The sequence below is a fragment of the Haliotis rufescens genome, unplaced genomic scaffold, assembly GCF_023055435.1.
Source record: "Haliotis rufescens isolate VD_foot unplaced genomic scaffold, xgHalRufe1.0.p SCAF_5, whole genome shotgun sequence".
NCBI classification, from domain to species: domain Eukaryota; kingdom Metazoa; phylum Mollusca; class Gastropoda; order Lepetellida; family Haliotidae; genus Haliotis; species Haliotis rufescens.
In genome coordinates, this window is record NW_025964223.1 from 43831687 (window position 1) to 43898319 (window position 66633).

General features: G+C 39.8%; 1 protein-coding gene across 4 annotated transcripts; it reads right to left on the bottom strand.

The window, feature by feature from the left end:
* Positions 1-5382: 5382 nt before the first annotated feature.
* On the bottom strand, positions 5383-42093 carry LOC124140017 (sodium-coupled monocarboxylate transporter 2-like). Of its 4 annotated transcripts, none has more exons than XM_046507352.2 (16): positions 41976-42093; positions 30196-30572; positions 27363-27428; positions 25932-25983; positions 23908-23975; positions 23115-23269; positions 18575-18715; positions 15534-15666; positions 13797-13885; positions 11858-11973; positions 11515-11582; positions 11081-11167; positions 9492-9697; positions 9203-9300; positions 6521-6642; positions 5383-6320 (listed from the first exon to the last, which is right to left on the bottom strand). In XM_046507352.2, exons 2-16 carry the CDS (start codon positions 30559-30561, stop codon positions 6264-6266), a joined length of 1824 nt encoding a protein of 607 aa, XP_046363308.2. In that variant the 5' UTR covers positions 30562-30572; positions 41976-42093; the 3' UTR covers positions 5383-6263. The 4 variants fall into 4 exon arrangements, with proteins under 4 accessions (XP_046363308.2, XP_046363310.2, XP_046363309.2 ...); XM_046507354.2 differs by lacking the exon at positions 41976-42093 and adding an exon at positions 33941-34236 and having other exon boundaries at positions 9219-9300; XM_046507353.2 differs by lacking the exon at positions 41976-42093 and adding an exon at positions 33941-34235 and having other exon boundaries at positions 30196-30569.
* Positions 42094-66633: the final 24540 nt, after the last annotated feature.

Below are 66633 nucleotides of genomic sequence, written 5' to 3' on the forward strand. Positions count from 1 at the left end.
TGCATTTTTTTTGGTGTGAGATTGAAAACTGCCTCATAATTATGTATGACAGGCTTGTCGGGTGTATGTGAAAACAAAGTTAGTAAAATGAAGAGCAAAACTGACGAAAGTTACCAATAAACGCGTATAAGAGTTATATCGTCGCTGCAAAAATAATGAGTGTTCGTCTTTATTATTTACATTCAAATACGTTATATCTGTATTAGCGATATTGTCTACGTTCTACCGGTGAGTAAGCCTTAGCCTTATTATCTCGTAGTATAAATATTGAAAGAAATTTGTATTTCTGAAGACATCACGATACAGTTTGGATCGGTTTGGGTGGCAGCCTTGATAGCCATAGAATAGGTTCATCTCGGAATCTCCCATATAACTGGGGCTCCTCTTCCATTTAAATTGAGTTACTTGTTTCTTTCAAAACTATACAGTTTTAGAGACTAAGCATTAGTGAATAGGCATCACCAGTTTGGAATTGTACGATTCCGAACTTTGTTTATGAATCATTGTCAATTTGTGGTGACATGAAATCTCGGACACAATACGCGAAATCGCGCATGCACAGAACGGAAAATTCGGACAAGGCATTAAGTAATCCGCATACGCAGAACGATTGATTTCAATACTTCCGCTAAGCGCTTCGAGTGAAGCGTCAAACGCGGGCCTGTAATCTAACACGCGAGGACTGATTCATGACCAATGAAATCTGAGAAGTAGAAATACCGGTAGACGCTGTTGCTTGATTGACGATGTCAATCAAGAAAGGGAGGAGCTTGATGATATCGTTCTCTCCCAGTAAATTCCGATGTCAAATAACGACGTTATTTGGACGGGAAAACGATGGTTTGAAAACGTCCAATAACGTCGTTTTTCCGTCCAATGACCATATACGAAAAAACCCGACTTTTTCGTGTTTGCAGTGTGATCTAATTAAAGGTTTGGTATCGCTGTATGGGATCACAGATTTGTTGAGTGCTGCTTTTGCAGCAGCATCGGCCATTGTGTTCCCAGTGATTCCAACATGGCTGGGTAACCAACAAAAAACCGATGTCGTATTGGCCAGTAGCAAGTTCATTGAACAATTTAATAATTTCTATTCAAAGTGGATGTGCGGAAGACAGGTTTTTAATAGCTTGGAGGCAAGAAAGAGAGTCTGAAAAAATAACGAACTGTTTATGTATAGTTTGCTTTTGGATGTATGTTAGAGCTGTTAAAATAGCATTTGCTTCTGCTGTAAAAATAGAACAGTTATCTGGTACTCGGGATGAGATAGTCGTGGATCCAATGACAGTGCTCTGACGATGTTGATCAAATATGGCGTTTGGAGCCATGTAAGTGGGACAATACTTCGTAGGTTCTCTGTGTTGGTCCACATGTTTCTCATCAACTCGAGTTCACCAACGAATATGAGAAGGAAAGATGATCTGGACCTATAAGAGATTCAAGAGAGTAATCCAATTCGCTTGGGATGCGAGGTTTCCTATTACTCTTTCCAGAAGAGCTCGTTGATAAAGTTGATCGGTAAAACACCATCATGAAAAATGTCCCCACATGGGAACCAATAGCACAACACCCTCGTTGACGTCAAAGTTCTGGATTATATCTTTAAGAGCGGAAATTCGTGAATGGGAAAATGTATGTGCTTGGTGCAAAAAACCAAAAGGCCAAGCCTTAATTTCACGTTAAATTGATTGCTGGGTAAATTCATGTTTAGTTTACCCTGCGCACCACAATGTAGAAACTTTTCAGAGTAAGGGGTTAGTAGATTCATGACAAGATGGTGCTTGTGCATGCGTCATTAACCGATTATTATTTGTTTCAAACGTGTACCTTCATCTTAACTGTCGCCAGTATCCGACCTGTGATGATATGACAACCTGTCGCAATGCATCTTCCCGAGGCAAGAGAGTTAACTGACTTCAAAAGTGGAAACTGGACTTTTATAGTCAGTTAACTCCCTTGCTTCGGGAAGATGGTCGAAATGTGGTTAACTGTCAACTCAGAAAATATTAGTTAATTTTCGATACGCATTAAGTTATCTGCTAATAAAAACGAAAGTCTTGGAAACTGTGATGCTGAGGAAATGTTTCAAATACAGAAGTATTTCCCTCATTGGACTTTTCAGTTTTGGATGAAATCGAGCGTACAGGTGCTATTGGGAATTGAGTTGAAGAACTTGATCTAAAAATAACTTTTGGGGTTAAATGGGGTTTGAATGCAGTTACAACTCTTAAAATTTGATATATCTTCTTGGTATGTTGACACAATAACTTATTTATTGATACATTGACTGACAACTTAATTCCACTGTAATAATGTAAGTGGATTGGAATTTTGGGTCTTATTCCAATTTTTACAACTGGATATTTTCCATCCGAATGGACAAATGGACTAATAAAACCAGTTAAAGAAAACGTGGCAATGATGGGATAATGACACTTGTCTTGATTGATCTAATTGTTAGGTATGACAAACTTCAGAACTTTAAGTAGATCTGAATCTGAGAGTCACGGAGCTTTGCTCCACGGTGTCATTGAACAAGAATAAGTAATAATGAAAACGTGGTAATAGGTTCACAAGTTTATTACTTGCAGCTAATTATATCCATATACGACAATATAAAAGATCAAAAACCCAATTTACATTGACAATGATCACTGATTAATTGATTCAGAGCAAATTCAAAAGCTGATTAGCAAAGCAACTGTATGACAGTAATACAATGAGAGTAGCATAACAACACTTTGGCAAGATATTGACAAGATGCATGGACAGCAAATTAAGTCGGTTGAGACCTATTAACACCTGAGTTACTTTACTCAACACTCCAATGAGTGAATAACCTCGGCTGGGTTAAATAGAGGGAAATAAACACAGAGGGCCTGTCCCTTTAATAAGTCTCTAAGACGTAAAAAATGTTATATTTGGAATAAAACTTGGTAAAGTACAAATGCTAGTACCATCCGGGATTCGAACCCAAACTCACAGAGTGGGCCACCTAATCGGTATTGTGTGTTCAAGTCTTTCAGACAATTCAATAGGCGAAAGACACCTGAAAAGCAAACTAGTCTTATAGACGAAAAACCCAGTTACTTTTACTGGGCAAGGAAATTCTAAAATCCTCAGAACAATTTGAAGCATAATAGAGCATATGGAACACCTGCCATCGTTTGGTAATAGTCAAGTCCCACTGATTTACACAATCTGAATTACAAATAAATGAGATCAGTACACCCTCCTCGTCTGTTTCATATTTACATCTCTGCATAACTATTCAGAGGGACAAAACTCTTCACGAGACTGCATGACGACAAATGACTTCAAATTTCCAATTGTCAACTTTCTCTTTTTAAGAAAACGTACAATTTTGTGGTTACAGTTAACCTTCCCAACATGTCAAAGCAATATTCCAGCAGCTCCAAGTTCGAGGTTCAATCGAGCAAGCTCTTTCTACAAAGATTTCCTAAAGGGCGTCCTATGAGTTTTGCTCAAAAGTTGTTTGTACAAGGTTAAACATTTTGGGCCCTAGCAAAGCTTTCAAAAAGTTTTATGGTAGGCATATTTTTCACTTGTGCCATATGTACCCGTGATCCTTTTTAGGTGAACAATTGGCTTTTGTGAGGGGTGCCACCTTCTTGGCGGGATACGCTCATCTCTCCGCGACCACCTGTCATTGTCTCCTCACTATTGGACAGGAATTCATAAACACATGCTTACGATATAGTCATCATGGGAATGAGCTCTCAATGATTTCTCATGGTTATGGAAATAGGTTTTGTCGCTTTTTATTTAAAAGATCTTGTAAACTGGGCAATGCATTTTTTTTTATATCCAAATCCCCGTTGCGTTGCCATGGCTTCTTTTGTTCTGATCATAAATTATAAATTCACTTACACACGTTTGTGAGTAAAACACCAACACATTTCTCTCAATCTCATGTTAAGATACTTTATCTTACTGGTTTCTTACGTAACTGGTTTCCATAATTAAATTTGAAGTAAAGAAATTATTTATATGTTCTCTCTCCCGTGGGCGCCTTATCTGAATCGTCTGGTTATTGTCAATACAATGGTGTTATTAACAAGCATGTGGAAACATAACCTTAAATGGAAATACCACCCGTGAAGATCTGGGGTAGAATATTTCTTCAGCAACCAATGCTTGCCGTAAAAGGCGACTATGCTTGTAGTAAGAGGTGACCAATGACGTGGACTGTTGCTTGCAATAACAATCAATGATTTGTCTGGGTCAGACTCGATTGTTAATAAGCCGCCGTCATATAGCTGGAGTGCGATGTTAAATAAATAAACAAACAATTTGATGAGTATGTCCTATGGTTAAAGAATACAATGTTATACTATACTGAACCAAATTAAAAACTTCACAATCCTAAGATTTTAACATTTTGACCAGTTACCATTGTGGGCCCTTATTGCGTATTTAAACAGTAATGGCCAAGTATTGTCTTCAGATAACACCCGTTTTTGTGCAGGTGATTCGATCAAAATCATGTGCACAGCACTATAGTGGCAATAGTGTTTTCAGCCATACTTGTTAGCAGTCATTACATAAAAAAGAAAAACACAAGAAAACAAAAGTCTTTACGGCCATTTGTCATGCCACGCCTTTCAAATGTGCAACGTGAACGTGCCATCGGCATGTTGCAGACGGGAACGTCCGTAGCTGAAGTCGCAAGGACGATGGGTTGTAGTCGACGGACTGTTTATGATTTACAGACGCGTCTACAGCAAACGGGTACCACCGCTGATCGCCCTCGGCCAGGTCGACCACGTGTGCAGAGGATCGTCAGATTGTCTTACGTCACCTCCGTAACCGATTTTTGACGGCTACATCAACCAGAAATGAACTGTTTAGGGGTAGACTGAGTGCGCAAACTGTTCGTAACCGTCAGAGAACTGCTCATCTTCAAGCACGACTCAATTACACAGACGTCAACGTCAATTGTGGGCACAGCGACACTTACGATGGACTCAGAGGAATTGGAATCAAGTCGTCTTCAGTGATGAATCCCGATTTAATCTTCGATTTGCTGATTGTAGGGCGAGGGTGTGGAGGCGCCGTCATGAACGTTACGCCCAGTGTTGTGTACAGGAGGTTGACAGATTTCGAGGCGGAAGTGTCATGGTGTGGGGTGCTTGCTGTGGCAATGCACGTTCCAGGCTTCTTGTAATCCGTGGCAACCTCAACGCTGCTTTTATGGCAGCACATGGACCCGGTTTGATCTTCCAACACGACAATGCCAGACCCCTCACAGCAATTTTGACAAGGTTTTTCCTTCAGAATGCGGGAGTCAACGTCATGGACTGGCCGTCAAGGTCTCCCGACCTCAATCCCATCGAACACATCTGGGATGCTCTTGGCAGAAGTCTGCGCACTCTCCAGAACCAACCACAGAATTTGCAAGATCTTGGCACCTTTTTGCAGCAACAATGGCGTCGTCTTCCCAATCATGTGTTCACAAGCATCACAAGCATCACAAGGTTCATGTTCACAGTTGCTAACCGAGTTTCGTTATTGTTTACGCTATATAAATTTCTTTTGGAAGTTTAAATCTAAGAAGAGAAACTTCAGCAGCTTCTTTCCGATAAATGTCTGAATCATCGCCACCAATCCTGCACGTAAACCCCTGGCGGCATCAAAGCTTCCTTGCCTGCATCATCTTTTGAGGGCTCTTCATGATCAATGACAACGAAAACCACGAGTATTCACCAGCTCGCTACATCTGCTCAAACCAACCGGAAGACCCGGGTTCGATTCCCGACACGGGTACAATGTGTGAAGCTCATTTGCCGTGATATTGCTGGAATATTGCTAAAAGCGGCGTAAAACCATACTCACTCACTCACTCAAACCAACCGGACAAGAATGTTCACCTCTAACCCACTCAAATTGTATCGATTCATTATATAACATGTAATGCGACTTTTCTATTATCTTAAACATTAGACAACTCTTTTTGTGAAAACAAAATGACAAAGAACTACAAGCTCAAATTACACATCCTTTACAATGATACATAGACATACGCTGGTCGTACTCATCCAGCCAATCTATTGAATGCTCTCGCCATATCTAATCATTAGTACAAACATTTCTGTAACGACTGGATCCTGTGATCCTTAATCGATCGCTCATGTATGATGTATACCCATTCTGCACATTATACTATGCTTTTTTATCAAGATTGTCCTCGAACCAAGAAATGAGAACCAAAGATATTTTTGATACCATACACAGCAGCATGGCTAGATATCTTTGGCTATAACATCAAAGGGGATCTCTTCATTCGTCGACTGGTACTGCTGGAAAATATATCAAGCAAACTTTGCATTTGAGATGATTCAATGATTTCAAGTGTAAGCCAGCAAAGGTAACATGAGAAAAAATTAAACAGTTTAATGCATCGACTAATTTATCATTCACTTCCCGCCTGTTTTTCAATGTGTCTGCTGAGACCATATCTAAGTTAGAGTTGATGTGTCAATCTACTTCTATTATATACCTGTTCTGGTTGTGTATTGCAGCGAAACACCTTCAGAACCTTCTCAGGCAGACATGGGCATAGTTCGTCCAGAATTGATCGGCTGTACTGGGAAGATGCAGGAGTTTCGGGAGAAAACCGTCCTGGAAAACAATACATAGGCACTGTTATCAGATTTGTCAGGATGGAATTGCGTGCTTCATCTTCACGTTAAATAATTCTATCAGCTTTTTCCCTGATAAATCATCCGATAAATGCTTGTGCAAGGCAATGCACATGTTGTCAACTGAGGTTGCACTTTCATTTGTGTAAGGTGTATGGGGCCCATGAATTTGTAAGTATGAAGAATTTATATAAGGAAAACACTGTGTGAGTCGTTCATAGCAATTTTGTATCAAATGTCAATGTTCTAAAATGGAAAATTTCATATGTACAACAGCTACAAATGTAGCTGTGTTAAAATGCGGAAAATGTCTTGGTTTTTACTCATTCCTTGAGCTTTAGTCACAGAGTGTAACTTTTCTTATTTCGTTTTGTTATAGCTTGTCAGTGAAATTATTGACGAAAACTGCCATTTTAATCTCGCTATCAAGTTTCAAGCAAGCAGTGTTTATCTACCGCATTTCTAGTGTAGAATAAAACTAGTCACGACAAGAGTACAGGATTGTTTTAATGCCCAAAGATTATGATCTACATCCACACATTCCCTTAACAGTTAAATGTAAGATTCTGATTATTCGTATTTATAAATCACTTTCAAATAGTGATGAAAACAAGTGTTCATGAAAAGGTGAGCATATCCTGCCGCACTGTCACAAATCCTTGCAAAGACAAGTCAATTGTTCACCATACACCAATCACGCGGATGTATGGTACAACCCTAAGTAGGGAATTGCATTAGCCATGATGTTTGTCACTGATGGGTCATACTTGGGATGTCCTTATTTTTGTCATTATGAATCCTAAGGTATAGATCTAAAAATGAAACAGATGATGTTATTTCAATGACCATTCTAGTTCAGATGGGTAAATCAGCTTAAGGGAATTTGCTATTTGACCATTAATGAACGATGTCAGATCGTTATTATACCTAAAGGTTACGTTACACTTCTTGGCCAAATTTCCGTGCTCAGATGTACCAATCTGAGCAGACATTCTGATTCATATGCATAAAGAAACATTTCAAATCCTATCCCCAAATTTCACATATTGTTAACTCCGTAAAAGAATTTATTTGTCTATGGTCACCACTTTCAGTGACAGATTTCCCTATAAAGTGTGTCGACTGAACTAATGAAGTTGAAGACATAATTGCAAACACTCGGGTAAATCGTTTGATGTTTTCAGGATCAATATGGTATTAATTCTACTTTACACAAATGCTACACCACAAAGGTATTAAGGTTAGGATCACTGTGACATGTATTTATTGCTACCTAGCAATATACATGTATCTCTATTTGCAGGGATTTTTATTGAGTATTGGAATCCAGAACAAACGAGGAATGATATGGCTTTAGGTTTTAGAGTCGGTCTAAGGTAACGGATACGTGGCTTTGTCAGATTTCACTCTCAGTTAACATAGTGACACTGTATGTGGCAAGTTCTTTGATAAAAGAATTAATCTTGTGATATTTTTTATATGATGGTTATGTTAGGTGATGCCTTATCAGAGTGGACAACTACAAACTGTTCACGTAACTATAGCGGAGCCAGAGTTTTTATGAGAGCCGCCTGGGACAGAACATATTTATTCTAAATCTGTTTCGTCTTTTTCAGTTTGTGCATTCTCCCACACAATTACCACATCAAGGTCTGGCGTAACTCACTTTGACATTATTTAATATGTTCATCCCCTCTATCACTGGGGATATTTGGACATATGGCTGAAAAGCATCCATTGTGATTCCAACAGCAGGCTTTCAAAATATTTTAGCCCATATTTGAATAACTGACGAAGATAGTTATTGTCATGGACATACATGTAGGAGACACCTGTGATTATATATGATCAACCTGTTAGTTGCATTACGAGTCTTGACAGCCACAAGTAGAGGAATTTACATGGTGAGCTGCCAAATCCGCGTTCTGCAACACGTTCCCATTATTGGCAACTTGGACGAAACGGTGTTCTATAGAAGAATGAAACTCTTCGATTTCAACTGAAACTATTAGGACTTTACCTTTGTCTTTACATGTTATGAATACATACATGTATATACAATATTTGTGTGTAGTCATAAATAAAACACCCCACGTGGCCCATGGAACGAAACTAATTTCTTCTGTCCAAATTGCACATTGATCAACAGTTCCAATTGTTAAGAATTTCCGCCAGTATGTAGAAGAGGTCACTTTACTTTATGGCATCCCGATTGAAAAGTGATTGAAGACATAGTAGCGTTGCTTTTCTGTGATGCCTCATAGCTATATAGAGAGAAGGTGATTCCTAAACACATGATTATGATATAGTCGGAATCATACAATGAACACAAATTTGTTCTGATTGTAAAGGTTTTTTTGCTGATTTAATTTACACTCCTTTAGTCAAAGAGTTTACTGTATTTGGGATTAGTTATTTGTAAGAAATTGATGTTTTTAGTTAATGTAATCTCTATTGTTACATTTCAAGATTAAAACCTCGTGTAAATGCGTTTGTATATCTGTGATCAAGAATGCAATTAGGCAACCAAACATACATACGTGAAAGGAGACTCACAACGATCCCAACGAAGACCACGACAATCATACCCGTGGCAGAATAGTAGATGTATGACAAATCATAAATTGATAAGTAGCCCCTGAAAATAGACAAATTCAAATATTTGACTGTCAGATACTGAAAGAGGACCCCATGTTTATCGGGATTCAATGCTATCGATGGCATTTGTCAAGCATTATCTAAATGAAACAGAGCCTGTGGTATGTCCAATATTCAATATTGTGAAACACAGCTTAAGGCGTTTTACTACCAAAACCTAACATCGCATACTTTGGTGCTACTTCTTCATCAGCATGGCCATCATCGTTAGTGAAGTTGTGAGCAGTGTGCAGTCCTGTATAATTGACACCAATTATGTCCCAGTTGCAGCCGTTGACAAACGTACTGGATACTTGCGTTGATACACCGTTGAGGTACGCACCGATACCAATCCATAGCATAAGTATTAAAGAAGTGAAATATCCAGCGGTAGCACCCTGAAACAGAGAAAATGATGTCGTTTGTTCTCGTAGACATTAATGCAACATGCATCAAATGTCCGTATCGCAATTGTTATATCCTTTATACCTTTCAAGTTGATAACATGTTATTATTATGAAGACCCCAGCAAATGAATAATTTAGTAACACCATTTAAATGGTGTTGCATTAGGTTTTTTCTGAATATGACCGCCAACGGCACCCCTGCATTTTTAAATCCGTGTAACGCTTGGAAAACTCAGCAAAAATGTAGTACATGCAAAGGTTGCGATTTGAAAGACTGTGACATTCCCCATCAGACCAGGTTCACAGTGAATATGTTACTTGTGCAGATTCCCTGCATGTTATATGATTTAGATAATAATGCCTGACAACGCGACACACCTAGGAGTTGATAACCGATTATTAACAGTTTTGGTGCCGTCAAGTTCCCAAGTACCGAAGGTAGGAAACATTGCACCCTAACTTGTGTCATCCACAGTAGATAATGTTATGTTCTCGGATGAACGTTGTTTCTGCATTTCATATGCTAACGGCAAAGTTTGAATATGGTTTAAATATAAGCCATATGACGCTGACGTCATTCGCTCACGAATATGTGATGGAAAGAGATGGACTGGATGGTGCTAGTCTGATGACATGGGCTGTCAACTGTCAATGGTCGGAATCAAAGTCTTGGTCCAGACATGATATACAATATTGATCCAGGACGTGGACATGGAGCAATGTCGCAACCCAATATCCACATTTCCCATGTCTGTTTGCCATTGATATAATCCACTTGCATCATTTCTTGAAAATACATAATTCGACATTTTGTTTCTTGCGTTTCTTTTGTGGTTCCGAATAAACTATATACCTTAATATATTGAAATGTATACAGGGGAAGGCCTCACGCTTTTGTTACTTGTACCTAATCCATTTGCAATAAAATAAGTGGATACCTGTCACTCAGATTGAAGGTCAAACTACTCTCAAGGCCAAAAATGTATTATGTTCGAGATAAATGAAGAAGTGTTCATTATCGTAGGATGAAATTTGATACATTTAATCCCAAAGGTGGGGCATGCAATTGATGCTATTTTTAATGGCCTTCATTTAAGGTCATGGTCATGGGAATGGTTATCCTTATAGTAGTTCTGCTTCCATGTGTGCACCCCTTTTCGCAATTAGAAATAATCAAGCATTTGATACAAGCATACAACTTATTGAGGGTATCAATAATGTTTTGCGACGTCGATTTTCAACTGGTCATCATTGTGTCGCAATTTGCATATGGTATATAAGGAACATCACAATGTCTGTCGTTACAATTACAAAGTATCATTAGAATGTCTAAGACACGATAACGATGATACTATAAGAGACGATGATACTTACAACAGAATTTGCGCAAGGGCAAAACATCCCAAGGACAAAAAGGCCAAACAGTGGACCGTCCAAAATGCTAGTTACTGCGTAACCAATCTGGAGAAAGAATGTGTTTACACTTTAATTAGATTTAGAATTAAGAAAGATAATTCTGTCAAATTGTTCGTACAAATCCATTAAATAATCTTTACGTTGACAACATATCGATTAAGAAATAAAACATAATTTGTAAAATGAGTGAGTGAGTTAGCTTGATTTTACGTCACTTTCAGCAATATCTCGGTGGGTGACACCAGAAATGGGCTTCGAACAGGGTCTTCGGCCTGACGAGCGAACGCTGTAACTACTAGGCTACTCGACCGCCCCTAATTAGTAAAACACTTGAACATTATATAATATAATGTGTCTGTTGTTGTTTTGTGTCAATAACAATGTTTTCGTACCTGAAGAATATTTCCCAAAGATGAAACAACGTACGCCAAAGCCAGACTCAAGGCTCCAAAAAGGATCACTGTAATAAATTGTAAATCTTGTAAGACAGTTGTGCGTCCATAGGTTATGTGAGATGCATGTGTTGCACGCTGCTTTGAACAGTAGTTAAGTGAAAATAGACGTTTTCACCATGGTATGATATAATGCTCAAACACCAGGATTCATGAAAACCATGGATCAAGACCCGCAATCAATGAATACAGCAATTATGAACGTTACACAATGGCATCTTAGAACGCTGGGACACGACGTGAAAGTACGTCGCTACGTGTGTGTATTTAACATTATTCTCACCAAGACATTTTGAGAGGACAGTGGCCCGGAAATCGGTGATGGTGATGCAGCAGTAGGGCCGGATGTAGTCCTCCAACATGACTGCAGCAACGGCGTTTAGACCCGACGACAGCGTGCTATAAAACATTGGAAGCTCTCGGATGTCACGTTCGAATGAAAACTGCTTAGAAGGATATTAGCTACAGGGCATTAAAAATAAGGTAGCGCATGAATTGAAAACAATCCATTTAGTCGCCTCTGTTAAACAGGACCTACATATATATTCCTACCCACAATCCACAAGCCCCATGATCGCACGGCGCAAGGAGCCGTGCCTTAATTTGTTATGGGTTTGAGAAAATCACATTGGGACATGGGGATGAGTAATCGTTGGAAAAAGATTTAATCTGTGTCTCCCATATGTATACGATATAAATAGTTAGTTATGAAACTATTTTTCAAAACATTCCTAACTGAAACTTATTACAGTAAACAATATTACGTTATTCGGCAACAATCATGAGAGGGAGAGCCCTATCTTAGACAGGTTTACCTGCCCTAGTGCGCTTGCGCTCAACGCTTGCAGCCGCGAGGATGCCAAGGATAGGGTACTAGTCTAACTCCATACAACCTAATTTCCCATACAGCATTTCGCTGCGCTGAAACGTTGACCCACTTCCGTAAAGCAGGTCTGTCTGTCGAGAGGACTGAGACAGGTGTACAGCACCGTTGATACAGTTTCCGTGAAAAGCGAGATATTAGCACTTTGGACAGTATGAATATTTACTGTTGATGCTACAGGATTAAATATATAGTAATCATTAGGGAGGTAACTCTCATAGAAAAGTGTGGTTCATGGTTAAAAATAACAAACGCACTCACCACGTTGTGGGTTTCAATTTTAGCACTTTCTGCATACCACTATGATTGTGTCAACGTAATACCCCATGTTTCTTGAAAACAATAACAAATGTTACATTTATATATTTAATCGAACGTTCTCTTTATTTTGATTATTTGTTTATTTTCTCGAAATTGCGAGTTTTATCTTGTTATTTCGATTATATTTTCGTAATTTCAATTATTTTCTCGTTAGTTCTCGTTTATTCACAAAATTTTCTATTTTCTCATAATTTATTTAGTTTAAAGTTTATTTAAGAAACTCGAAATTTCAATTTTTTCCGCGTTACAACGATTATTTACCTGTTATTTCAAGTACATTACAAATAATAAAACGGTCGAAGTCAAGAGAAAGAACTCGAAATTTCGAGAGAATAATTCAAATAAAAATAAATTGTGCTACCAAAGTGGCACATTCGGCTTTCGTCCTTGACAAACATCTCTTAGATGAGCATGAAAACTTTCATTCCTGTAACTTCAGTAGTTTCTGTGAACACGTTTGACCCCATATCATGCATTATACACTAAGTTGAAAACCACTGAGCAAGGGCCATAACTCTGTAAAAGATGAAATTCAGACACCACTTTTTTTTAACTCAATTGAGATCGTGACCTGTAATATCTGTGAGTAAAATTTCATTTCTCTAAGGTAAATTGTTATTGAGAAAACTCAAACAGTATGCACTAAGTTGAAAAGCATAGCATTGGAGTAAGGGCCATAACTCTGTAAACAATGAATTTCAGACATCAATTTTTTATCAATTGAGATCATGACCAGTAACATCAGTGATTTAAATTTCATATGTCTAACTTAAATAGCGTTTCATCAAATTTGTCCCCATTGAGAATCGGGCAGTCACCTGGTGGCGGGGATAATAATCAGGGCTAATATCCAATGAATTTAATCAGAGCGAATTCAGATGCCTCAGAAAATGGGCCTCCCTTCTCCTCTCAGTAGTATGCAATCAGCACTAAGTCACTCAAACCAGTTGAAAGCTTCATCTTCTATGTTGCACAATTTTCGCACAAAAGGAGTCAGTGGAAATTTCTCATACACTACCTTAAACTCCCGCTGAAAATGCATGCTAGAAAAATGCCTGGTAGAGCAGGGGTGGTTGCAAATATGTCCATTGCAAACAGTGGAAGTAACTGAAATGAAAATGTTTACACACTTGCAAGAAATCTGAACAATAGGTGAGTTCAAATGCTAATTTAGTTAAGTATGGGCCGCGAAATATTGCGTTTCGGGTCCAAGATTATTTATACTACGTGTGTCAAAATATTCATAATATTTAAAAGATGCGACATTCTATCTCGCCGCCGCTTTTACCAAAGTGTTCGCGGTTTTTGTCTTCGGTAGATTTAGGACATTAACGTTCTGTGATTTCGAACGTAGATTCAAAGACACAATGACAAAATACATGTGAACTCTTTGGTAAAAACGGATGTGACTAGGGATGTGAGGTCGGTGGAGCCCAATGTTATCAGAAGGCTGTGACGGCGAATTCAGGTATCAGTGAAGATAGGTTTTCTTTCATATACCAAAACTATATCTTTCACCGTTATGCTTATTCCAGCAGACATCATGTGAGCATTTCGCAAACTGTCATCTCTACATAAAATGAGGGGACCCTTTGAATGATCAGGTCAAAAGAAAAAAAGAAGTTAGCAAACTTTACAAATTGTTTCTGTCAGTGTGCTGTGTTGCTATGAATATATATATTTGTAAATAGAATATGCAGTATTTGGCGTTGTTTATAGAGAAATCATTATTGATTGTAATCATGTACATGTTATACTATCATACATTATATGACTTTGCAATTTGTCGTCTTATTCTAAACCGTGAATACGATTATTGAGGAATGTCCATTTAGTAATAATTCAACATCGCCAAGACATTAGCCGGAACACAATTAAGAAAACCTTCCCAAATCATACCAAATCATCCATTGTACGATTCCGATTATATCAGGACGATTCATTTATAATTTTCTGGTAATCGACTTACCCACTGTTTTACTTGCGACCTACAGTGTAACATGTAACTATATGAGATAAAATAGTCTCCAAGACATATTTCCGGTTGTACACGAAGTGCCGCTCTTTGTGACCTATACATTGTGAATAAACTAACATTACAACCAAGCTCATCAGCATTATTCAATATTTAATATAACATTGTGAATTCTCATTTATGGTGAGATGTGTGGACTGGTCGGCAGATATTATTCTACCCATTTTTATAATTAGCTGACTGCGATGCCCCATTCGAATGCGACGGAGCTTTGATTGAAATTTAGTTATGAATACGTATATCTCGATATTATATTTATCCATTGCTGATTTAAAATAAGTCATTTATTTTGTTATGTCACTATTCCATATCCAAAGTCCATATTTTACGAAGGATGGAGACGGCTGGTCGATATCAATAGGTCCCAACTAAATCTTCAAAAACTTAATCCGTGATATGTACGTTCAGAGTTAATATGTATATACAGTTGTGTCGGCGTTTTCTGTTCTCTCCTCTACAGCTGTGGGACATTTTGTCTTTAACTGAGCCGTGTACATACGGAGTAACACTTATACACCAGAACAATCGCAGTCATGGCCACCATCTACAAGTAACATCAATAATTTTGTACCTGTTTTATTGAAACGTATTACAATAATTATAAACGACAACAAATATACATGTCTGGTATTAAAACTGAAATTTCTACATAAACAGAACCATCGAAGTATAAACCGACAATCATATATCAAAATAGTTTCAACCTGTTGCATATCTCACCTGATCAGAACTAGATATGAGGTCATTGAACTTTAATGGGTCACAGTCCTTGTAGAATGCGTGTATGAGCACCCCTATCAGTATGCACAAAGTCACAATGACTACAAGGCCTACAGAACTCAACCACAGCGCCCTGTAATAAACAGAAACATCGAAATTATTGTCCAAATGCCTGATTTCCTCCTGAAAACAGACACAGTTGTATAACATATTCAAGGTTACAAATAGAGAATCTCACCCTCGTGTCATTTGATAGCAAATATATCAACGAGTGTTGATATATTTGATATCAAAAGACACGATGTGAGATTATATTTATCATCCAACATCATTCTTCCAACTTTTTCAATTTGCTGACAGTAACACTCAGTGTCTTCGTGTAAAAAGTACTGCTAACAGCTTCAGTAATAGAGACATTAGTGATTTCCTTTGATTGTGACGTCATGGTAACAATGACGTCACAATGGCCTAGAAAGCCTTGTGATGCAATTACATTGCCGCGATATCTACAATGTAGATATCGCTTGATCTCACCCAAGCGATATATCCTGTTGGAGCCAGTTTTGTATAATAAGTTTGTTTCAAAGCTTTAACATATTAAAGAAAAACGATCTTTTCCAGACGATTGATATAATTCGGACGTCTGTGTACATGTATATACAATTCATTTTGTGAAATACCCGTGAATCGCTAATCCCACTTTTAATCTGGAAATGGTACCTTCCAAGAAAACGGAACATCTCGTCAAATGAAGAACACACAAGGACCGATAACACACTGTCTCTGACAAAATCTTAATATAGTATTACTTATTTATGTATTGATCTATGTAAAACCAAAATATAATTCTTCACTGTACTGAGGTCGCCTTACATTTTTTAAAATCGATTATCACGGATGAAATCTCGAATCCTTTCGTTATCCGATCGACATCAGTAGTTGATGGCCCCACTATGGAACCGCTCCTGGCTTCTGATTGGTCGATTCAGTGATGACGTCACTTCTGGTTCCGGATTGGTCACGAGACTGCGCATGCGCGAAGTGTGCATCTTGGGTCATGCGTGCGCATCCAAGATGGCGACACTTCCGGTTCCGGTGTCGCACGCATTAAAGGTGGCGACACTTCAGTTTCCGGTTGCGCCCGCACCTCCAAGAGGGTGGCACATCCGTTTCCGGGGAGGAACTGAACGAAAGAACGCTTTCATCCTTTGCTTTTCCAACACAAACAACAATCCAAAAGAACCCACACCCTCCCCGTCATCTTTGAAGTACACGCCTACGAGTGACACCACGCCTCTATGTATGTTTGTATGTATGTTCGTATGTATGTATGTATGTATGTATGTATGTGTACACGAGTGGCATCACGTTTGCATGGAGACACGAATCAAACACCACGTATGTCTATCGATCAGTAACGTCTGTTTGAAGGCACGCATGACACTACGTATGCATAGAGACACGCGTGGCACCACGAAGTATATCACGTTTGCATGGAGACACGAAGTACATCAGGTTTGCATGGAGACACCCGTGACAGTACGCATGTTAACATACACGTGTGCCAACTCCTCGGCAGGGATGAGCGAGTGACAACGTCGTAATCATATGGATAAACGTATGTTTGAATACACGCGTGGCACCACGTTTACATAGAGAGACGTAGTACATCACGTTTGCATGGAGACACGTAGTACACCATGTGTGTTTGAAGACACGAAGTACACCACGTCTGTTTGAAGACACGCGTGACAGTACGCATGTAGGCATACACGAGTGCCAACTCCTCGGCGTGGATGAACGAGTGACAACGACATAATCATATGGATAAACGTCTGTTTGTAGTCACGCGTGGCACCACCTTTGCATGGAGACACGAAATACATGACGTAGGCATACCTACATCACGTTCATGTCTGTGCATGTCGATTCACCTTTAGAATTCAGGCGTCCGTTCCGCAACATGATCGTAGCGCTAAGGTGATCGCCACTCACCTACTTTAACTTAGACGGACGACTGTCATTGCGCTACAATACGATCGCCTTGTGGAACGAGACCTTGCACCTCAAAGTTTACAGTCACATCATCATACCCGATGACATGATTTGTGAATTTTGTTGCAAGATCCTTCGCCGATGTGACGTCAACCTAGCAACAAAGTTGCTGGGTCATCGACTGTGTATAAGCTCGTCTCAGTGATCTATCATCTCCACACGCAATCGCCACACCAGTAAGTGTCCTTTCAGGAGACAGGTGTCAGGCCATCCGTGCCTTTGTAGCACAGCCCCTTTGTGGGCGAGGGAGTAATTAATCTACTTCTTCTCCAAAACGGCCCTTTTCAGGGACACCCATCTCTCCCGAAAGAACGCTTTTCATCCTTTGCTTTTTGACAACCCACAAACCAAAATAAAGAACCCACCTCCTCCTCCCTCCCTCCCTCCCTCCCTCCCTCCACGAACACCACCACCACCACCACCTCCATCACAACCACCACTACTTCTTCTTCTTTTAAAAAAAAAAGAAAAAAATGAACATCAAGGATTTTACGTATGCTTCTTTTTATTTTGATATTTTCATATTGTACGAGCGCTTCTTAGGGTCGACTCCTCCCCGGAAACGGATGTGCCGCCCTCTTCGAGGTGCGCGCGCAAACGGAAACGGAAGAGTCGCCATCTTGGATGCGCACGCATGACCCACAATGCGCAGTCACGTGAACAAACCGAAACCGGAAGTGACGTCATCACAGAAACGACCAATCAGAAGCCAGGAGCGGTTCCATAGTTGGGCCTTCAGTTACTAACATCGATCTGACCGAATATCGCGTTTTCATCACAAGGGTCATAACTCGTGTTCTACACGGAGTGACGGCGTCAGAGTCGAGCCAAGACAAGTAAATTTGGAATGGCATGAGTGAAAACAAGGCTTTGATATAGGCTAGTGGACGACCTTGCCTCTGGATGATGACTGATTCCTGGGTGGACGTTTTATATTTACAAATGCAACAGTCCTATGAAAGGATATCCTGGAGTGTGATACTTACGTTTTCGCCTTTCTGAGGGTAGGACAGGACATGAGTCTCTGTATCTGCACTTGGTTAACCCCTAGATAGGACATCCACATGATTCCTCCACCCACAACCAAAGACCACACCGAATGCCGCACCCCCGGGCTGGGGTTGAAACTAAATCGGAGGCATAATATAGATCAGTTACAACGTTACTGTGTCTGTTACAAAAGAAGAGCATTTACCATGTTCAAAATAAACTGACGGCCAAAGGAAACGTTACCAACGATATTTCTAGAATACAATATGACCAACACAATTTGAAGCAGCAATAACAATTGTATTGTAGAAATTCATCCGTCAGAACAGTAAAATGCGAATTTACTAATTAAACAACAAAGTCCTTGACCTCCAACAGGGACATTTCTTGACAAGGGGTCATTCGTCCAGTATTCGATCAACAACATTGGCTACAACGTTAAGGTGACGACGGCCCAGGCCAGACCGTTCAATACGGGATATCACCTCCATGAGCGGCAATGCATCTTCGAATGTGGCGTCGAACTGAGTAGACAAGCGTCCTCACATCGACTGCAGGTATCCGATTACATTCCTCACGTAGGGCAACGATCAACGCTTGTCTCGTGATGGGAGGATATTGACGTTTCCGAAGACGACGCCCCAGCTGGTCCCAGAGTGACAGATCTGTTGATCGAGCTGGCCACGGCGGGACAGTCACGTTGTTGGCGTTGAGGAAGTCTCTAGTAATACGGGCTTTATGGGGTGTGGCCTTATCTTGTTGGAACACCGTTCGTTGTTGACGCTGGATGAAAGGAAGAACCACTGGCCGTAAGATATTGTAGCGTTGTGGTGTCAGATTGCCTTCGATGATGACAAGTTCCGTCTTCTCGTCCCCGCAAATGCCGCCCCAGACCATCACACCTCGGCCCCCGTAAGGTTCCACCTCCTGGACACAACAAGGAGCCGTACGTTCCCCACGTCGTCGATAAACTCGCGTCCGCCCATCGGGTTTGAAGAGTTGGAACCTGCTCTCGTCACTAAACAGCATTCGCCGCCATTCCCTTTGCCATGCCATCGCTGAGTTTGTCTGCACCACGTCAATCTGGCACGTCGATGTTGACGGGTCAAGGTCATGCCCTTGAAAGGGCGATAAGCCCGGAGACAATAATGTCGTAGTCGTCTGGTCACTGTTTGTCTGCTGACCGGATGTCCTAAGCTGTTGGCAGCTGATGACGTCACAGTAAGAAATCTGTTCCTCAGATGAAGTATCCGTAAAAAGCGGTCATCCTGCGGGCTCTCTCCCTCTGGACAGCGGTCAGTCTTGGCATCTTCGTTGGTGTTAATCATCGCAACCAATGATAGGGAACAGATCCGTGCGTAATTTATATCCGGAAATTGCACGGTAATTTGGGAAAGAATGTTTTAAAAAATTGCTGAAAAACACTAATATCTCCCAAAACAGCAAAACACGTGCACAGAACGACAGAGAACATGAAGGCTGTATTCGTGAGATGTGTTCTTTACTGTTTTTGAACAGGTTGGCATCTTTGTTTCAAAGTGGCATATCAGTTAATGTTGGTAACGTTTCTTTTGGCCCTCAGTTTATTTAAGAATCAATTTTCTCTGTGTTTACACAATCTGAGACATCAAGCCCAGAACATATAATTAACAAGAGTATCTGGAGTTGAAACTTTGTTTTTTTTACACACAATATCCACGAGAAGGTGATGTTGAAATATATGGCTTTATGTCTTTTTTTCATGTGAGACGTAGATGACTCTTCAATTAAGTTAATATTCTTTGTGCAATTCAAATATGAAAAATATGCTGAACTACTGATCAAAAGAAAGTATACATCGAGTTGGACTGCTCATAATTATTCAATCATTTATTTTTACAACAAGCCAGAAGACCAGTTAATTTCACTGAATTCACAAAAAGCTTTCTAACTCATCTGGTGTCAGAACTGTCACTGTTAACAAAAACAAACATATGATAAAAGTCGGATAACAAAACATGACGCCTCATCGATGGCATATGATTTGAATTTATCATATAATAGTACAATTAGCACCAATGTGAATTGGAAATCGTTCGACACATTTTGACACTGGGGAACTTTACATCGCTCATCCCAAAAGTGTGTATTTTGATGAGACAGTTCATAACCATTCAGCCCAGTTTAGATCACCATTTGAAGCAGTAGAAAATATACTAGCATATGGTCATCAACATCTTTATTTCCCATTTCTCTTCTAAACGTATATAAGTCGGAGTCTTTTTTACTCATCAACCTATCCATACGTTCCCAACAAACTACTTTAACAGGTTAATGCTGCTTTTAATACAGCCCCAATGTTAAGCAACATATTATTATCGAGTTGTGTGAGTCAAAGGTGTGATCGATCATGAACGCCCAGTAACCACAAAAGTAACTTTCTGTATTAGTTGTTTCCTCTTTCCTAGGAAGTGAACTTACATATAAAACCATTTCCATAATAATCTATTCCGAAATTACAAAAGTGTAAGGAAAACCTTTGAATATTTGAAAATCAACATGATACTAATTCAACTTTTCCCAAATACATTGTGTGAACGTAAGGAGAGCCCTTCTGTGGTTGTAAAAACGATTCTGGTAACCTTTGAGGCAGGGATTTGGTGGTACATTAGCTGGATGGTAGGGTTATATGGACCTATCCTCTTGTAACAATTGATACAGGCATGTACTTATCTTCTTTATTCACCTGCAATTATTTCTGATTCAAGACATTTTTTATTGTTCAGGGGGGTATGTCTATATACGAACCATTTGTAAATTTTCCCCATGCACTCGGAATTACTTCCTGCACACTACAGTAAATTCGGTGAGATACATGTATTTCATGTGAAATTACAAATGTAACCTTCTCACTTTTACGCGTGTTTTCTCCTAAATTTAGGTTACTACTTCCGTTGTACTTTAAATTTCTTTAATGAATCGTCATACATAATATCATCTTTCAAAACAAATATATTGGATAGAGACCTCAGAACAAACAGAGCAACATAATAACAACTGTCACGATCGTAGTGTGTTAGTACATGTACGTTATGTTGGCCATATATTGGTGATTGAATGCTAATTTTGACAAATTATGATAGTATGTTAAGTTTTGACATCTCTGTGGTAACATGTTGACATATGGGCACATCTGTGTGAGCATGCTGATATATGGACACATCTGTGTGAGCATGCCGATATATGGACACGTCTGTGTGAGCATGCTGATATATGGACACATCTGTGACAGCATGCTGATATATGGACACATCTGTGACAGCATGCCGATATATGGACACATCTGTGTGAGCATGCTGATATATGGACACATCTGTGACAGCATGCCGATATATGGACGCATCTGTGTGAGCATGCTGATATATGGACACATCTGTGACAGCATGCTGATATATGGACACATCTGTGACAGCATGCCGATATATGGACACATCTGTGTGAGCATGCCGATATATGGACACATCTGTGTGAGCATGCTGATATATGGACACATCTGTGTGAGCATGCTGATATATGGACACATCTGTGACAGCATGCTGATATATGGACACATCTGTGACAGCATGCCGATATATGGACACATCTGTGTGAGCATGCCGATATATGGACGCATCTCTGTGAGCATGCTGATATATGGACACATCTGTGTGAGCATGCCGATATATGGACACATCTGTGTGAGCATGCCGATATATGGACACATCTGTGTGAGCATGCTGATATATGGACACATCTGTGTGAGCATGCCGATATATGGACACATCTGTGTGAGCATGCTGATATATGGACACATCTGTGACAGCATGCTGATATATGGACACATCTGTGTGAGCATGCTGATATATGGACACATCTGTGTGAGCATCCTGATATATGGACGCATCTGTGACAGCATGCTGATATATGGACACATCTGTGACAGCATGCTGATATATGGACACATCTGTGGTAGTATGTTGATGTATGGACAAAACTGTGGCAGGAGGTTGATGTATGGACAAAGCTTTGGAAGTATGTCGATGCATGGACAAAGCTGTGGAAGTAAGTTGATGTATGGACAAAACTGTGGTAGTATGTTGATGTATGGACAAAACTGTGGTAGTAAGTTGATGTATGGACAAAACTGTCGTAGAATATTGATGTATGGACAAAACTGTGGTAGTATGTTGATGTATGGACAAAACTGTGGTAGTATGTTGATGTTTGGACAAAACTGGTAGTATTTTAATGTATGGACACATCTGTGGTAGTAAGTTGATGTATGGACAAAACTGTGGTAGTAAGTTGATGTATGGACAAACTTGTGGTAGTATGTTAATGTATGGACACATCGGTAGTAAGTTGATGTATGGACAAAACTGTGGTAGTAAGTTGATGTATGGTCAAAGGGGTGGTAATATGTTAACGTTGACAAGGATTTGGCCGGATGTTCATATACGGATACAACGGTGGAATTCTCTTGTGCAAGTTACTCCCTCTATCTAGAATTCTACACACTCAAAGAATCGGAGGCGGGTCCTCTCCCTTGCAATTTCCCAGGCCTTAGAGAATCCTCCCACCGCCAAGGATCCCTGAACCAGCAGAGAGATGAGCCCAACTACTATGATGATTGTCTGTAGACTGTCCGTCCATAACACTGTCTTCATCCCTCCCTATAAACACATGCAAATGTATATATACTTATGGGAATAGCACCGATGTGTTGACCCGACGTCGCAGTATATAATGTTTTCACTGTTTCCGAATATTTACTGTGGGAACTCGGGGGGAGTTTCAAACACATGCTTCACTTTTTAATCGTTCCTTGTCTTTCCACCAGACAATTCGAGTTAAATGAGCTTATTTATTAGGAAACATTAGGTGAGAATGCGATATATCAAAACATCAATGATGGATATTTGTTTCAAGATGAATTCATATGTAACATTTTAGAATGTACACCATCAAAAAAACAAAAACCGGATGTGTGACATTGTAACTGTATAATATACACTTATATTATATCCCTAGAAATCCTAATGTACAAATAATATGTTATTCAAAACTGGAAGTAACGGCTGGTGTCTGATATCCACATTCTTCATTATATTGTTCTTGCTTGGCGTAAAACATCAGTAAATGGGTTACAAGGTACCAGGTTTGTCACTTTCAGGAAATAGTTGTGAAGGGGCTTCTTAAACTATTGATGCATGTAATGCTATTACTTTTCTAGTTAATCCAACGTTTAATATGTTTATCGGGTCGTCCTACGCACCTATTCTGACCTCGATTAATTTATTAATAACCCTACCAGAGCTGTGTAGAAGGTCACTATTATTCCAACAGAAGAGATTGACAGCCGTAAGTCCAGACCAGTTACTGAAACAAAACTTCATTTATGTTGCCTGATAAATAGAGGTTATCATGCGAGTGTGTTTGGGAATGGTAAATATCCTGCATTAGGAATAAACATTGTATTTAACGAGCCTTGGCGAGCTAAATACATAGTGTTTATTCCTAATACAGGATATTTACTATCCCCAAACACACAAGCGTGATAACCTCTTTATCATATAATGTCATTCTTTAATTCTGTGCTTCAAAATCGCTTTCCCTCTCTAACAAACATTACCGAAACCTTGCGAGTTTTCCTGGAATGCGCGCATTGACATTTATTACGTCACAGGGTAAGTGATGTGTCAGTCGGACAGTGACAGTAGCCAATATAGTTCCAACTGAAATCTGTTTCTAATACAGTGGCGAAGCTACATATACGCAAAACAACAATTGTTTTTAATTGCCTTTTGCGGCAATCCATCGGTCTGTCCGCTAGAGTAACTGCCCTTTGTCAAAGGGGAGCTACTCTAACCCTAGTCTTAGAGACGTCACGGCCACGCTCAGACGTTGTTGACAGTCGGCCTGTCCTGTCATAACGTGAAGAAGTGTAGTCAGATGTACACACAGCGACAAAACGAAACAAGGTAACAATTCAAACATATTTCGGCCGAATCCAACTATTTTAATTTGTGGAGAAGGTTTCAAGCCGCAGAGGTCTACAAGCACATATATGGCTACTTGGCAAGGCCTCGTGCCTTCGTAAATATTGTTTCGAAATTTATATCTCCAAAGTTGCCAAAACTTATAAAATGTCTTTGCTACGTCACAGTTAGACACTGATTTTCAGTATATTAGACTGTTCTTTTGGTAATGATAGCAATTATCCCTGTAGTGTATCCAGATTCCCGATGGTTAATTCTTACTCGAACGCCGAATGACGAGGGCGACGCCATGTTTGTTTATAAACAGTAAAAAAAGTAGTCCCTACTTGACCTTTGATATTTGCATCTCTATCCGCATATGACCCTAACGGATATCGTTTTTATCCGATGGCATTATCCTGCCGAGAAACCTACCCACTATATGATAATGGTATATCTGACGTGTCGTTAAGTACTGTCACAATGCCAGGTACATGGTAAAATGTAAGAAAAGAACACGTACGTGTACGACATGGGCCCCTCATAAAGTATAAATTTTGAAGAATTATCTCTTAAATAAAGCAGATCATATGGTTACAGTAGAGGTGTACATTGGTTCGCCTGTTAATACCTTTGAACGTATATTATGATTGTATTGTTTTGTTCATATGTTCCAGAACAACTATTAAAGTGGAATCCATTACCGTTTAGGTGTCAGTACATATCATAGACAGACAAGTCCTAGAATGGCATTTAGACGTGATACACATAAGGGAGAGAATGTATGGATGTCAACTTCTTTATTATGAGGAAACACAACATTTCGGAGTATGTGCTTACTCCTTCATAAGGTTAATGAATGCTATGAGGCAGAGGGCATATATATGTTAATTCCAAATCATAATTGAAACTATACTCAGGAAATAAAGGTGACATTGCCAGAGAAAATTTAGAGCTAATTGAGGAAGATTTCATCAAATTAAAACAAATTGAAACATGACATCACTATGATCGCGAGTCACAATTTGAACGTCACATAACGGTGAAACGTTACTATGCTGTGACACCACAGTGGAACGTTTCTGCCTTGCATCAATCACATTATGTCGTGGCGCTGATGAATAAAAATATGTTTTACAAGTTAATAACACAAAGTGTCAATGCATGAGAATAATCAGTTTAAATTCCCCGTCGAAACAGATTTCCATTGGCCTAAAGGGCAAAGTAGTTGTGAAAATGTATTCAAATAATTTTCTTGCATTGACAATTCATTTTACACTTAAGCCTTAAACTAAAATTATGCCAATCGACAAAAGGGTAGATAAGGAAATCAATATCAATATGAGTAGTAGATTACCTGAATAAAGCGCCAGTGATGGGGCAAAAAGAACAAAGGCCATGTACATCAGCTGAAACAAAACAACTTCAGTACATAGCAACCCATGAACTGAATGATAAGCTGTTCAACGATCAGCCAACTATTCTTTAAACAGGTATATATGTTTAAGGTTTTTTCTCCATCGGAGTATGATATCTGTACGGTGGCACAATGTATGATACAAGTCTCAGCCCCCTTGAAACCGCCGATTATGTTTCTAGGTTTGGGCTTTCCTACCACATTAAGCTGCCACGCCGTAACTGGAATACTGTTAAAAGCAGCGTTAAACCCAACTCACGCACTCAATCATTGAAAAGCCGGGTTAGAATTGTTCTTCAGCAACCTATGCGTGTAAGAGGCCACTAACCAGATCGGGTGGTCAGGCTCGCTGACTTGGGTTGTTGATGCATTTCGTCGCATCCCAAATGCGTAAATAAATGTTTATGATGTCAATCACTGGCTTGCTGGACCAAACTCGATTATTTTCAGACAGCCGTCATACAGCTGAATTATTGCTGGGTGCAGCGATAAACAGTAAACACACAAAGGTAGTATGATTAAACCTATTCACAAGACTTCAATAGTCAACGGGTGACATCGATGGGGGAGGACGCACTCACTTTTTCGCGAACACCTGCCGTCCTCACTATTTGATAGTAATTCATAAACACATGTTTATAATATAGTCAAACTATTGACGCTTCTATTTGTAGGTATTTCTTACGATTATGGAAAAGGTTTATTCACTTCCATTAGTATGATTAAACCTATTCACAAGACTGCATCAAAGTCGAGACTGCATCGAGTGATGACTTCAATAGTCAACATTATCTCTATGTCAAGAAATATTCCAGCCTTTGGTTTCCACATTTCACTACTTTTCAGGTACAATGGAGTATGCTCTTTCTACGAAGATTTCTACGAGTGTCACACGGATCTTACTGAAAAGTTGTTTGATCAGGTTAACAACATGTAAGATCTCCGTAAAGGTTTCAATACCTCTTTATGGTAGACGTGTTCCCGTATTTTTTCAAGTGAGCAGTTGACATCCTTTTTCATGTGTTCGTGACGGGTGACATCGATGGGGCAGGACGCGCTTACTTTTTTGCGAACACCTGCCGTCATCACTATTTGATAGTAATTCATAAACACATGCTTATAATATCGTCAAAATATTGACGCTTGTATTTGTAGATATTTCTTACGATTATGGAAATGGTTTATTCACTTTCATTAGGGACTATGCATTTTTGGTGATTGTGCACATCTGATATTAATCTTAGTCTTAGTACAACCGAGACGGACGAAAATCACGGACGAGAGTCCATGACAGCTCTGAAATTGTCTTTGGCTTATTTGAGTTAGCATGATGCTACTTTATACATGTGCATATACAATTAAATGTTTTACCACTTGAACAATCCAGTTAAGAGATGCCAGTATCCGAACTCGCTTCCCAAATCTCAGTTCGAGGTACTGTAATTGAAAATAGACACAACATAACGAAAGACATCACTGATTGAACACGTACAAAAAACATAAATTTTATTGATGTATACGTTTGTTTAAGTGAGTTAAAACTTTACGTCGCATCGGCATTATTGCAGCCATATAGCGACCATTTATATTAAAGTTTACTAATATACACATTTTTACTTACACACAACTACCAATCCACCACCACATCTCCCTATTTTAAAACTTGGATTCATAATTGTAGCAACTACATATGATCAGGCATTGTGACTTGGTGGGTTGCTCCTGGGTTATTGTATCCCGATAGCATAGGATGTTGCTGACAATCAAAAACAAATGACTGCTGTGATATAGCTTGAATTTTGCAAACTGAAGCTCACAAAACCATCAAACATCAAACAAGGTGTTGACAAACTCCAATCGGGTTGAGTTATATTCTCGTACTCAGGAACGCAGTTCCGAAAAGTCAATAATAAGACGACAGGGACACCCGTGCCCGCAACAATACAGTCACACATCAGTAAGTATAGGTATAATAACGTGCATATTTGTACTGCGCCAAATCCAAACCTTGAAGCATGTTCAAAGAGTAACACATTATTTTATACCCCAGTCAAAGGATAAGCATGCACTCAAATTTTGTTCTCATGATCAGCTCCCTGAAGTACAACCCAAGCTGCCTTATGGGGCTCGAGAATGTGAACAGTCACATTACCAGCTTTTCCTCATCGGTGACCACTCAATGTTGGGTCCACAGTGGCTTATTTCGAACAAAGTTCACTTGTCAATGTTTTTCAGTGACCGAATCCCTAGAAATTCTTCAAGCTTGCCGAACACAGCCACCTACTATCCTCGACCAACGTTGCGTTACCTTACTTTATGTAATGTGTACAATATACAGGACCACGTACCACCAAATGGGTATCAGAGGAAATACATGGAAGTTATTACACCATAGCTATACAAATAGCCATGCTTTTGTTGCTTATCAGGGTGAACAGTCAGATATATACCAAGGTGTCGGACAAGGAAGAGTTCTCTCTGCTTGGTTCTTCTTAGTCATCATTAATGACAGCCCTTAGACAAGCAAATAGTGGTATTTGTGTATTTGGTCTAGATATTCCAACTGTTTTGGTTGCAGACGACACAACTCTTGTGAGCACCTCGCCACGAGGGCTTCAAAAAGCACTTTATACAGTACATTCATATGCCTCAAAGTGGCGACTAACGTATAACCCTTCAAAAAGTAATGTTGTTCTCTTCTCTAAGACAAAACAAAAGGGGTTAGATATTAACTGCAAACTTGGTGATATAAATATAACAACCTCTGACTCTGTCATGTATGGTGGCATACTACTAACGCATAACCTGTCATGTAAATCAAGTATTGAAAAATGTTGCCAAAAAGCAAGACAAAGTATCAATTCGTTAAAATCTGTGGGACTCAACAGTTCTGAGCTACATCCAGCTACCAGTGTAAAAGTCTGGTTAAGAATGATATTAAAAACAAGTTTTTACGGCTGCGAACTGCTCTTTGATATTAAGGGTCAAAACATTAATAACATTGAACATACTCAACGCTATTTCGCGCGAACTGTAAAAGGTCTCCATCAGAATCCACTATTGCTTATCTTGGGCTTTGGACAACGATCGGCTATATCGATAAGTGTAAATTAAACTTCAGCTGCTTGGCCGCTTATGTAACTTAACCTGTAACAATTTTTTTGTGCATACATTGCAAATCCAACTAATCCTAAATCTGTATGTGGAGATTTATTATCAGTTCTTAACAAGTATAACCTAGGAAACAACCTTTGTACATATGTAAGCTGTGGTGTATTTCCTACAAAGAGAAACTGGAAGAAACTGGTTAATAAAACCAATCATAAATATGAAGAAAATATGTGGTGCAGACAAGTTTCTGTCAATACAGGTCTTTCACGCTTCATGCTAATACACACAAAGCTTACTCACCATATAGTATGGCAACTAGCATATCTGTACACAGAACAGAGGCCAAGTTTAAAATTTTGTGTTATAGTTTCATCACGAAACAAAACTGCTAGGGACGGTTTATTGTGTAACAAGCATGCCTTTGATTATGATAATCACATCATATTACATTGTGAAGCTCTACTGCAGGAAAGAAATTAACTGTTTTCAACTTTTATGAATCTGCTTGATGTTAAAACCTATGTCCAGTTGGAATTACAAGGTGAAGAAGATATGTTGTCATTTTTCTTTGGTGCTGATACTCACTTCTCACAATGTATTGATATAGTTACATGGGAATCTGTTATACTGATATTTTCTGCTTATGTACTTACACTAAAGCCTTACCTTGATTATGTCATCTGATCTAATCTTTTGTACTGTGTGAATGGCATAACACTGGTGCTACTGTCTTGTATTGTATATATGTACAGGTAATATGAGTTTGTGTGAATACGTTTGATTAATTGTATAATCTTCGGATTAACTTCTGGAGGAAATAAAGAATCTCTCTCTCTCTACCACTTGTTTGATCACACGTCATTGCATCACCCAGTGCCATACGAGCTATACACATTGGGATATACATTACATGATCACATCTCATCCATAGCCTTCCAATGATGTGAAGTTTGCCCGATCCTATTCTATTGTAAAGTTCAAACCGATGGCCATTCCGAATTTGTCCCGCTCTGCGTTGGCAAACCCTGAATAACAACAATATGTAATCGATGCGGGTGGGATTCTGTGAAAGTTAATATAAGTAGCTTCCTACCTCATAGACGCTGGTTACCCCAAGCCTGTACAGGAAGGGCAGAAAGAGATGCGCTGCTCCGGCCACGGCCATTACCATGCCGAGGGCAACCCACCAAAACATCGTGTCGTAGTTGTAGACTTCGGCAGGCATCCCAAGCAACGTCAACGCTGACATAAAGGACACCGTCACCGACAAAGCTACAGGGATAGTGCCCATCTGACGGTTTCCAACCAGAAACTCTGACGGGCTGTTTTTCTTCCTGTCCTTGATCGCATGGTAGAGGCCAATCCCGGCAGGGATGAGAAGTGTACCTCCAAACACAACATAGTCCTCCCATTTGAGGGTGTTCTTTGTTCTGCTGTTGAAACTGTAGCGCTCCGTCATTGTCGTCCCTGCTAAGAAATTTAAATATAACTTTCATCGTGATTTTCTGATTACAATACAAGCATTATGCCGTGTATGCTAGTATGCTATGTCGTTCAGGTACAATGCACATGACATACAAACCGTCACGAATGTGTCCTGACAATAAATAAAAGCAACAAACGCCATGCCCAATTAGAAATCCCCACTAACCTGTCCAGTATACGATTCCAGAATATCTTACATGTAAGCATGTGTTGATAAAACATATAGTGGTGATACCAGGTGTTCACGAACAGGGCAGCCGAAATTGCCCAACCAGTAGCACCCGTCCAAAACTCATGCAAAGGCAAGTCAATTGTTCACTTAAACTCACGATGTTTTAAGCTAAATATGAAGAATACGGATGTTTTTTAATTTCAAATGTGATGTTGTTGATCCGTTAGACTGTGATATCTGTGGGACATGCAAGACATTTTTTACCAAGACAAAGATGATAAACAAGTTAAACAGAGACGAATGGTACGGTCAGGAGAAAACACATAAACCGTCGGTCAAAAAGAAGCTCTGAAGGAATTGGATTTCTGATGAAGAATGATATACAGCACAGAGAAACTAAATGATAATAATACTGAAGGTTGTTTACGGATTAACATGATAAAGTAAATCCCTAAATAATCTTGTGCGTCTCCAATCTGCCACCGATAGGTACAAGTTTGCTTGTTTGTTGTTTAACCCCGAATCTGCACGGGGGTAAATGGTCCACGTAGAATGGTTAATGAACAGTTCTAGAAAGACCTACAACATCTGTTATATACCTACCACAACAATGGAATGATATCCCAATGTGAGGCACTCTGGATAGTGTTCTGAATTTCAGTGGATATTCCATGAATGATTTCATGACTTGAAGTGGTATGTGAATGTTAAATAGGAGCGTTGGAAGTTAAGATAATACATATACACAGAGAAAGAAGTTAAGCACACCCTAATATATTTCATTATTGTTTGGTCCCAATATTTGTAACAGTCATGAAAGCGCATGTGCCATGCATGGTATGCCCGTGCAGCATGCTACCCTCGAGGAGCTCTAAAAGCAGTATATCCAAACGTTAGAATTCCTTTCTTAAGCTCGGTTTCAAACAGTTATTCCATTACATAGTGTGCCAATGGAACCAAGGCGATTATCAAACGCCACAAGATGGCAAATAATCGGCATGCATAACGCATGTCTTGTAATGCCATTGGTAGAATTTGGGGTATCATCACACTGTCGTAAGCCGTTTTGTCGAGAAACATACTCAGAACGGTGATGTACAGGACCGTCCCAGATCCGGAAGACCTTATGTGACGACACGTCGCGAAGACAGGGACCTTCTTCGTCTCATACGCCGAGAACCCTTTTTAACAAGTACTCGTCTGAAACAGCTGTGGTTGCCCAATTGTCGTTTCAGCACTAGAACCATCAGGAACAGGCTGAAAGCAGCAGAACTGAGGGCTGGACGAGTCATAAAGCGTCCCTTGTTGAAAGATCGCCACAAAGCTGCTCGTTTAGCATTGTGTATTGCGCGACAGAACTGGAATCTTAGAACTGGGAGAAAAAAGTAAAGCACACCCTTATTTCTGTACCATGACAAATGGCAAAAATCATGGCATGGGATGACAGACCACAGGAGCTGGGCGATACCAATGTCATCGGATAGAACAAACTTTTGACAACAAATAAAGAAGATATTGGTGAGTTGTGATTGAAATTCACTGGCAAAAACATCATGGTTACACAGGTACTGTATTTGACCTAAGACAATTCTTCAAAAAAGTATGGAGCTGCAGGATTAAGGAAACGAGTTACGTCTGAAAAAGTTCCTTAAAGTCTCTTTATCACATCTACAGATCAGTAGCGGGTATAACCGCCACGTGCCCGGATGACGCATTCTACCCTACGTCTCATGCCTCCAGTCAGACGTTGGATCTGTTGATGGGTCAACAACAACCACTCCTGATGCAATGCTGCTTCCAATGGACGTAAATCTGGTACAGGAGGATCTCGTGCCTGTATGTCCGCCCCAGAATATCCCAAACATGTTCAAGGGGGTTCAAATGTGCGCTCATTGCTGGCAAGGTTAGAGTCAGTCGTTATTGCATTGGCCCTCATGTAATCCACGACTGCATGCGAACGATGAGGCCTGGCGTTGTCATCTATGTACTGAGGTCGAGTAGCAAGAGTGTGGTTGTCATAATGAACGACGACTGGCCTCAAAACGTCCCGGATGTACTGAGACCCTATTAAGTTGCCCCTTATGGTGACCAGACATCTCGCCATCGCAGTTGAGGCCATAAGCTGTGTTGACGACACCAATGCAGTTGCTGACGATGTTGTCGACTCAATATGACGCGTCGAACAGGACGTCTTGCTCGTAGACCTGCTGCTCTTAAACGATTTCGCACGGTCTGATCGGAGAGTCTGTGCTGTCCGGGTATTTGGGATGTGGTTGGGGTGGCTGTGGTCGTCCTTTCACTTAGGTGGAGCAGTCGGATGAAGCGATCTTGGGCGGGAGTGGTTACTCTACTCTTGGTCGCCCCGACCTTTGCCGATGACGTGTTGACCCAAGCTGTTTAAACCGATCCCACAACCTTTAGATGGGGCTGGCCGCTACATTGAAAACCCTGGGAAAAGCCGATCGGGCTTATCCTGCCTGCAAGTCCGGCCTATGACGTTGTTTCGTTGAACTTCTATTAATCTTGGCATGTTGTTGAACTGTCACTTTTCGATAGAGGCAGATGCCAGGCAATCATAATCCCTGCACTTTAATACCGTTCATAGTGCTGATTCACGTTGAGTGCGTGCATCCCCATGGCCCTTTTGTTAATGCACTGGGTGCGTTTTGTCTGAATTGTACGTGTTTCCCGACTAATTTTTTGCATGTTCTTGTTGTGATCATTTTGATCCGCGAAATTTGTCACTCACACTATAACACATTAAACCTCTTCATTGTGCAAATCTTGGTCCGCTAATATAATGTTGCTTTTATAGCCAAAAATATCCGTATTGCGTTTCCCATTTTGAAGAGTATATCTAAATATAACCCTCAAATAAAATGTAAAATGTCACAATTAACGCACATCATTTTGACATATTATTACCCTAAACCGCCTTACGTGACCGTGATGTGAATGTATACAGAATTTACCAACTAAAATGGCAGAGTTATCAGTAAAGTACTTTGGAAACAAAATTGAAAGTACTTGCTGAAAGTGACAATCAGTGAACAGCTTAGAAGCGAGATTCACTTCATCACATTCAGAATCAAATACTAGTACACTTCCAGTGTAATGTTTAACCAAACCATGAACACAGGTATTACGTCTTGAGATAAACTTTGATATGCGGGTGTCTCACCTTGACAGAGTAAAATCCTTGTATTCACCGCTCGGAAGCCTGCTGGTCAACTGAATGGGAAGCACGTTTAACTGGCGCCGAATCACGTGACTATAGTGTCCCAGTGTTACACACTGCGGGCGCTGATAGTCGACATGGTTTTGATAGATGATGGCTGCAGTAGTTGTGTCGGAGGTATTTGGGACCTAATGATCATATGCTCCACTCATTTTTATGAACCTTACATATGCATAGTCGATGGTGTAAACTTGAACTTAATGTAGGGAGATGAGTCAGTGAGTGAGTTGCCTTTAACGACATTTTAAATAGTCTGCCAGCTTAAGAAAGGAGGAAGTAATACAGATATTAGACGTTTGCTTGGCATGTTTTTAGTACGAGTTACTGTTGTGTTTGGTTGCGTTTGTTCGGCGTCTGTGTGCCATTTCAATCTACAATGAAGAGTTCTCTCGCTTCATGTTGGTTCACAAGTTGTACAGTTCTATCTGTTAAGATCACAATGACATTTTAATGCGGTTTGACTGTATGTATGGGTTGTGTGCTGAGAGTGAGTGAGTGAGTGGTTGAATTGTAAGTGATTATGAGAGTAGAGTTATGTAAGATGGTTGAAGTGAGTGGATTGGCTTGCATGTTTTGCTTGATTTGTACATGTGAGTGAGTTATATTATACTTTTACATCGCATCGGCAATATTGCAGCCATGTCGCGATGAGAACAAGTTTATTATTTTAAAATTCCTGTCTACAAATGACAGTAAAAAAGTAAGGTAAATATCATAGTTTAGAAATAAAACAAACCTGAACAATATTAAAAAAAAGAATTTTTCAGTCAATAGAAAATAAAACCAGGCTATAGATCACTGGCAACTACAGCTAGACCACCTACCTGGGGATCGTGGGGACTTACAGTGCTTTTGCTTCCTGCATGATTCCCAGCAGGATCTATGCAATCGCTTTGGTCGCGACTGCTTATACGCAATGTTTATCAATCAATCAAAAATCAAAGCAGCATCAAGGAATTAAAGCACTAGTTGATATTTATTATTTCAATATAGATGGACTCACGTGCCACGGGACAAAGATTTAACACAACTTTAACCCCCTGAGTGGCACCGTCTTCATAAATCTCAGTTGACAATAATATCCCATTATTCTAAAACAATTAAAAATTAATCAAGTAATACTTTTTCTTTTAAAAATAATGAGAATGAAATGAACACTGATATTATAAAACAGTTCCTTTAAAGCTGTTGAATTATAACAGTTATCACTTGTGAGAGAAAAATCAACACAGTCAAGCAAAACATGGTTGCCTGTGATTCTCTCATCACAAGGGACACAAAACGGAGGATCCTCATCTTTCAAGAAATACTCATTGGTGTAGCAACTATGTCCAATACGACACCATATCAGATCCAATGATAGTGGTACTTGAAACTTTGCCATCATCCTTGAAACCATCGGTAAAAATAGAGTGATGAGAACCATATTTTGACCTTAATTGGGCATATTCTTGTTGATAGACCAATTGATTTGTGTTAGCTTTTTTTAGGGTAGTTAGTGTTATGTCTACCTCCGGTTTGACTAGTTGCCAAGGAGGTGTAGACAGTAACCGGGAAGGTGAGATAGCAGAAAGATCAACATTAGCTGCGATAATATGTGGCGTAATTCTAAACCCTAGAGGTCGAACAAGTTTTGGTTTTGATTGAAATAATTGTTCATACATGGGATTAAACACACATGTACTGTCGAGGATGCTTTTTCTACCAAGATTTCCAAGAGCGTCATAAAACGTTTGCTCATATTCAAAGCCTCAGTAAAGCTTTCAAAAAGTGTTATGGTAGACACGATGAGGACATTTACAAATTTTACGCATCGGTGAGAAATATTATGTCCGATGCAATTCCCCATTTTGATTTGTACCATACGTTCCCGTTTTTTTTCAGGTGAACAGTTGACCTTCCTTTGCTTATGTTTGTGGCAAGTGCTACCTGTGGGGCAGGATACGCTCACCTTTTCGCGAACACCTGGTATCATCAGTTTGACAATGATTCATAAACACATGCACATGAATAGTCGGGACCGTGCAATCCACTCTGCTGTTAGCAGAGATTTCTATTGAATATGTGAAAGGTTTTGTCGCTTATATTTTCATGGTCACAGTCTCTTGTCAATCTGACTGCATTCCATTTTGGCTCCAAATGAAAGCAATGAATTGCAAAATAACTCAAATATTAAATGTCAATACGGTACACGACAATGAATACCCTGTACCCAATAGTATCTGCTGTTTGTTTTAATGTTGTTCAAGAAACTATCATGTTGTTATGTATACAAGTTGAAATCTTAAACGGAGGGGGGCAAAAGGGTAGGAGAAACAACGCAAACACGTACTTCACAGAAAAGCACTTTTCTAGCATTTCCAACAGTGTTTTAGTTGTGTATTCGGGTATTGAAGTACAGTAACGTTTCTGTTAGTATGAAACCTTGTCTTGGGGCGGTCGGGTAGCCTAGTGGTTAAAGCGTTCGCTCGTCACGCCGAAGACCCGGATTCGATTCCCGGCATGTGTGAAGCCCATTTTTGGTGTCCCCAGCCGTGATATTGCTGAATATTGCTAAACGAGGCATAAAACCATACTCACTCACTCAAACCTTGTGTTGCGTTAATCCTTGTATGGGTGCTGGACCCGTGAAGATTCCGGGGTAGAATAGATCTTCAGCAACCCATACGTTTCGTAAAAGGCGACTATGCTTGTCGTAAAAGGCGACTAACGGCATTGGCTGGTCAGGCTCGCTGACTTGGTTGATACATGTCATCGATCTCAATTGCGTTGATCGATGCTCATGATGGCAATCATTGGATTGTCTGGTCCAGACTCGATTATTTACAGACCTCCGTCATATAGCTGAAATATTGCTGAGTGCGGCGCTAAACAACAAACGGGGTGACGTTGATATTAATGTCGATATGAATGTAGGTTAATGACAAGCTACGGTCCTGTGACCCATCGCTTATCTGTGACATGAGTTGCAGAGCAGCATCACACTCAATGGCGACACGGAACGGCAATACGAAGTTAGCTGCTGAAGTCATTTACAACAATATCCACTGTGTCATGTACCAATGATTTTCTCCTCTTTGTCCTTACAGTTTTAGTATTTAAGTTTGTTTGCATATTTCAAACCATTTAAACAGGTTTTATCGTGCTTGAATTATCTTTCTGAGTAGGTGAACTGTACAATGAACGTGGGTGCATCGTAGGTGGACCTAGTTATGAGCCACTCAACAGTCGCATGTTTAGTTTGTGGTGCTGAAAATGCTCTTTGATATGAATAAGGACATAAAATCTCCTGTGTTTTATACTAATTGAAAGTCACAGTTGGCCCAGTCGTCGCAGTTCGCTTGGAGAAGATGCGCCCCTTAGGCGTTCTTATAACCATTGGTCATGAGATCGAATCTCAGATTCGCTCTGCTCGTGATTTAATGACACCCGAGCCTCGTTCTCGAATTTCAACGAAAATGTAACATCCTCTAAGAAGGAATTTAAAAACCAAAATGTATACATGCACGAGTGCAGTAATCTGTTTCTTATACAGCCTAAAATCTCACCATGTTCACATGGAATCGATAGATACGTGTTCAGTGGTGCATTAATACATAACATAACGAACATGAGTGACCTCATCCGGCTTACTGCTTAATACTCATACCTATTCCTTACAGTTTTAGTATTTAAGTTTGTTTGCATATTTCAAACCATTAAAATAGGTTTTATCGTGCTTGAAATATCTTTCTGAGTAGGTGAACTGTACAATGAACGTGGGTGCATCGTAGTTATGAGCCACTAAATAAGTCGCATCTTTAGTTTATGCTGCTGAAAATATGCTGTTTTATACTAATTGAAAGTCACAGGTGGCCCAGTCGTCGCAGTTCGCTTGGAGCAGATGCGCCCCTTAGGCGTTCTAGAAACCATTGGTCTTGAGATCGAATCCCAGATTCGCTCTGCTCGTGATTTAATGACACCCGAGCCTCGTTCTCGAATTTCAACGAAAAGGTAACATCCTCAAAGAAGGAATTTAAAAATAAATGGTATACATGCACGGGTGCAGTAATTTGTTTCTTATACAGCCTAAAATCGCACCATGTTCACATGGAATCGATAGATACGTTTTCAGTGGTGCATTATTAATAGCATAACGAACATGAGTGACCTCATCCGGCTTACTGCTTAATAGTCCTTACAGTTTTAGTATTTAAGTTTGTTTGCATACTTTAAACCATTCAAATAGGTTTCATCGTGTTTGAAGTATCTTTCTGAGTAGGTGAACTGTACAATGAACGTAGGTGCATCGAAGGATAATAACCTAGTAATGGGACACAAAACAGTCATGTCTTTTATGTACATGATATATGTACACACATGGTCCTGATAATTCTCTACACACGTTTGAATAAGGATATAAAATCTACTGTGTTTCTTGATTTTGATTACACCCTAGCCATGTTCTCGGGTTTCAAGGAAAGGGTAACTATCTACAACCTGCATCTTTATATGGTTTCTTCCAACCTCCAGTTGACACACTGTTAAACTGAAATACTCTTCAAAGTGGTATAAAACCTCCATCTCTCTCAACTTAGCATCAAGGGAGGAAATCGTGTTAGATTCACGTCATGTCACTCGACTCATCGTATTCATCTTTACCGTCATGATAGCAATCCTAAACCATCTGATGTCAAGTACACGTACGTGTCATCCTTGATATGTTTTTTATTTTATTGATCTCAAAAACTCAAAACATTTTCAATAAGCATATTAAAAGCAAAGGAAGGAATTTCCGCGAGAGAAGACGTGCACCATGTCGATTTAACATGGTGCATTGTTTAGTGTTTATCAGAATGATTAAAAAGAAACATTTCAAACAATTTCATTAAATTTGAAAATAAGAAGTGTATAAATTACTTGCAATGTTGATTCATCTGTTACCAAATAATGTGTTTTCAACACATTCATTGACCAATGTATGAGTCATCATGTAAATTAATTTTATAGTGTAATAGATGTTAGGTAAGCATTACGTGTCTAATATAGATATATTCCTTGACATACGAAGAACAATTGCTGAGAAGATAAGTTTATCATTATCAGCTGAAGCACGATACGCGTATCAAGGAATTACAATCAGGAAATCAGTGACCTTGCGTGAGTGAGTGAGCGAGCGAGCGAGTGAGTATGGTTTAACGCCGCTTTTAGCAATATTCCAGCAATTTCACGGCGGGTGACACCAGAAATGGGCTTCACACATTGTACCCCTGTCGGGAATCGAACCCAGGTCTTCGGCGTGACGAGCGAACGCTTTAACCACTAGGCTAACCGACAGCCCCCCAGTGAATAAGTCGAATAAAAAAAAGAATATCCAGATCAGGAATAAGATTGCGACCTCTTCTCTTCAAACTGAAACCGGTGGGATGGGGTGGAGTGGAGGTGAGATTGGTGGCGGGGAAGGGTGGGGAATTTAAGATGAAAGTGAAGATTACTGTGCTTTTCGATCTTTTTTTCTCGAGCCGACCTCATCCTAAAGAAGACTCTGCAGGATTGTTGACCTTCTCAACACACTGCACATAAACTCGATGCAGTGGTCGTCCAGATGGCCCCTCCTTGAAAAACTGAGTCTTGGCCGATTTGATATGGCACTTCACTTGGTTGACACTCATTTCTGTACCGTCCAGCAGTAAAGAACCATCAACAAAATCAACACTGACATTGAGATTATGTCCCACAACCTTGGCTCGTTTACGAAAACTGTAGAATGACTTGTTTTCATTATGAGTCTTGACATGCTTCACACATGGATCCTCAGACAAATGAATGTGTGCAAGAGTGCAATGAATAATTCTATCAGGATGAGCTCCAACGTTAATCAAACCACGCCCTCCCATAATGATTGGTAAATATAAGCTATTGAGCGAAGAGCGAGGAAGGTTGGATCTATTGTCTGACATGTTTTTTCGTGTGAATATTTTGCTTCCTTCGATCAACAACACCAAAAGAATGTGAAAGGACGGGTACAGCATAAGTATTTGTGGCTTAAACTTTATTGCAAGCGTTCAGCTCTGAACTCCAAATTTTCTTAAGTCTACATTTGTACTCTGCCCGAAGTTTTGCCTTGATATGGGCATTCTGAAGTTAGTTCCTAATCTGCATACCTAAGTACGTATAGGCATGACGTTCCACGAGATGGTCAATAACTCCTCCCTCAAGTAAACTGACTGATCCTCCCTCTTCTACCTTGCCACGTTTCAGATGAAGAATATTGAATTTGTCGAGTCCAAAGGACATGCCGATATCATAAGAAAAGGACTCGGCAAGGAGAATCTGTTTTTTTTCAGTGTGGATCCTCCATTGGCAAGAAGTTCAAGGTCATCCATGTAAAGCAGGTGAGTAAAGTGTGTTTGGGATCTGTGCTGGGGAGGTCCAGGATGATGACCTTCCTCTTTGCTAAGCAAAAAGCTTAAAGGATATAGTGACAAACAGAAAAGCAAAGGACTGAACGAATCGCCCTGAAATATTCCTCTTGTAATAGAATTTGGTTCCGAAGTTACCACCTGCCCCTGCGAATACGTCTCAAGTTGTGTTGACCAGCAATTCATTACAGACTTGAGTAAAACACTTAGTCGCTCGGGGACGTCAATACATTTCAGTGACTTCAGAATCATAAGATTTTCTGTAGTCTATCCTACACATTGAGAGGTTACGGTGGTAAGTTTCAGCCTCTTCAAGGATCATTTTCTGAACCAGCAATTCATCCTTACAACCCCACCATCCCTTTCTGGCTCCCTTCTGCTCCATGTTGGTAATGTCATTCGAAGCGCAGTACGAAGACATGAGATCTGTAAGACACCCTGTATATATTTTGTACTGTGTGTTCAAACAATTAATGGGGCGGAAATCTTTAGGGTGAGCCAGATCACCTTCCTTTGGGAGAAGTATTGTTCGCCCTTTGCACAAATAATTATTATTATCATTAATGCGTTATTTCCAAATTGAAACACAAACGTTAACCCAGAAATATGTTCGTACAAAAATAAATTGTGACGTTATTAAATAACCACGTAAGATAAGAATAAGAATAATCCGTACATTATATTGAAGCACACAGCTTTAGGTTTGCAATTTTAGGTGGTGATGTATTAATTAATGTCATTCATCATAATGTGTTTTCAGCAATGTTGATGAGTTGTGACAATAACGTTCTTCTTTCGAAATATGAGTATGATAACTGAAATGTTGAAATAGTTCAGGATTGGTTACGGAATTATGAAGTCAAACATACCCTCATCCAGTGATAATGGAGAAACTCTGGTCTGAAAAATGGAGGCTTCGTTGAACGAATATGAGTAAAAACTGAACCGAGGTTGATAGTATAGAACGTTTAGTCCATTAATTTGGAGGGTAACTGAGTTAAATATGCATATATCCAAGTCACGCATCTATGAATATACTTTCACTTTCTGTAAGTTCACTGGAACATGAACTTCATGTTTTGACCCTTCATGTTTGGATCTTCACATATGAAAGTTCACACTCCAATGAATGTCAATTCTTATACTTTTTATATCCCTATTTTGGACACAATCATAGGTTTCTGGCGTACTCAAGGGGCTCAACTCTGCACAGCGAATCGCGGTGCCTAAGACGACTGGGCCGCCGGTGCCCCCTTTTGACTTTAGAGAAATGTACTCGAGCAATTCATGCCTGCATGTCACAAGTGTATGAGGATAAGTACCCTAGCTAATCCACTGTTAAACTGGTTGCATTAATATACAACGGCATCAACAGACCAAGTTTACTTTGTCATGGCCCATAGTTGAAAATTAGTCAGGCCTAGAACGTTTGACCAGCCCTCGTATTCCCCAGGGGAATATAGGAGGTACGCGGTTGAGAAACCCAATTCGAACAAAGAATTAAGCAGCGGTTCTTACAGATGGCCGCTAAATTAGGAAAGTAGGCAATTTGTCACTGAACTATTAAGCGAACATACCTTCTCCTAGGCTTGCTTTGAGTCTACAAATGATGCAAGAAATGCAGGCTTCATTGAGCTGAACTAGGAAGACACTTGTTCGATGTAATCATTTTGCCCTTGGTTTGAGTTCTGGAGCGGAACGATATTGCACGGATCGTGCAGTGGAATCTTCCATAGTTGCGAAACCTCGTTGTAGACAATTCCGGAAGCAGCTGTAAATGGTGAACAGATTAACATATTCCTAAACAATTAGGCAGTTGAAAAAAGTGAGCAAATCAACTTGCACAACAGGTGACGACTCTCATTGTTTCAAATGACATACAGCTGTCGCATTATTTATGTGGATGGTTTTGTAATATACGATGTATATAATTTATTAATAAACACATGTAGGATGCTTGAGTTTATAATTCATCATAAATCATTTGCATGGCTTGCCACATGTATCATACTTGCTCAGTTAATAATTCCTTGTTACAGTGAGTGAGTGTATATGGTTTTACGCCGCTTTTAGCAATATTCCAGCAATATCACGGCGGAGGACAACACTTGCTGTGGACAGATCTCAGTGGTAAAGGGTCCTCTTTACTGGTGAGTCACGTTCACACATTGTACCCATGTCGGGAATAGAACCCGTGTCTTCCGCGGGACGAGCGAACTATGATAGGGTGTACAGACTTTTTATGGACTTGTACACCACGAGGCCGAATGCCCAGCAGTGTACAAGAACGTTCAGCTCGTAATATCCCGTACACTAAATCAGGTATCGTGTCGAAGTGTAGATCTGATGTTTATGAATATTATATGATAAGCCCGACACGGACCTCCAGATTTGGACGACGTCACAAACGTTTCATTTCTGATGCAAAATCACATCCAGTTATCTCGCAGCATTCAAATTACATTGAATCACACAAATTTAAGTCCTTCCTGTAGACCTTACCCAAAGTGAACACATGTCGTGACGTAAAGTTCACTATGATGCCTGTAAAATGTGTCCTGCCATTGAGTTGGCGAAGAAAAAAACGTGACTCACCAGTAAAGAGGACCCTTTACCACTGAGATCTGTCCACAGCAAGTGTTGTCTGCACTGCTGGAGAAGGTGACGTTGATTTGGAAGAGGGAAGGGAAGTGTGGGGGTGGTGGTGGTGGCAGTGAGCACAGTGGAACTGTCCCAGGCCTCGCACTCGCAGGTACGCCTATCTTTTGTCAGAGGATGGTATGAACATTATGTCTGACGTGATTGCACTGTTGTTTTCGTCGCGATAAGAGCCTTATGATGTTTCTGTGGAAGTAAAATTGACGAAGACGAGGGAGGCCTACCGGATTCAAGCATTTCCATGGCTCGCAATTTCTCCTAAATATTTATTGCTGCTTACGAAAGACATCCGTTTGCCCTATTTTATTTGCTATTGTATACATCGTAACTAGTAACGTAAATTTTGGGTTATTTAATATGCATTTTCAATCTTACCACACATACAGTTTGATTTTGCCTATGTTGACCATCATATTTTATTTTCACAGGATTTCAATTTTTATGTCGTGAATCACAACACTGATGGATTGTGTGCAATTATGGAGAGCCGGCCCTGAAGAATGCCACATGTGATCCTATTACACGGCGATACTGTCATGGCTGTAATATCTGTATTATCTTTATTTTATGACGTGTTTCTGTTTTAGAGTGAGGCGTGACACAAATAAACTATAACACATTCACTATCGCGTTGTAAGAAGGGAAATGCTACTCTTTAGCATACATGCATTTATGACTAAGTAGAATCTTCCACAGCGTGTTCGAATGTCAAGGTCACCCCGAAGACCATGTCCTTGGTCATGGGTTTTTCTGATCGTACACATATTAAACCTTACGTGCAGTCCCCCACAATGATTCATGGTTTTACATGGTCACTGTCTCGTATAAAATAACACTATTAGCACGCCATTTTCAATTGTACATGTAGTTACAATGTTATCGTAAACTGATATACGTGGCTTGACAATTACGAAACTCCAATGATTCTGTAAAGAGGAATGAGCAACATGAATTTATGTTAAAACTTACATTAAGGGTTGTAACAAAGCATTCTTCAGTCTGTGTCCAATGAAGCGTACTTACATGCATCGCCACATAAATGTTCTATTTTAACATTTGTTAAGCATTACGCATACAAAGCTGAAGTAAATGTACTCTGACAAACCTGACCAATAGAACAATGAACATTATGCGCGCTCAGAGTTAACGAACTGTCTCATTTTACCAATTTTCTATTCTTCTAGTAATTACATATTATGAGTTGTTTTCTTAACACAAAGGACAAATGAGAAGCTGATGTAAAGTGAAATCCTGAAATTCTGTTGCGATGTTCAGTGTGATAGTTAACCTACAAGTATAAGTATCGACAAAGGCAGTGGACACATGTTGATTGATACTTTTATATATAAAATGAAATTGTTCAATGCATTAGATTACAGATAGCACAATTTGATATGAATGGAACAGTATACATGTGTAGATATCACAAACAACACCACTGATCTCATCCGGCAAGCAAGTTTAATTGCATGGCAGTTTCAAAAGGTTCAGTGAAGCCAATTGCTGGTGTCTCCGGCCGTGATGGTGCGGGAATATATCTAAAAGCGGCGTAAAAAGACGTTCACTCACTGACTGAAAAAGTTCTGTTGGACAAATAGTTTGGTAGTACACAGTGGTTGTGAATGTGATTTATTTGCTACAAATCCGGGGTAGAATCGGTCTTCAGTAGGGCCGTAAAAGGCGACTATGCTTGCCGCAAAAGGCGACTATGCTTGCCGTAAAAGGCAACTATGCTTGTCGTAAGAGGAGACTAACGGGATCGGTTGGTCAAGCTTGCTGACTTGGTTGATGCATGTCATCATGTCCCAATTGCGTAGATCGATGCTCATGATGTCAATCACTAGATTGTCTGATCCAGACTCGATTATTTACAGACGGCCGTCATATAGCTGGAATATTGCTGTGTGCGGCGTTAAACAACAACGAAAAACAAACAAACACAATTTAACTGACACAAATACCCCGATAGACATTTTGGCAATGTTTATTGTGTCCGTATGTTACTGATTCGGCTAAACAGTTATCATTTCAGGACTTTGTGGACTGAAATGGCCCCTTTTTCTTCCAATGTCGCTTCCGGGTAAACCACAAGTCCCACCTGCTTTCATTGCCCTTGAAATTCCAAAGTCTTCAAATTTACTCTAAAAATCACTGCTCGGACGTCGCCATCATCAGGGAACAAGTTGTGTAAAGTAGAATTGATAATATAACCACCTGTAATGGTATCATAGAGGTCAAATAAAACAAAGTCGAATGAAGCAAAATATTGACTAGATTATTTGTTGATTTTGAGTTTGCTTACACCATTCACTCATAATAACATTACGCGTACACACACACGATAACACATATATCTTACATGAATGAAAATGTAAGTTATTAATGTATATTTGCTTGCTTTCTGATTTTTAAACAAAAACACTCATACTGGAATCACATGTAAATGGAAGCGTTTTAATGCTAAATAAATCTCATAATACTCCTGGTCAAAACAATACACTTCTTGGCTAGATAAGCCAAAGTAGGGGCAGCGTCTAGTTCTGTAAGAGTTCACGGAATAAAACAGGTTACCATTAAGTCGCCTCTTACGATGTAAGATACTGGGTTTCAGAGGCAAGTTCACACAGTCATTACCGTGTCAATCTTGTGCTTTGATGCACGTCTGACACCTTCACTTCATTGAGGCCACTGAGCATTAAGAAAGACCTTGTCATTCCATATCCGAGGATGCTACGTTGTTGAGAGATATAGAAGACGTCGCAAATGTCGTTCCCATTTATACCAGCCACGTTTGATTGGTGACAGATCAGGGTATCTTGCAGGTTAAGGTAACACATTAACATCGTTCTGAATTGATGCAGCTGCACAACTCCAGCAACATGTGCCGTGTCGTGCGGCCTTTTAAGAGAACGCTTGAAGCAATTTCTCTCGAATATTCGCTTTTTTATTTTGCAAAATAGTGCTTTACCAGTAACATTTGGTTGAGCTTTTCCATAAACATTTTGCCTGATTCAAATCCAAACATTCATATAAATGTTGATAACTTAAAAAAATTAACATCACAGTGGATAAATTGAAGCATGAAGTGGTGTCTTCTGGGACCGACCTTGTCATAGTGATGACTGTGTTGAGAAAACCTATCAATGATGTCCTCTCTGCTTGTATCATCGTCCCCCATCAAATATTGAACAATACGATATGCTTCCTCTCTGTCCTCCTCTGCCATGTTTATTGAAAATGCTTCATTCAAGTCTGCTTTGAATAAAATAGTTCAATGTATCTTAATGTCAGTTGCCACGAAACAACATCAAACTTTAAGGGAGTGATCATTTTCTAGGTGTGGCTTGTTATCATAAGGCGGCAATACATATTGTATTAATGAACACAATGGGTAATTTAACTCGTCAGCAACAATTCCAAATTTCGATTGAAGATTGGAATGGTCTGGCGTGTCATTGCGACATTGCGCGTATTTGAAGGTCATAGCTTGGTCGAAAATCTTGTACGTTATTTGAACTGCACATGCTTGTCACAGGGGTAATGAATGAGCATTAATTATACACCCGAGATAAAATGGAAACCCTTTCCACAACCACAAATAAACCTCAACGGTCCATTGTCCGATTCCGACTACATCATACCATATAATGCATGGATACTATATCATGCATGGAGTATAAAAAGCGTGCAGCCACTGCAATACTGCAATACTGTACCAAAGAAACATTAACAGAGATTGATGTTTTTGTATTAAAACTAGGATGTGTCCTTCGTACCAGGTACGGAATCGCGATGAGACAAGTATAAAACTGTAGAAGTCGTACAGGAGCCCAGATCAGACAGAAAGGAAAGGACTGATTGTTTCACTAAGTCATGACAGAGAGGTGATCGTTGTTAGTCACACATATATGTTCACTGCAATAGAATGCAGAAGACCTTGCCAGAACACTGCAGAAAAAAGGAGAACATGGGGCAAGAGTTGAACACACAGTGCCATTTAGAAAGTGGTCAAATGTAACAAATGTTATGTATGTTGTGCCTTGATTCCATACATGTACAACAGTATTGAGAGAGAGATAAAATACAAAAGTCCAAAGATGAGCTGTATAATTTACTCCACCGGTTTCACTCATGTGATTTTCAAGAGTTATACCGTTACGCTGTTTTGACGTCACACACACACACACACACACACACACACACACACACACACACACACACACACACACACACACACACGCACGCACGCACGCACGCACGCACGCACGCACGCACATATATATATATATATAAATATAAATGATAATTATATAAATGAATATTACAGTACTGGATATATATATATATATATATATATATAAATATCCAGTACTGTAATATTCATTTGTAAGGTATGACGTGTGTCTGAATGGCTGTATCAATATGATATGTACGAAAAGGTTTTCTCCTCCACATTGTCTGGTAAATACACGGCGCGACTATATTTAGTGCAGGGTATGCCAAGGCCAATCGGAAAATCACGATATTTTGAGCTTTTGAAAACTCTAGCTCCCAAAGTACGGCTTCGATTGTCTTCATCTATGTCTCACTGTGTTGCTAAATGTATCGGCCTGAAATGTGACATGATTGAATTCGTCCTCGAACGGATTTTGTTAGTTGGCCTCGTTACATCCCTTTCATTTTATATAGTACTGACACTGAGTGTGACCATATATCTTGTAGCTGCGTTTTTTTGCGGTACAATCCCCTTAGGTTATATCCCCTAATGGCGCGCGGAAGACACATTTACAAGTACCATCTTTTATTTGGTACTATTAAAATTATTTCATGTGGTCGTACCAATTTATCCTGGAATTATATTTTAGACGTTTTATTGTTGAGGGCATGTTAGTTTGGTTTTTCTCTTGAGACCCGTCAGTTGGATGCGACTGTGTAATTCCACCGCCTCCGTGGTCTAGTGGTAGAGCGTCCGCCCGGAGAGCGGAAGGTCCGGGGTTAGATCTCCGGCCGCGTCATACTTAAAGACGTTAAAATATGGTACTTGTTGTTACCCTGTCTGGCGCTCGGCATAAAGGGGCTTAAACAAGGATTGGTCGGCTCGGAGTCAGTATACTGTGTCCGAGTGGGGTATTCATGTTAAAACTGCGCATGGTATCTCAGTGAGCCAGCACTACAAATTGGCATTAGTCCGGACTAGTACAAGCAGCCACACACACGTGCATGCACGTCGCTATATAAGTGCAATAATCTTGGACGCGACGTTAAACCGAATTTCACCTACATCAAGGGTTGTACTATATACCAGTTCCGTGAACACGCATACGATGGTTTTGGACTGTTATCTGACGACATCTCAATCAATAATACATGTGATAGTCGCACTTCAAATGTATATATCCTCCGTCAAGATTGTTTATCATAGAATGGATAGTATTATTGACTCGAAACCAAACCGATATACTTGGTATTTCCAGTTTTTCCTGTTACTTTATATGTTTAAAGAATGATATACGAGAAAGAGATTAATATTCTCTTGAGTGTTTGTACCATAAATATTATACATTATAATTAGAAATATAATATGTGTATAACGCTCTGTAAAGGTTCAAGAATTAATTGTGTAATATGCTCGTTAAGAAGACATTAAAGTTTTGGAAATATGCTGGTGGTCATAAAAAGTAAAATACTTGCAACTTTCTTACGAGACATTGATAACTCCATGGATTCAGAAATAAATTTATATACATATATTCACATATCCTGCTGATAATGGTGAAATTCCCTACATGAAACGTTTTGATAAACACAATATAGTATGTTGCGGTGGAAGCACGCTTTGGTAAACAAAATGTTTTCAAAGAGGAAAACGGAAAAAATATTTATGATGAAAACAATTATCACCTGTTTCCCCGTCTACAGACATATTTTCGTCTACGGGACCTATTAAGTTTGCCGTGCAACAAACGAAACAGACTTCTAATTTCCTTTAGTGCTACAAATAATCGGATTGTTCAGCTGTGATGTCCAGAATCTCCGAATGAAATACGCCCCATATCATGAACAACAAATGACAAGCCACTCGTGTCTAATTACGATGTAAACATAACGATGATGTCAACACTAAGGTCATGATACACAATCGTTTCAACATGTAACCGAAAGGGTTCAAACGAATGTTGTGTTAATCGTTTCACTCATAACACTAACCCTATTTCGTCTTAAATATTTGTGTACCTTTTACAGTCTAAGCAGACTTGGTCAACTTGACACGTTTTAAATGACATCAATTCAGTCTCCATGTTAAAAGTTCATGTATGACAAGAAGAAGCATTTCTAAAATCACCCATATCTCCATAAGGTGAAACTTGAAGTATAGCATTTCGTCATGGGCAGCGGTATTTTATCGCATGGCATAAGCATTATTATGTGAACGACTGTGCACAAATATCCCAAGTAGATGTTAACCGTGAAGATCCGGGGTGGAATAGGTCTTCAGCAACCCACGCTTGCCGTTAAAAGCGACTATGCTTGTAAAAAGGCGACTATCGGGTGGTCAGGCTCGTTAAGCTGGTTGATGCATATCATCGATCCCAATTGCGTGGATCGATGCTCATGATATCAATCACTGGATTGTCTGGTCCAAACTCGATTATTTACAAACCGCCGTCATATATAGCAGGAATATTGCTGAGTGCGGCGTTAGACAACAAATAAACAAACCAAACCAAGTAGATGTTAGCGTTATACGGGATAAACACAGGAACGTCAATGTTCTGTAGTAATGTGTACAGGAACGTGTATCTTCTCGACATGTGATGCTAATTGCATCATTACGTCACTGACGTTTGTCATATGGAGCCCGGATGACACGTTCATTTACTAGCATGCCAGCATTAGGGAAATACTGTTCCTCCGTGGGGTGTTGGCTGACCAATAACTGTGGGCACACTGAGGTGTCCCGGGTATAATGTGTGGTGTGACACCAGGGTCGGATCTACTCAATAGTGGAGCGGCATAGTCAATTTCATGCTAATGACGTTCGGACATAAATCATAAAGTCTAATATAAAGTCTCAAAACAACCAAGCTGTACGTTAGAAGTAGAAACGGGACGCTCCACCAAAGCAGAGTACTTGCCACAACTTGAACTACTGGTGTTATTGATATGCCACAAACCGTTTTCGTTGAAAGTATTGTTTGTATGTTGATATAGTATCATAATAATCACATCATTGACTTTGATTCATATAATCACTTTCCTGAAAGATAACGTTATCGATAATTTAAACGAGAACAAGGAACGTGTTGAACAAAAAGTTTTAACATGAGACTCACTGAGAGATAACAGAATCAAGTACAATATTTTGAAACTACTGAACTCAACAATAAGCGAGTGTAAAGTACGTCTTGCAGATGAAAGAAATGAATGCATGTTTTATGGATGTATCTGACATTTGGGATGCATTATGAGTCTGTCATAGTGTGTTCAGGTCGATGTGATTTAGAATTTTAAAATTCAAGTTTCGTCGAAGTACTGGTTTAAATATTCCGTCTTCATGAAACTGATAAATTCTGTGAAAGGTAATGTTTTTAGTAGGTTCAGTGTGTTGAAGTAGCATTCAATCTCCCTGTCGGAGACGATGTACATGTGGCATCATGAATATCTGTGCTTACATTCAGCATTGGAGTTTGGCTTCATGATAAAGCGTTACATAAGTCCATCAAAACTAAAGATATACCTCTATCAACGCCTAGTGGTTAAAGCGTTCGCTCGTCATGCCGAAGACCCGGGTTCGATTCCCGACATGGGTACAATGTATCAAGCCCATTTATTGTGTCCAACGCTGTGATATTCCTGGAATGTTGCTAAAGGCGGCGTAAAACCATAATCACTCACTCAAATCTAATCTAATGTGAACACGAACCTGTTTTAAGAAGCATATAGATTTCTGCGACTAATAATTCGCAGTTTTTGGTACTTGTCATGACGTCAAACGTCAAGGTCACGAAAGAGGTTCAAAGGTATCAATCTCTATTTGATAGTGATGCATACATACATGCTTATGCTATTGTCGAAATCGTACATTGGAGTCTGCTTTGTGAAGAGATTTCGTATGATCGTGAAACAGGTTTTTGTCGCTTTTAGTTTATCACCATAGGTATAAAATGCGGCCCTGGTTTGAAAATGCATTCATGTAAATTAGCCCAAGGTCAAGAGTATAATTTAGTTTATCACAATACGTAGCTACAGATCTGTATCAGTTTCTATGACGAAGTTTTATCTCCAATCACTTCTGTTAAATGTGAAGGTCGTCATTAAAGTCAAAGATTCGCTGTGCAGAGTTGCGTCCCTTGGACACACCAGAAACCTCTGATTGTGGGTTCGAATCCCGGTTCGCCCCGATTATGTTTCTAGGTTTGTCAGCACCATACCCGTGCTCGTGGTTTTCACCGAAATGGTAAACGTCTGAGACCTGCATCACTTCGGGCTTTCCTCCCACATTAAGCTGACACGCTGACACTCACTCACTCATTTGTCAAAACAGTGTTATACATTCTTGTACATTTTTACATACACTGTGTGATTCTAATACTTGATAGTTGTTGCATCTTAAGAAGTTCAAATACGTTAGGTCTACGGCATGTCTAAAATGTATTCGCATCCAATATGAAAGTTCGTGTCGTTATCATTTTTAACGTTTACTTTCCTGAAGGGTTAGCAGATAACAACATTAAGTAAAACACTCTCACGTCCAGGTTAAATTTATTCTATATATCGATTTCATAAATAGCGGTAGAGAGTACGATGTCTGCACAAGTTGATGATGCAGTGGATGTTTGCTGTAACAGCTGATTATCTGCCTTGGTCAGTATCTGTCCAGCAGAAGGTAAATACAATGCATCAATAACATGGTGTAGAGGTCTAAGACATATAAATAATATCGATTTAGAACTAACTTTAAGTCGACTACCGACTTTCTAATAGGTTTATAGGCATAAGCGAGTTTTGTGCCGTGAACCTCACATGGCCATACCAACGTACTTGGAACTTGAGTAATTCACAAATATTGTCTATGGGAGCCAAAGGACAGATAAAATCGTGAACATATTATCTTGAACAATGTAATGTTATGACGCCCCCTGTCTACTCTTATGGGTTTTAGGGACGAATGGTAGGACTACCGCAACATTTAATTGTATGTCACTGCATTGTACCCTCGTTGCCTGCGTTAAAAACCCTGCATGACGTCTTCGATCATAAGGATGTAACTACCCATACAAATTGAGGGAAATATACGCACGCTTTCTTTTGTTATGTTGTGAAATATATAACATGCTAAAACATTGATATATGATGTTTGTGATCGATAAACGTTTCATCCTGTAGTGGTTACATCTTTCAAAAAAATTTAAAATACTGTTAAATATACGTGTGTGCTGAGTGTCTTATCAAAAGTTAGATATTTTCAGTGTACTTCATACTCAAAAGTGTATGTATCATTCCTTGACAACAACTGCCGTGAAGGTAGCTCCGTTTCTGAGAGGGTCGATCAGAACAAAATAGATCTGTGTGTTGTTTGGGGGGATAGTCATACATATGCCAGTCACTCAAAGGCCAGATGATATTGCAAGCACAAAGTTATGGTATTGTATTCAATCTGACACCTATCTATTGTATCATGCAGGATGTAAAACATCACTTGATTATCTTAATGTTGTTGGCTTTCTATCCTTAATAATTAGTGATTGTTTGACTTTGACATTTTCAGCTGATCACCCTGATATTGGTTTCATTTTGCTATTTCTAAAAACTGTAATACTAATTGCTTTAATATTGTTTCAAGAATTGATCAGAAATAATAGTTTTTGATAATCTATAACTGTCAAGTACAACCTATCCGATATGCGTGAGGGCTGTACCTCTTGATGACTACAGTTATATTATGTTGTACAGACATCGACGTAGTGATCCAGTATTGATGAGTCCAAGCACTGGTTCCACTCAGCCAGGCGTGTCCGAGGTGAAGCCAACTATAGACCTAACTCCGTCAAAGTCTTCAGGTAAGGACGAACAATACACAATGATCCACATGGAACATCAAAGGATACAAGCATAGACGTTTTAACTCAATTTTACAATTATGCTTTTAATTATGTCTAAACACACAAACTAAACTTTAAACATCATAATACCCAAAGGTTGATAGTCGATAATACGTCAGGATTATTAATAGGCTTCAACACTTTTCCTTTGGTGTTAATCGTATGATCACAGCACACAATGCCCATATGTATGTGTAGTGGCAATCGTGAGTGAGGTTGGCTTCACACTACTTTGAACAGTATTCGAGTTATACCATGATGTGTGAGCTTGACATTGGAGAAAAGCCTGAAGTGATGCAGGTCTTAGATGTTACCCTTTTGGTTAATCCCTTGAGCACGAGAATGATGCTGATAAACCTAGAAACAGGGCATATCTATAATACCAACCAAGATCATAGGTTTCTGGTACGTCAAAGTGACGCAACTCTAAACAGGCGATGCGTAACCTGATAACATGGCAAAGAATACATTGTCATACAACAATGGAGGCTACATCACTTCTTCCATAATAACACACCATTCGGAACACGTTCTAAATTGGTAAGCAATTGTGCACATCTGAGGCCTGCATCACTTCGGGATTACCTTCCACAGTAAGCTGACACGCTGTGATATAACTAGAATACTATTCAAAGCAGCGTTAAACCCAACGCATTCACCCATCACTTTTTATTTCGGAAGGTAAAAGCCAGGCTGTGATTTAATCTGTTTGTGTATTCACAGTTTTAGATGTACCGCCTCATTTACAAAGAGGATGTTTGATAAGAAGAGAACAATCTGGATTCAAATATTCACGAATCACTAAAGAATTAATAGTTTTCCAGAGACGAAAGGAAGCTTTTATTCATTTGTTTCTTTATCTAAATATTCAGGGGGAATTGATAATGCTCCTATTTCATGCCTTAATTTCATGTGGTGGGATGGGGGTGCATGACATGAAACCATGACCAGTTTATTTTCAATATATGTTTTCCTTTTCCTTAGGAGTTTACATAGCAATAGCGGTGGTTGGAGTGCTCTTGGTGTGCATAGGTAGTGCATACGCGATACTGTAAGTACACATGGACAGCCAGTAGATACGTTTGTTGTGTATGAAGTTATATATCCCCGTAAACAATTAAAATTGAGCAGGCGTACGCGTTCCGACGCCGGAAATATCAGCGCTTAATCGATCGTCAATAACAACACCTGTGGGATTTTACCAACTGAATAACCTTGCCTTAACCATCGATCTTGTGATGTGCACAAAATTGCCACTCGTAAACTCCCGCATACCACACTATTGCAGACAGACAGACAGACAGACAGATATTTTTTCGGTTTAAGGCCACTGGCCCAAATACATTTATTTAGCATTATAGAGATGTAACCATCTGCACAATATAGTTATACATAATGCATACAGAAGTAGATGTGTATTTATATCAGGAATTATTTAAGGACCAGTGTTTCTTATTTGATTTACTTTCAGGAGGAATACACTTATGTTATGTTCATAATCCTGTTTTGAAATCAAATTTATGAATGAGTATATGGATGGGTATTTACCCATTAAGTTCTTTCTAGGGAGATTATAAAACAGACAAACAAAATAAGCAATTCTTCAATACGATACGAACAGTCTTTCTTAACATGGTGTAGAATGGTGTCTTCCTGCATTTACTGCAATGTCAACGTTACTGCATCTGAAGCGTGATAAAATCCTTCTAAGGTGAAGTAGCAGAGGAATATTTGAGTGGGTTTCAATGTTTAATAGATTGAAAATGTTCATAAGAGTATGAGTCTGATAGGTTGTTGTCTTTACCACACCAGGTTTGCTGTAAACTGTCAAAGAGACTCTGCTTGAACAGAGTTATAAATATATCTTTATTGCCTACAGTCTGGGATATCCATGCAAACCCAAATCCAATTTAGATATAATAATCTTAAAATGGGTTGCCTGACTGAGCCTGCCAGTATCGTCCAACGCAGTTAACATGTTGTAGCACTTGTAGAGTAATCTATCTGGGCTGACTTTTAAAGCCTCAACCAGGGCCATACGATTACTAGTGTTTTTGTAAACTTTCAGAAATGATTTACAAATTTTGCACTTGAACATATTCAGTTAGTTATAGTAAGTGGTTCCCACGGCATGTACGGCATGTACATACTTAATCAGTGATCAGTTGTTACATGGTCATATGCGGTGAAATTTGTTTGTGTAACAATATTACATATATCTGCCAGTGGATTCGGTGCGGAAACTGAGAAAATGAACAGGGTCATTTATAACGTGACAAGCTGATGAAGTCATATCAAACACAATGAAGTCATGGCGCCCGTACAGGCCGGCACACTTGTAGGATTGCACAAAACCAATCGGATAGTCATTTTTTTTATAACAAGCAAATTGTTTTTTTTCCAGGTGCCTAACATCAGTTTTTACCAAAACCAGTGAAACGGGGAATCCACAAGATGGAGTTGAAAGTGGAAACCTGAGCCACTCACCAGACGGTGGTTACGAAAAACTACACAGACGAGGTGCAAACAGGGAAGACGTTATTGGTGAACCATCTCTGTCTGTGAATGGTGGAAACAGAGAGCGCCTGAGCAACGAGTCGCACGGCGATTACGAAAGAATTCGAACACCACTTGAAGAGATATGTGAGGTAGACACTATTGCTGGCGCAGAGAGCAATAGTCCACATGTCCACCCAGATAATGTGTATAACACAGTGCAGGACTTGGAGGAGTTACCGGTAGACAGGGGTTCAGCTGCTGGGGTAACAGGGGGCATCGGCGACACACATAGCAGTCACAACAAAAGAGAAATCTTGAATGTGGTACAACAAAGTATTCAGTGTGCTGAAAAGAGAATGAACCATGTCAATGCCATGCTGGGTGAGTATGTGAAAATGAATGGCCAGGAAGTGTCATCAGCATGTCAAAAGATTACAGTTAAGGAAAACAAAATGCACACCAATCAGAAAACGAATAAGGAATCGGGCGACCAGGAAATTGAAATGATTTCACAGGAACGTCTCCCTGCTGGGTGGAATAAGCTTGATATCAATGAAGAACCAAATAAAGGTCAAGGGAAAATGTACAAGGACAGATTAATGAAATCTCAGGTTGTCACTTGTAAAGCAAATTCCAATACTTCAGATGTTGCCAACGAACCAGCTCTGTCTGTAAAGGGTGGAAACAGAGACAGCCAGGTCAATGAGTCGCTCAACGATTACGAAAGAATTCGAACACATGAAGCGATATGTGAGGTACAGGCTATTCCTGGAGCAGAGAGCAACAGTCCACATGCCCAACCAGATAATGTGTATTACACAGTGCAGGACCTGGAGGAGTTACCAGTAGACGGGGTTCAAGTACTGGAGTAGCAAAGGGCACCGGCGACACACGAAGCAGTTGCAGCAAAAGAGAAACATTTAATGTGGCGCCTCAAGGTGTTCAGTGTACTGTTCAAAGGGAGCATGAACTATGACAATTATACTGGGGGAGTATGTGACAATGAATGGTCAGAAAGGGTCATCGACATATCAAGGGATTTCAGATATGGAAAAAGAAATGCACACCTTCATATTCAAGATGTATATGAGGAACTGGGCGACCAGGAAATCCGAAGGACTTCCCCTAAGTTCCCACTGTTGTGTGGACTGTGCTTGTTCTCAACGAAGAACCAACTAAAGACTACAGTACAATGTACGAGGACAGGAGTCTCACTTTAGAGCAAATTCAAATACTTTAGATGCTGCTGATGGCCAACCTCATGGAAGACGTACCAATCTGTACACATACTGTATATCTGGATGGCGGAATGGATACAGCCTGTGCGACTCAACAGACGATGGCTAAGAACATTCAGGCGGCCAGGAACGGACATCAAAGTTTCAAACAAAACATGTTTACAGTGAGCTGAACAAACAAAATGTCCACCATGCCGGTGTTCAGCCAATACTTTAAGGCAGAGGGAGTGTATAGTTGGAAAGGGATCCGTGGTGTGAAAGCGCAGGGGAAACACATGGGTGATCCTACAAAGGGTTCAAATGTGTTGAGAGCAACGCGACCTGTGATCAACTGTGATCTCGTTGGGTGCTGTACCAACACCCACGAACGGACAGGGGCCTAACTTTTTTAAGGGGACTTTTTACGTGGATTTACCATGATCAGTCGAACAGCATACCATATATGCTTAGGCAGGAATGGTTACGGGTACCACATATGTTACCTGTTCTGACAGTGAACCAGGCGGCGCTTAAGAAATTGTAAAACTTTAAGAAAAGACTCCAGGTATTGAGATGAGACCTTTACAGAGTTATGAAATTGAAGTTAGAGAGGAGGGGAATACAGAATCCTGTCAGCTTGGGCTAAGTCAGGGAAGATGTGCCTTACGTAATACTTTCTTCATGCTCCTCCAACGCTTTATATTACACGCCAATAAATATGTAAATAACGTGGCTATTTAGGGAGCTTCCATTTGATTTGTGTGGGGGTTGAATCCAACAAACTATTTATTCATTGAGCCCCATCAAACAATCTATTCAATTTCACTATTTACGCAATGTTTCCACAATACACACTTTTCATGGTTTTGTTACCACTGCCGAAAAGATATTCTCCATATTTCAGTATCTATTTCTATCTATTCACCTAAAACATCTCTGCCCTTTGCACAATTTCATGATCTTCCACCAAGTTTAATATCCTCCACTTTTGTGAATCACCAAAAATGTATCTTATGTAAAGTTTAAAAATAAATAAATGTGTAGTTGGAGGTGTGTGTCATTATGATTTTTGATTAACGTCAGCTACAGTAAATACTTTTTGAGTAATCAGTTCACTCATAGTTTTCGATAATGGTTAGTGTGTTTATATGGTATTGCAGGTGTTCTTCAACCTCGCTCTATTGTGGCCGTATAAATTCAGTTATTTACGAAATAAAAAGTCACTAAACTCTTACCATATATATGAGAAATCTGCTGAAACCAAAATCGATTGTTCAATTATGACAAAGTCAGTATCATCATCATTCCCGATAATACCTCAGAAATTATGAAATGCAGACACCAAAGTCTGGAGGTGCTGGAATATTGCTCGGCATGATGGAAAAGCTGACTGTTGGAAAGTTGAATTCATCCTCTTTGTCAGAAAGTCTTGTGGGAGTTTTTGTAACTCAGAATATTAAAGCATATACCAAAGTATGAAACAATTAAGCCTGTTTCATTGGTTTCCGTTATTTCTAGCTCAGGTGGGTTAAACATCGGGAGGGAATTTGTTAGTAAGTGGTGATTGAACGATATCAGATAATCAATACATTTGAAGCTAAAGTTAAACTTCTTGGCAAAATTCTTGCCAATCCGAGGAGAAATTCCTATTCATAACGAAACAGATCAGTAAGAAGGTGTGCACAATTCCTGCCCATGGGAATGTCTATTTGTCGCCTAAAAGTCTTATCTCCAAATACGAGGGAGTCCAAAATTCCACATAAACTTTTCTCAGTACACTTCAGATGGCAATTGCTCTTTTTTGAACAAACTGTCCTGAACTGCAGAAGATGGATAAGGAACTATATCTATGATCGCCACGTTTAGTAACAAATGTCCCATTGATCAAGGAATGAAGTACTTCATACAGAAAAATACGGCAGAGCATACATATGATGAGCTTCACAGAAATATCTGCGGCCATACTGTCATTCCTAAGGAGGTGTTGTATTACCTGCGACTTTGCTGTCGTGAGTACTGAGCATCTGTCATATTTGCAAAGCAACTGTCATAGTTGTATAGGGGTATGCACTCAAACGGGTTTATGAGGTGCATACATTCACAAGTGTTAGTGAGGTGTGTGTATGTATACGTGTTAGTGGGTTGTATCCATGTACATAAGTTGATGAGATGTGGACATGTAATACATACGTGCCTGTACTCATACCCGAAACTCTCCACTGGTCCACTCTGCAAATGGCGTAAGCATGCATGTACACCGAATATATGCATATTTCTTAGATTGGTGTGATTCAAACAATTTTAATGCAAACATGCATACACTCATTTAATGCACGGTTCTCTAACATTCTATGCACAGTTAATACGTGTGACTTAATATAATAATATCAGGGTTCAGATGATCTCAAGCAACAGGTTCTGGAACGACATCAAGGCTACAAACAGACTACAAATTTAACACATTTAAAGACATTCAGGAGTGTATCCTACAAAGCTCGCGCGGGAGTCGATGGGTATGAAAGTTCGTATTAACAATATTTCTGCATTCGTAATAATACATTCAAATAAAAGGCTTGACTCCATTGTCCATTCGGTGGTACTTAATTTATTTAAAACTTGGTTGACGCGCGCAACATATGACTAGTGCAGCACTGTGGACTGAAACTCTTCCCTTTGATTAAGATAAAGGCCCATGGTGATAAATGTTATTATAACCTTTCCTTATACTGACATTTGCTACCAGACTGAGTTATTTTTGGTACTGACTGATAAGATCGACAGTTACTAATACACGCGCAAAATTTAAATAGCTGGACCGCGTCCATGGTCTGGTGGATAGTGCATCTACACGTAAAGGTGAAGGTCGCTGCATAGTGCATCTACACGTAAAGGTGAAGGTCGCTGGATGAGTCGAACCCAAAAAAATGCTTTAATAGAGATGTTACATGTTACCCCATTTCACCTCAACAGACATGTGTGAGGAGTGGAAAACTGAAATCGTTGGAGCTCAGCTATGATGGTCTGCGTCGGTGGACTTGGTTGCTAATTGTTTTTTTCCACCTCAATCCCCTCTTAGATCCGTACACTTCTGTCAACGATAATGGAATGCCTGGGTCCTACTGGTGTTGTGAGCGTCCTCGTGGTGGTGGAAACAGTATTCCACACTAGAAATGACGTCATCAGCTTTTGCATAATGCTTATTAGACAATGTGGGTGGAGGTGGAAATCTGACGATGTCAAAACTGGTACATATGGAGATGGTTCAGTAAATCCATAGCCACAGGCAGTTCAGTTTTAATGTTTCACTAAAATGTACTCTGTCCTTTTATCACTCCAACACTGTCATGTTAAACATTTTCCTTCTTCACGCTCACATTATCGATAACGCTATCTACTGCTTGTCAGGAAAGTGAATACATCAATAAACGGAAATGGAAAGATTTTCAAGCAGTGCACAAGTAAGACTAGTTTCACCATTCGTTATTTATGAAGTGTAATCATTATGTATTCATCATTCGTTTCTACTACAGGAAGAACAGAATTTAATTGTATACATGTTTAAGTGTTGTTACCCTACCTGGCGATAGGCATTAAGGGGATAAAACAAGGACTGGTCGGCTCGGAATCAGCATACTGTGTCTGAGTGCGGTATTCATGTTAAACTGTGGCATTGTATCTCAGTGGGTCAGCACTATAAAATCGGCAGTAGTCCGGACTAGTACAAGCAGACGAACACACACACACACACACACACACACACACACACACACACACACACACACACACACACACACACACACACACACACACACACACACGTCGCGTTATAAGTGCTCTTGAACGCGACGTTACAACTCTTTGATGTTTGTTTTATTGTCGGTGACATAGAAGCAAAACTGGGCGTATCGCATGCTCCCTCAAACGGTTGAATACGATTCTGCCACTAATTGCTCAGGAATTATCCGATCTGTTAATGTGGCAGTTTGGTATCGATGCCATTGACGCACTTACCTAATATTGTTATCTTGTTGACATGACGTCACGCAGAGACGACCCGAGCATTGAAAGTCATGAGTGTTGCCCTGCTGTAGACAAGATAATATTGTGTTTCGATGAGCATTATTATGTTTGGCAACTCCGTTTTGTAACATTCCTGTTGGCAGTGTACTCAGAGCGCGTCGACATTGATTTTCAGCAAGATGTGGCACTCCATAATCCTTATTTACGGGATTTATGGACACCTTAAAGCTAAACAATCACAGTTTTCTGTTCACATTAACAATACGCGTGTTTCATGCTCCCAACAAACACGCAAACATCCATATTGTTCGCCGTGCATTAACATGCAAGTGCAATTTATGAAGGTTCTCAATGGGATTTATGCCATGGTTCTGATGCCATTCTGCTGGAGGAAGTCTCTTCTTGCTCTCGCTGTGTGGGCACGGGCGTTATCATGCTAAAACTCGTGGTTACGGCGACGTGCCAAATGAGGTATGGCTAGTGGTCTCAAGACTTGATCAATGTACCGCTGCTGTGTACACCATTGCCTCTCCCTGGACCGATGTTCTGGAAGACCACAGGGCCGACCCTCTGTGCAAGACCAATTCCACCCCACACCATGATGCTTGGACCGCCCCACGAGTTTCGCTCAACAACACAAGCATCCGAATAACGCTCCCCACGGCGTCGCCAGATTCTCTCTCTGCAATCTGCTGTTGAGATACAGTAACGGCTCTCGTCTGAGAAGAGGACTCTTCTCCACTGCTGCTGGCGCCGGTGCTGGTGCTGTGTTGCCCACTGAAGACTGTCCCGGCGATGACTTGGTATCAGAATGGGTCCTTGGTGTGGCCTGTAACAGTGGAGGCGTCTGTTCGTCAATCGTCGACGCACGGTGTCCGCACTAATGTGTCGCTGGTGTGTCCCCACGGTCTGTCGAGCAGTTTCCGCAGCAGTAACAAAGCGATCTTGAAGATGTTGTCGCACAATCTGACGATCCTGACGTCGGGTGGTGACCCTTGGTCTTCCATTACGTGGTCGGTCATCTGTAGTGTTGGTGGTCTGATACCGTTGCTGGAGCCTGTATATGGTCCTTACGTAGACCGCAAATGCACTGGCTACTTTCCGGGCGGTTTGTCCAGCTTGCAGTCGTCCAAGGGCTTGGTGTCCCTGATTTCTTGTCAATTTTGGCATGTGGTAGCAATTCAATAACGAATGAATGTTATCCGATCTGGGTGGATATTTATAGGGCAAGAAATGGGGGAACGAATGTGCATTTCAATTTGCTCGGAACTCAAGTGCATCGGGTTACCATGGCCGTTGCCGTGATGCGTTTCGGCGATCGGTTTTATTGTAATCTGCTTTGATTTTTTTATCATCAAATTTCATTTTTCCGGACAAGGCAATGTTACATTTTTAGAAATTTTGACAAAAATTACCCAGATATTTGAATGACAACTTTTCATGCAATGTTACTTGGGGTGACGTTTCCTTTGCGGTTCAGTATATATGAGGAAGAACATGATCGCCTTTTCGCGAACATCTGGTGTCATCACTGTTTGATAATGATACATGCACTCATGTTTATGATTTTGTCGGAATCGTACAATGAACTCGGGTTTAATATGACTAAAGGGTAGCAGGTTTCCCTTGTGAAAAATGTTTGGATAAAGTTAAAAATGTTTGGATTAAACTAATCAAAGGCCAGGTTAATCATTCACTTGATCATGTTACGTAGGTATCAATCTATAACGGTTTCTAGTACACAGTTTCATGTACATCTACTTGCATTTCTGTCAAGGGTTGCCATAAAGGTTATTTGGCAATACCTGCATGGCATACGGATATATACATCTGGGTAATTGACCAAGTGCTGGTAAGCAAAGGTCTACGCTGTGTGTTAAACTCTGATTCTGATACTTGAAAGTTGTTGCATCTTAAGACGTTCTGATGCCTCAGGTCAAGATATGTCTGAAATGTTTACTCTTCCAAATTGAATGCCCGTGTCATTATCATTTTCAACATTTACGTTCCCGAGGAAAATTGAGAGTTGGAAGATAACAACACAACGCAAAATGAACACTTCCTCGTCCAGCTTATATATATCTAGTTCATGCTTAGCGGTGGATATGTGGTTTTGCAATGATCTTTGCAGCCTGTATCACAATTTCAACACAAGTTGAGGATGCAGTGGATATCAGTTGTTACGGCAGTTGGATTAACTGCCTTGGTCAATTTCTTTGCAGCAGAAGGTAAATACCAATCACCAATAAGACGATATAGTTTTCTAAGACTTACATATCTGGAAAATAGTGAGGTCAAACAGTGGATTATCGTGTGCATTCGTTTTCATGCTTCCTCTCATATATATATACTATATGGCTGACTACCGTATCAATCTCAATATCCAGAACGACATTTGAGGTTTGTAGGTTTGCGAGATGAACTCATGTTATTCATGGTGTATTTCCTTCTCTATGGAAATTGTGTAGGGTTTTTGTCGACTAGGTAGCTGGATTTATTATCCACAATACGGAATGTTCGTGTTAAATTGTGCCTGCATGTAACATCGGCGATGTTTATGGAGTCTTATTTGTTAGAGTACCTCTTAGAGAAATTATATCTTGAAGGGTTGCAACGAATTGTTTGTCTCCAAGTGGTTGACAAATGTGTTGACATGTGTTGATTACACTGTTTATATGATGCGACACAATAACGGTTCATTATGTGGTAAATACATCATACAATGTTAAATTGTGTTGCAGAGGTGGATGTGTGCAATGGAGGAAAGGCGAGTGCGCGGAACATCAATCTGACAATAGATTTGACTTCAATTAACTATAGATGTTGCTGTCATCTAAATTTGAAAAGAACTCAGGTACTGTGGAGAAATATGACTGTAGGCTGTGGAATAACACTTGTTCATGATGTATCATTCCTTGGCAAAACCTGTAAAAGCACAGGCACCCTTGCTCAGAAAGTCAGTCCGGGTGAAATTCACTTTGATCTGTGTGTCGTTCGGGAGGATTGCCATGCACAGACAAAGTCACTCCAAGGCCAGTTGATGCTGCAAGCAACCGTTGATGGTATTGTATTACATCTACATGTAATCTGTTTTATCATACATGCTGTACATCACTTCATGTTAAATGGCGTTCGTCCTCTATCCCAAACTAAGTAGTGAATGTTTATTTTTTACAGGTTCAACTGTTCACTTGAAACTCATGTAATTGTGATGATTTGGTAAACATTGTGGTAACGTTGCCTATCAAGTTTGTTTTTTTCAGTCTCATTCAAATCATCTAGCTAAGACATAGGTTTGAGGATGTCACATCGCAGGTCACGCAAGAACTACGTTTCATCCGACCAATTAGAGCGTCGTCAAATGTCTTTTTTTTCATGTGAACAATTGACTTGCCTTTGCATGTGTTTATGACGGATGCCATCGCGAACAACTGGCATCATCAATATTTTAGAGAGATTCATAAACTTAACACATGTTCATGATACAGTCGGAATCCTACAATCGACCCTGCTTTGGAATATGCATATGCAAAGGGTTTTGTCGCTTTTATTTACAAGATCGCGAAAGAAGTGAAAGTCCAAATTATATTTTTTTGTAATCATATAAACACGAATACTCGTAGGTTAACATGATGCATTCTGAACGATAGTTACGGGCTTTACGACTGGTTCCGTTAAGATCATCATCTATCTTCCGTTTTTTTTAAACGGATGAGCATTTCCATAGCCCTTTGAAAGTACTGCCATACAATCAGGGTCATCTATCAAATATTGGGGTCTTTAAATTTAAATCGAGAACTTTGTCAAAAGATTTTTCAAAACGTAGTCGGGAATGCGAGTCGCCTTTTTCAAACTTGTAACGCAAAGCTCGAGGCAGCTGCTTTCTTATTGGCTATTGTCGACTTCCTGTTAGTCCTGTGAACGGTAAAAAGTCACGGAAATCCGTTCTGACGTAATGTCCTCAAATCTTTGTGTTGCGGTGTAATGACAATGTTTTTTTATGAACACTATGGCATACCTTTTGGTTGTTCCGGGTGATTATAGATTGGACTCAGATGTATTGCATATCAGTATATGAACAGAAATAATATTTTGCAGAAAAGCACCGTTTGATCTACTGCAGCTTTAATGAAAATAAATTGATTTCAACAAACATATGCGCTTTGTGGCAAGTACAACCAATCAGTTGTGCTTGATTAGAATTACTACTGTCTGCAAAGTCTGGACAGTTTGTAGAATTATAATGCCCGTTGGTTTCAGTAATATTATATTGTACAGACATAGACGTGAACTGCAGACAGCCAATACCATGCGCGGGTTCCTCTGAGCGAGGTGTGACCAAGGTAGAGCCAACTACAGAACTGACTTCAACGTCTTCAGGTAAAGCAGAACAATACACAGTAATCCACATGTCACATCACAGGAGCTGAACGTTGACTCCACAAAAACACATGGTTTTGATTATCAATCTATCTAACTTTTAAGTCGTATTGTTAAAAATTGAATACGGTGTGTTTGAATAGAACTACTGCTGAATGTTTAAGAGAATTATACCGTCCGACAAAAGAAACGCGAAAACCATGCATGTTGAGTAGTGAGTGAGTATGGTTTTACGCCGCTGGTAAAAACTGGTGTTCCCCGCCGTGATACTGCTGGAATATTGCTAAAAGCGGCGTAAACCAATCTCACTCACTCTATATGTTTGGTTAGCGTTTCTTTTGGCGGTGAGTATGTACTGGAAATCATGTGCAGCATATCGTCATAAGAATAAAGACACTGTGGTAGCATTGGGCGGATTGTTAGTTTTGTCAGAAACTCTTCTTGACATACATACTTCTCTATATGTTTCTTTTGTTCGCGTTTCTTTTGGCTGTGAGTACATATTGCTTGTAAGCTGGGTGATATTATGCTTTACAGACACAGACGCGAACTGCAGTGATCCATTATCTATGATTCCAAGCACTGGATCCACTCAGCCAGGTGTGACCGAGGTAGAGTCAACTACAGAACTGACCCCGTCAACGTCTTCAGGTGAGTGAAAGCAATACACAATGATCCACATGGAACACCAAATGATACACGTATGTAAGGTCCAACATCTTACAATTACGTCTTAACTTTTTAACACATAAGATTTAAATTAAGTACCACAAACCAAAGAAAAGTGATAATACGTCAGGATTATAATAGGACTTTTTCTCACAGACCACAATGCCTATAGATTTCTTTTGTTCGCGTTTCTTTTGGCGGTGAGTATATATTGCTTGTAAGCTGGGTGATATTATGTTTTACAGACATAGACGTGAACTCCAGTGATCCATTATCCATGATTCCAAGCACTGGATCCACTCAGCCAGGTGTGACCGATGTAGAGTCAACTACAGAACTGACTCAGTCAACGTCTTCAGGTGAGGGAAAGCAATACACAATGATCCACATGGAACACCAAATTATACACGTATGTAAGGTCCAACATCTTACAATTACGTCTTAACTTTTTAACACATAAGATTCAAAGTAAGTACCACAAACAAAAGAAAAGTGATAATACGTCAGGATTATAATAGGACTTTTTCTCACAGACCACAATGCCTATAGATTAAAGCTTAGTATGTACATGTATGTGTAGTGAGTACGTGGGTTTATTTGGTTTAACGCTGCCTTGCAAAGTACATCAGTTTTATCAATGTGTGTCAGCTTGAGATGTGCGAGGAAGGCCCGAAGGTCTTTGACTTTCA

Excerpts from the sequence above, each read along its gene's own strand:
- LOC124140017 (XM_046507352.2), bottom strand. The coding sequence starts at position 30,561 with ATGACGGAGCGCTACAGTTTCAACAGCAGAACAAAGAACACCCTCAAA. Across the intron at positions 11,168-11,514 it reads CTTTGGGAAATATTCTTCAG|ATTGGTTACGCAGTAACTAG; the intron begins GTACGAAAACAT and ends TTCTTTCTCCAG. Across the intron at positions 6,321-6,520 it reads GCAATACACAACCAGAACAG|CAGTACCAGTCGACGAATGA; the intron begins GTATATAATAGA and ends TATATTTTCCAG.